This window comes from Pseudoliparis swirei, chromosome 5, assembly GCF_029220125.1.
Source record: "Pseudoliparis swirei isolate HS2019 ecotype Mariana Trench chromosome 5, NWPU_hadal_v1, whole genome shotgun sequence".
Classification (NCBI taxonomy): Eukaryota; Metazoa; Chordata; class Actinopteri; order Perciformes; family Liparidae; genus Pseudoliparis; species Pseudoliparis swirei.
In genome coordinates, this window is record NC_079392.1 from 6,633,567 (window position 1) to 6,705,655 (window position 72,089).

Below are 72,089 nucleotides of genomic sequence, written 5' to 3' on the forward strand. Positions count from 1 at the left end.
TCTGCTCGGTGTCACCTCGGCTCATTCCAGTCTCTCAACTCGACTTCGGCAAGAAGCGAAGAAAAGGAGGCGGGCGCGTTACGGTGATTAACGTTAACGCGCCGACGGAAGGAGCCGGCGAGCTGATTGGATGTCATCGTAGCGGTAACGTTGACTATTTCCCCTAAGCCTTTATTTTGTAAGAGCCTTTGTATGTTTTAGGTCCTTTTATTTTGAAGCTCTCCCGGCGAGACGGGAAGTAAAAGTAAATCCCGTAACTTGACTTCGCAAAAAGTACGTTAGCTGACGGTGTACTGAAGAAAAAGGTGTTCAAGAGTATTGTTCTGACTCTATGAACTGCTAAGCACCCAACTGGATTGGGAACAAGGTACTTTGTGTTTTATTTGGGTTTTGACTAAATGTTTAGTGACTTTATTTTTTAATTAAATGTCAAATGTATTGTGATAAGATGCTAATGCTTGATTTTAGCTATATGTTCCCTTTAAGAAAGAAAACATTCTGTGATTAATGTCCATATGTATGAATGAATGTCATATAATTATTGTTTACAGCTCATTTCTGTTTTATTTGTTCCATATAGCTCTTACGGTGATTTCTGGAAATTAAAAGGAAAAGGAGAAACTATTAAATGTATGTTCATCAATAAGGCTAATGGCTAATGGTTGAACATAAATAAAAACTATTCTGGAAACATCAGGACCCTTTACTATTGTCCGCTACAAATGTTTAAAACATTTTTTATTTCACGTTTCCAATACATTGATTGATCAAATGAAGAATATTGTCGGTCCGGTGGGTGAATTTCCAACGTAAGTATTGTTTCGTGTGCATGTTAGCGCTGGTTTGCAACCAGACCACGTGGGTACCGTGTCCCGTAACCCGCAGGTCACCTCAACCACGTCCTCGTTTTGCACGCCGTGCGGTTAGAAACGGTTAGCTTACGATCAAATTGGGCGAGGAATACGTTTTAAAAAGTGAGCCGTCGGGGCGGTGCTGTTGGTTTTTCCGGTGGCTCTCTGGAGCCCCAAGTTTAGCTGTCCAAGAACAAGTGGGGGAGGGGTGAAGCAACACAAACAATCCTTAATGGAACTGATACAAGAGGCTTTTTAATTATCTAACTCAATCAGCTAAAGACCAGTGGATCAATGAATCCCCATTACACTCCCCAGCTCGGTGCCCAGACAGCAGCCGTTTACATCAGTTCAAACAGCGAGGCATGCCGCAGCTAAGTGACAGATTACAGGTTGTGGCTAATCTAATGCGGCCACAGCATTTGTACAGAGTACATCTTTAATTCAGACTGCAAGCTTCTCTCATTGTGAACATGTCACTTAACTGATACAACCTCTCTGAAATATTTATTGCCCCCTGCAGGGGATGTGACTTTAAATGTTGTGGTTCTTGGGAGTTTTGCTGGGTAATTGTGGGGCTTAAAGAGCAAAATACAGCTGGGCTGATTTCCCGGTTTTCATAATAAATACACCACACACACACACACACACCACAAATATATATATATATATATATATTCCAAGGAGGGAAATGTCAGGTGGAATTGTTTTGAAGGGCATTCGTCACAAAATGGTAGTTCCGATTCTGGTTTCTACACAAACTGTTGGAATCTTTCATTGTGAATATTATATTGATCGGTCAATTGAGAAAAGAAAAATTCCAGATTAGTATTATGATAGTTGTTTTAACATAAGGAAATTTAGCATTTCACAGTTCCAATTTTGTCTGAATACTGTTGTTATTATTTTGGGGGTGGGGTGGGGGGGGGTATTTTTGGGTCAAAACAGCCATTATTTGATAATGCTTCCCATTTCCTGACATTTGAAGGTCAAACGTTGAACCAAGAAGTCCTGCTGTAAACGGGACAGCAGCGAAACGTGATCGGCCAGTCTGATCGTGTGATGGTTTTGGCTTTTGGAATTCAATCTGAATTCTGAATCAGGGCCATAGAGATGCTGCTATCGGCTGATAGGCTGCTGGGGGACGTTTCAGGATACACTGAGCACCTCTCTCCTCTTCCAGACCCCGTCTCGTCTACCACGCTTCGTGGGAATTCGACTCTTTTGCAGCGTCGAGACCATTCATAGATATTATATGTCATTGTTCATTTAATCAATTAATTCTTCATCATATTTGATTGTTGTTAAATCAATAATACAATTGTTTACTAGAGCAAATCTTTCTTCGCAGATCTAGCCTTGGTTTTGTTCTCAAAGTGCTCCAGATTGATTCATTCACCTTTTAAAATGTACAAAAATGTTCTTTCCAGATGCGTGAAGTCAATAAGTAACCCGTGTTAAATATTTGTGATCTCAATATTGACCAAAGTAATCATGATGAGGGTGTTTGCCATAATCGAGCAGCCTTAATAACGATACCACATGGCTTTCATTGCAACCTGAAACTTTCACTTGTCGTGTGTGCAGACGGGTACTGTTGGATTCTGTTTAAATTATATTGTGTCACGTCACGGGCTGTCCCTAGTGCCGTCTAGGGTGGGGCAGTGCAAGGGAGCAATAAAAACTGGCAAAATGCAAGGATTAAAATTAACTAGAAGGTTTATTCATTCCAACAAAATAAGACAAAGTCCATAGTCCAACAAAAAGTGTCCCGGGGGAGAAAAAGGTTCTTTAAACAAAACTTATCCTCAAACAAAGTCCACTTCACAAAGTCCTCCTCTGGGTTGTTCTCTTGGGCTGGGGTTCGTCCTGGAGGCCCTTCTCCTGGCTTGTCCAGCTCCTTCCCTCTTTGTGCTCTGCCCTCTGTCTCCTCTTAAGCTTCCCAGCCCTGCCTCAATTAGATGTCCTAAACACCTGCAGCTGGGTGCGTGGTGAGGCAGGCTGGGAGCTGTAGTTTTCCACTGAGCGGCCATTTTGTCAGGTGGGTCCCTCCACTACCTGGCCCCTTGTGATGCCACAATTGGTTGAACTTAAATACAACTGGCATCTTTTTCTATAGAGATGTTTTTTATCGCAATGACGGATAAATACCCACTGGATTATGTCAGGCTTGAGTTTCAGCATGTCGATTTTGACGGCAGAGGATATTTTCATCTGAGGATCGTCGAGGCCCAACACGTCGATCATGTTTGGATTGCAGAGAATTCGATAGATCCTCGGGATGTAATCGTGATCCAGACCCACTCGTGATCCAGACCCACACCGAGTTCTTTAACGTATTTCTCCGAGGATTCAAATTGGTTCTCCGGGATTAGGAAGGATGTAAAAAAAAAAACGACCAAGATTAAAATCAAAGTCAAACGCTCCGACTGGTTCATTGAGACGACAAAGCGCCGCGGCCGTATTGACTGGGCATTGTTGCTTGTGTCCGGCCTCTGTGCAGAGTTTCCCTTTTCTGTCACAGGCACCCGCACAATCATTTTGGCGACTGCCAATTGAATATCTGATTGGGGGAGGCGGCGAGGGGGGGGTTATGAATTCACGAGGATTCATTTCGCTGCAACAATGCATCAATTGTTTCCAGTAAGAGACGCAGAGGCGGTGTTGTTGTTCAGTAAAATGATCGTACACAGAGTGTACTAATGCTCCTGTGGTGGAATCCATTGATCTGCTGTCGCCCTGCATCGTTCTCTCCTAATGACATTTGAGATGCCGCCGTTGCAAAATCGGAGAGCAGCGTCTCCCCCGGACCTCGCTCTCTCAATTCATTGTGGCAAGGTAATAATAAGTCTATATTTGAAAGAAGAAGAAGAAGAAAAAACCCGGAGTGGATGAGCCCCTGTCTGGATGTGGGCTCGGAGCCTGAAACCACAGAGACTCGCGGTGGCACTGGGAGTCATATTCAATTTTTCTTCACGGGGAGACGTCATTGACTGTAAGCGAGCAGTAAAAAAACGAGCCGTACTTGTTTCAAATGTGCCCCCGACGCAGCTTTTCGATGCCATTTCTCACCGGCGTTATTCTTTTTTTCATTATTTTTGTTGTCGTCGTAATCGTCCTCACATAGCAAAACGGTGAATATACCAGACACGATAATTGTTTGTTTTTTATAAACAGCTGCTGAGGGTTATTACTGCCATTAAATGAGTGAATCAATCACAGGCAGCAGCTCTGTGGCGTCTAATGGCCGTGGTCACTTCAGTATCCACCCCCCCCCCCCCCCGCAACCTGGTTTCCACAAAGTGGAAATGCATATTAATGATGTCATATGATGTTACAGGCCGATGCGCGTGAGATCAGATGTCCGACCGTCCCTCAAATCAACCGCGTGATGTCTGAGTCGGAGTGGCCTGGTTGCGTTAAATAAGAGAACCGAAGCTCAAAGACGTCTCTGTGGGTTTATCTGCTACATTATTCAACAACAAATCTCACAAGGGAAGAATAAATCTAGTAATTTTCCCACATTCCCCAATGGGATTTCATCCTTGCTTTTTTTTTTCTTCAAGTTACACATAACAGAAAGTAAAGTCAAGACAAACATGAAGCTGCTGGTGCTATTAAAACTTATTTTTAATAATAATTTAAAAATTGTATTAATAATTGATATGCAGTTCTGTTGACACTGGGTTTGTTTTTAAAAAACAGAGATAAAAATCTCATCTGTTTGTGGTAGCGGCCGACTCCGATGATAAATGTGACTGCGGCTAATGAATGCTGGAGAATTTTGAATGGTATTTGTATCGCTGATGGACTGACATGTCCTAATAATACAATCAGGGACTTGTTATGTCAGTCGAAAATGTAATAAGCAACTAAAACCACAACCGGCAAACGGATTTCCAGAGCCTGTTTTTTCCCCTCCCTCTCCTCCCCCGGGTGAAGCGTGTCCGCGGTGCAGCATCAGCCGCTGTATGGTCAACATAACACTGGAACAAACCACAGTCAGGTTTCTGCCCATTGATCTTCAGTCATTAGCTATGAGCTCATGGCGCCACTCAATGAGCAGCACGACTCTCAGGGTAATAGAAGCACACGGCTCCGTTATTGATCCACGGGTCGCCCCATTTTGTGTCAAACACTCTTAAAAGAGGGTGTTAAAAAAAGGACCCACGAATAGTTGAGTGAGACTGAAGGTCAACCCGGTGTATGATTCATTTTAAGCAGCAAATAGATAAACAGACGGCAAGTGTACATTTATTTTGCTCCTGTTTTTCAGACCAACATGCGTATTAAATATTAGTTATGTTTGGTTTAATCAACACAGATGAGAACCCTGAGTACCCTCATCATCATCATGAGCTTAAATCAGATTTTTTTTCATTTGACAAGAGGTATATTTTAACCTCAATGCACTGATATCAATGCAATTCATGAGAATAAACAGTTCTGTCTCAGGAGTAAAAGTTAATCCTACAAGTATCCAAATGCAAAAGCACAAGGAAAAAATATATATCAAGTTTAGCCTCAAGTCTAAAATTTATGGCGAGCTGATTTCTACCGTAAGCTTCCACGCTAAACAGCCAGCTCGTCAATTCTACAGCTTCAGCTCGTACCGCAGCCGGCTCTCGACATGACGTAACGTGGCTAGTGGCGAGCGTTTGGCTCCACGTGCGACTTCAACTTTGAGTGCGAATGTAAAAATAAAATATGATTTGGTGCAAATAATAATAATATTAATAACTTTATTTATTTAGCACCTTTAAAAACAAAGTTTGCAAAGTTCTCTAGAGAGAATCAAGGCAAAACAAATAGAATGGTAGGATACAAATATAAAATTAAAATAAATAAAAAACTAGAAATAAAAATTAGGAACGACATCACTAAAAAGCTGTTCGATAAAAATTGGTTTTAAGAAGTGATTTAAATGAAGTTACTGATTCTGCGAGCCGTATCCCCTCTGGTAAAGGTGAACGGGCGACTGAGGCTCAGACTGTGGCTCAGACTGTGGCTCAGACTGAGGCTCAGACTGAGGCTCAGCCTGTGGCTCAGACTCATTTATTTGTTTGTCTGTCTGTGGACGTCATATCTTTCTGCAGTGTTTACCACACACAGACCTCACTGGGTATATACCACCCTGGTTTATTAATGGCCGCCCGAGTGTAATCGGCAACCCATTCTTGTTGTTGTTGTTGTTGTTGTGTATTTCATTCAGTCAATCATTGCAATACAATACAATATTATTCTATATAATAATATACAAAACAGAAAGACTGAAAAGATATAGGTAGAAGCAAAAAATGCATATATATTCCTATCCTAAATTATTATAATCAAATAAATCAGAAAATGAATATAAAATAAAGAAAAATAATAAAGAAAATAAAAAATAATATATATACATATATATATGTATATATACATATATATGAATATACATATATATATATGTATCTATACATATATATGTATGTACACATACATATGTATATACATATATATGTATGTACACATACATTTCAATAACACTTATAACCCTCAAAAAGTGTTTAATAAATAATCCTTTTGAAAACCAAAAATTAGTTGACCATTCTTATATCCATTTTTACGTTGTTCCATAATTGGACTCCTACAATAGAAATACATCTTCATTTAATCCCTTTTTTAGCCTTTGTCATGATCTAGTTTTATTTGTGGATCCATCCAAGTGAGCGGCGACATCCGGGATCGATTAACTCGTGGACGAGTGGTGGCAGGACGCCACTGGGGAGCGGAAGATGAGCTCTGCTGTTGCAGACTCGGGCTTAACTGTCGTAGCCGTGCGGGCTGGACCCATAGAGGGACTACGAGGCTGCCAAGAAATATTGTTCTTCCTCGTGTCCGTTGACCAGACGACTAAGAAAAGTTAGACGGAAAGCGAGACAATCAGACGGAGGGAGATGAAGGGAGACAGAAAGATAGATAGATTCCAATAACCCATAATGATTACCAGTAGCAATAAGATAATCCAAGTGAAACGTAATTTTGAATAGAACTGCCAATCTAAGATCATGCGATAAACATCAAGGCAGAACCATCTCTGAGCATCAGCATTTCCAATAATAAAAAAAATGTCTTTCAGTGAAAAGATAATTGGATGATTTTCTGAGTTCCTGAGAAAAAGAAGAAGGAAGAAGAAGAAGAAAAAAAACACTCACTTTCATTACACCCGACTTTGACATCACTTCAAGTTCTCATTTTACACCAAAAAAAAGAAAAAAGTGAGACTGCATTGGAGCACAGTTCAACCCCTGGGCTAATCGTAGGGGCCTTTTATCTGCAGCAGAAAGAGTGTCTTTTGACAGAAACAGCACCCTGAGTCTGGAGTGAGGAGGAGGAGGAAGAGGAGGAGGGGGAGGAGGAGGAGGAAGAGGGGGAGGGAGAGTTCTGGGCATTGTCTCTCCAGAGGACACTAATGGGTTTTGGTGTCATGTGTTTTTCACTCAACACTTGACACATGGAGCCGTTCTCCTTCAATCACCCCCACTTTAATGTCCATTACGATGAGGTATGCCAAAGTAACGGGCTGACTCGTGGTCACTTAGATTGTCCAAAATGTGAGTCTATTTTTTTTTAAAGACTCCACCAAACCCCCTCCCCCCCTTTAAAAATAAATACCATTCTTTCTTTGCATCTTTGCAAAACCAAAGTTGTCTTTTTGTTACACGCTCCGGTGTCCATGTGACACTAATTTGTAGCTTAAAGTGTGAACGAGTCGACGCCTGTGTGCGTATCGAGGTGGCATGGCCGTGTGTGTGCGTGTGTGTGTGTGTGAGTGAGTAACGGCGAACTCTCGCTCGGTGTTCTCTTTTCAAGGCACTAGATCGTCTAATGAACCCCTGAATGCCAATGAGGGTGTGTGTGGGGGGGGGGGAGGTTCACAGAGTTTGGGGGCAGTAAAATAAAAAATATGAATAAAAAAAGAGACATACTCCTGAAACACAACATCCCCTTGTCCTTACCTGGCACAATTTAAATTATTGCTCCAACCCCGGCAAAGTAGGACACTCCATACCTCCTAATCCATTAGGCAATTAATTTTGGGGGAGCTTAAAAACATTGCTTGCAGATTTCTGCCGAGCAGTCGTCGTACAGCTCCGCTAAACAGAGAGGAGCACTCGGGGGCCAGTTCCCCCGAAACTTGAGGAGGTGATTAAGTGCATTTCTGCTCCCGCGAAGAGATTATGTCTCGTGCTAGTGGCCCCGAGTCCGAGGACGGAGCCCGGCTGTGGAACTTGGCAGCGGCCGAGGTACATTGAGATAATGATGTACCTGTCCTCGGCAATAACGCTAATCATATCTCACCTCTAGGGTGCTGCTTTAAGGTCAAAACAAATTCACTGCCATACATTAAGTCCTTGTATTGTTTTAATGAAGGTCCGTGGATTCCTGCCCGCTGTGGATTGCACTTCCACCTCAAAAAAACACAACAACAAAAAAGAAACACCCCGCATGCGCATAAATGCCTCCGAATCCTAATTCTCTTCTCAGGAAAGAGAACAAAACGTAGTGTGGTATTGTGTGTGTTGGAGCCATTTTCTCATGTTTTGGGACTTTGGACCTCCCGCCACTAGGTGGGGCAAGGTTGCTTTAATGTGTTGTTTGTCCCTATTTAATGAGGCGAAGTGGGAGGCCAGATGTTGGGAAGTGGCGAGAGCGAACAGTTTTTTGACCGTCTTAATGTGAGCCACGTTTCAATGTAAATCCTGAATGTAATGATTCTAAATAAAAACTGGATAAATCGTCATAGATCCCATCTGCCTGATGGATCATCGAGGTCTGGATCGTGGAATATGCCGACTACCAACTACGTCACGGCACTGTTGAGACTCCGCCCACTCCTCCTCTACCTCCATCTGCCTGATGGATCGTGGAGGTCTCCATCGTGGAATATGCCGACTACCAACTATTCATACACTCTGTCATATTCATTGAATGTATCTTAACTCTAAATCTGTCCTTCTGTACACATGACATCTATTGTTCTGTCCATCCTGGAGAGGGATCCTCCTCTGTTGCTCTCCTGAAGGTTTCTTCCCTTTTTTCCCAGTGATGGGTTGTTTGGGAGTGAATCTTACTAAAAACGCCAACGACAATAATCAGCCTGTAGTGCCTCTCCTTAAAGGTACAGTGTGCACTTCACAAACAGCAAAGATTCTGAGCAGGGAGATGGTGACATACAGGACCGCGGGCCTGTTTATTTTTTTTAAATGAATGTAAAAACCCACCTTCGAGTTTATCTGGTGCCCTAAAATTACAGCCAACGCGACACCTCCCCAATCCGCACACCCGTCAGGGCCCCCACCCTCCAAATGCGAGGGGCCTCTGAAACGACGCCGAGGCCCCGATGGGAGTTCTTCTCATTGAAGGGAGCCGGTAGAGATATATTTATGTTCCCGCCCCCCCCACACCTCCTCACACCCTACCCCATTACCAGAGCTTTAAATAATAAAGTAAAATAAATAGCATCCATTAAACTGATCACATTGTGCTAACTCAAATTGTGTTTATTATGCTAATGGTACATGAAATTAAGAAAAAGACCTTGATGCCAGTGGATTTAATTAATGGGCTTTGGGAAAGGCACTGAGACATAATTCATTTCTGAGTAAGTAAGTCTCATTTGCAGTTCCATGGGTCCTCGTGCTGCTGATTGCCTGAGTTATTCTTGCAGATGTGCTGCTCACAGCATGTCCCTCCATTAGAAATGAACACCTCATTATATAAACTACCTAATTAAACATAATACAGCTCCGCATTGACTCATTAATGCGTGGCCCTCTTTTCTCTGAAGGAAAGAATGTGAGGAGGGGAGAGAGAGAGAGAGAGAGATGAAGCAAGTGAGAGATAGAGGAAGAAGAAAAGGCTGCGATCAGTACAGGCGAGCCCACTCTTGTCCCGTCACACGAAAAATATCTTTTCACGAATTCCAGCCATTGTTATGAAAACAATAACAAAACGAGAATGGGCACTCGGTAGAGCGCATACCTTCCCATATCACAAGATTGGGCATTGAATTATGAACATGTTGGCATTAGTTGCATGCCAATTGTATAGAAATTGACCGCGCTATGGTAAAAAGAAGATTTTGACCTTTTCATGACCTTGACCTTTGACCCGATTGATCCCAAAATCTAATCAAATGGTCCCCGGATAATAACCAATCATCCCACCAAATTTCATGCGATTCAAGAAGATGTTGACCTTTTCATGACCTTGACCTTTGACCCGATCGATCCCAAAGTCTAATCAAATGGTCCCCGGATAATAACCAATCATCCCACCAAATTTCATGCGATTCGGTTTAATACTTTTTGTGTTATGCGAGGAACACTCATACAAATAAATAAATAAATAAATACACAGCGATCAAAACATAACCTTCCGCATTTTCAATGCGAAGGTAAAAAGCGCCGAAAAAACACCGGTTGTATAGATGTGAAACGTACCGCTGTGTAACGCTTCCAGCCTTCTTCCCTAATTACTTTAGGGTGAAATACAAGAAGCTGCCACATGAACATTCTACAAGACGAAAAAAATGAAACAACATGTCTCATCGGCTATAAAAGTGAAAAGATGGCGAAAAAAAGAAAGATCTATGAGTAAAATGAAGGCCACGCCCCCCCACCCCACACCCCGGACAGCCTCTGTAGCTCACCCACACAACCCAAAGCAAACACTGGCTGTGTAAGCCTCAATAATTCAACACTAATTTAAAAAAGACACAACGCTATACAACCACGTTGAGTGCTGCGGAGTCATCAGTTGTTGACATGCGCATGCGGCTCTATGCACTGTGTGTATAAAGTGTGTTTGAGAGATTTGTATTATTGATGGTGGTGACACGGTGGTCACTTCAGTTCCTCACGAAGAGATTTTAGCATTACTTTAGGGGTTCAAATTTGGATTTCGGACTAGATTGAGGTCAACACGGCCCTCATGTACTCTAACTTTTAAAACTACGCCAACGTAACGTGGGGCTTGTTGAGCCTCACCGGGTGTTTCATGAGTAGTTTTTCTGCCGTCTCCATGTGTTTGAAGGCTATTGATGACCTGATGTTATATATTATGCTGCGTTCACACCAAAACTTTACACACTTTACTCGAGCGAGTTTACTCGCCCGACAAGTTGTGGTTTTCGCGTCATTTGCTTCATTCGCAATTTAGAGGGGGCGGGGCTTATCTATGTGGTTTTACTCCGTGGAAACAGTTATCATTTCCGCCATCCACCACGGAATAAATAACCAATATTTGTTCTTTATACTTGTTGCGGACATCCCACAAACGTCGGGATATCTAACGCCCTCCTGTTTGGGTTTATAACATTAATATTATATATATTTTATACATGACATCACCCGTAGGCTCACACCGACTCCGTCTCAATGACTGAGTAAACTAGAGTAGCAGCAGCCAGTTAGTCTCAACGCCGATTGGTTTTCTCAACTCAGCCTCTTGCAAAGTTTTTCGCCAAAGTTAAAATATTTAAACGCGAAGTGAAATTTGCGAAATTCCGCAACCATTCGCGACAAATTCGCAACACTTTTGGTGTTAACAGCATCGGGAGGGGAACAGGCGAGCGCAGACTGACTGGGATTCTTGATCAATGTGTGGATACAGTTCATAATAATCAATTGGGTTATAGACAAAAAAATTTTTTTAATACAATGTTCGAACCGATGTGTTTTTTTAAGAATAAAAAGTCAAACTTCCGCCCGAACTCGATGTATTCAAACCACTATGTTCCGGTTTTAAGATGCTTTTTAATGCTTTTATGAAAAGAAAACATATGTATTTCTTGCACAGTTGCCGTTCGTGTTCATTTGTACTTGAGTGCCTGATTGTAGCGTCGGGACGACACAGGATTTCAAATAAAGAATTTACCTTCCTAATTATGCTGCAGCCATGTCACAGCTTTATGAGGCAGTTATGCCCTATGGTGTTTTCCACAGACGCACAACCCAACAACTCAGCCCTGGACTATAAACTCTACATTAAAAGTCCCCTCACACTCACAAAGACAATTCACAACAATTGCGAACACAGATAATTAGTCTGCGATTGCTAGAAATTAGGCCATTATGAAAACTGCATACACCCCCGCTGACAACTTCCCTCCATGATTAACGGTTAATAATGTTGCCTTCTTGCTAAAAAAAATACTGCTCCAGCACAAAGTGATAAAAGCAGCCACTCAGGCCCGTGTGCATACTCTTTTTATTTTCCTTCATCCACAATATAACATAGCTTCTGTTATAATTTTTTGGCCCAGTCATCCCAGATCAACACGAGCATTAAAACAAATGAGTATAAAGGAGGTAATGGAGACATTCAATATTCAATATACCTCAAAAGCTTGAAAGTTGTGGCTGAAGAGTTTGCAGCTTGCTCCTTTTTAGAGGAACAAAAGAAGAGCATAAAAAACTGTTTGAGAAACTAAGCTCTCGAATTACGACTCCAGTGCAGCCCCCAGATGCTCGGTTCACTCCACGTACTGACACACAGATGTTTAGTCGGGAAGTCAGGGCGATCTAAGACGGTTCAAATCTAGTGAAGCACCTTTGTGATATGTCCCTCTTCCGCCTGTCGCTTCACACATTATGGAATGAAGATTTTTCATGCAACACAAACGCCACACCTGTAGACGACTGCAGCGCTCACACGGTGACGCGGCTTCTCCAGATGTGGAGCCGCTTGGGAAGACGGGAAACAACAACGCGTTAGCTAGTTGTTCTTTCACTAACTACGGTCTTAGAACAAATGTCTGACCCCACAATTGTGGAGTATTACCACAACAAAGAGACCCAAACCAATTAGGCCCTCTATTGTAGGGGGGGGGGGCATCCAACCTCTGTACAGTTCTCCAAAGAAATATGGCTCTTAAAAACAAAGCCATAAAGCAAAGAACCCCACTCTGTCTCTATCGGTGTGCGTGTGTGTGTGTGTGTGTGTGTGTGTGTGTGTGTGTGTGCTACCTTGAGAACCGTTCATCTGATTCATGTGGAACTTGCCGGCTGCAATGTGGAAGTTGGTGCAACACATTTGCCTTTTTTAATAAATTCATCACGCCGAATCAACAAGCCCCGCCCCCCAATCTGTGCATCTGATTTCCTCCTGACAGCTCGTGGTCAGATTCCTCCTGAAAACAAAGACAATCTACAGAAATACGCCATAAAGATACAAAAGCAAATACATTAAGACGTCATCACAGATCACGACGGGCCCGTTGGATGTCGTGGATAGTGACTTTTTATGCATTGTATTTTAATTCCAGATGGTATTGATGTACCGTTTTTATTGAGTATATTAATGCTCTGCGCAGGGTGTGATGTTAATGCTGTGGGGTTGGGGGGGGGGGGGGGGAGGGGCTTCATAGTGCCGCGCGAGACCTTTTCCTGAAAACTCTTGAAAGCTGACAGCGCTTTGACGTGAGCCGCGTTAATTACAGTAATGGCCACGCGTTCTCATTCAGTCATTGTTTTTAGCGTATATCCCGGAGCCTCGCGCGGTCCACTCGAGGCTCCGCCGGCCTTCGCCGGGGCCTGCGTGTCGATGGCCTCGTTAACACGGACAGCTGTTCCTCGCGGCCACGGCGAAGCGTGACAGAGTGGCGCCGGACACGCCGGATGGAAAAAAACAACCCGACTGTCAGAAATAGAAGTATCCCACAAGGCGGGTAAATGTCAATGCGTAATCAGCGGGAAAGTGGTCCTTCGGGGGGGGGGGGGGGCCAAACCCTCTTGATGAACCTACTGAAGCTCTCTCGTGGGCCCGTTCTGTCCCTTCTCTTTTGTTTTTAATTGGTGGAGACCTGTTGTGGGGAAAGCCGTGTTGCATGAGACCAACAGTGGTCATAGGAGTCTGATGGTATTTCTCCGTGGCCAGTTGTGATGCCGCAGCAGGCAAAAGCAGCGGCAGCTAAGTGCAGGACCCGTTTTTTATCAAACTACGACTAATGTAATTTTGACCTTAAGTGGAAGATGAACGTAGACTGACGTTGGCCCTCGGGAGCTTATTCGTGCCGCCAATTTCGAGTGTCACTTTTCACGGTTTGTCCGTCCTGGGCTACCGTAGAAACATGAGAGGAAGCTACTTCCTACCGTCGAAACAAGAGAGGAGGCTCCTTCCTACCGTAGAAACATGAGGAGGCTACTTCCTACTGTAGAAACATGAGAGGAAGCTAGTTCCTCCCATAGAAACATGAGAGGAGGCTCCTTCCTTCCGTCGAAACAAGAGAGGAGGCTCCTTCCTACCGTAGAAACATGAGAGGAGGCTACTTCCTACCGTAGAAACATGAGAGGAGGCTCCTTCCTACCGTAGAAACATGAGAGGAGGCTACTTCCTACTGTAGAAACATGAGAGGAGGCTACTTCCTACCGTAGAAACATGAGAGGAGGCTACTTCCTACCGTAGAAACATGAGAGGAGGCTCCTTCCTACCGTAGAAACATGAGAGGAGGCTACTTCCTACTGTAGAAACATGAGAGGAAGCTACTTCCTACCATCGAAACACGAGAGGAAGCTACTTCCTACTGTAGAAACACGAGAGGAAGCTACTTCCTACTGTAGAAACAAGAGAGGAAGCTACTTCCTACCGTAGAAACACGAGAGGAAGCTACTTCCTACTGTAGAAACACGAGAGGAAGCTACTTCCTACCGTAGAAACACGAGAGGAAGCTACTTCCTACTGTAGAAACACAACAGGAGGCTACATCCTACTGTAGAAACAAGAGAGGAAGCTACTTCCTCCTGTAGAAACACAAGAGGAGGCTACATCCTACTGTAGAAACAAGAGAGGAAGCTACTTCCTACCGTAGAAACACGAGAGGAAGCTACTACCTACTGTAGAAACACGAGAGGAAGCTACTTCCTTCTGTAGAAACACAAGAGGAGGCTACTTCCTACTGTAGAAACACAAGAGGAGGCTACTTCCTACTGTAGAAACAAGAGAGGAAGCTACTTCCTCCTGTAGAAACACAAGAGGAGGCTACATCCTACCGTAGAAACACGAGAGGAAGCTACTTCCTACTGTAGAAACACGAGAGGAAGCTACTTCCTACCGTAGAAACATGAGAGGAAGCTACTTCCTACTGTAGAAACACGAGAGGAAGCTACTTCCTACTGTAGAAACACAAGAGGAGGCTACATCCTACTGTAGAAACAAGAGAGGAAGCTACTTCCTACCGTAGAAACACGAGAGGAAGCTACTTCCTACTGTAGAAACACAAGAGGAGGCTACATCCTACTGTAGAAACAAGAGAGGAAGCTACTTCCTACCGTAGAAACACGAGAGGAAGCTACTTCCTACTGTAGAAACACGAGAGGAGGCTACTTCCTACTGTAGAAACACGAGAGGAGGCTCCTTCCTCCTTGGATATGAATAAAAGGTGAGTGACAACGCCGTCGTTATGATAATACGTAAGCGATATGCTGGAATCAGAATTGGTTAGTTTGAGTTTGCGAGACATGGAGACACTGGCACTGATTCTGTATGTCGTTACTTAACATTAATCTTTATCGTCTGCACTCGCCAAAGTGTTGCTAAAGTTGTGCAAACAGTTTGTTTGCATTTTAATTCCGTTTCAGGAAATCCCTAATGAGACTTTATGGATTTCCAACAAATCCAATACAATTCGTTTTTTGTTGTTGTTGTTGGGGGGGAGGGTTCTATGAAGAATGAGCAGTAAGCCAGCTGGAGGGCAAATCCTTGTCTCTGATTGGCTGTTCTGGCCAATTCATGTGATCACATGAGAGTTTCTCCTCAGAGGTCATCTTACATCAATCAAGGATTAAATGTCACTTCTTCCTCACTTCTTCCTCATAACCGTTGAATCCTAAGATGGTCATTTTAGAGCATAAGAACGGATATTTGACAAACCTTGGTCATCCACTTTTTTTTGCCTCCACCAGAAGATGAGCATCCAGGGCAGCGACGTACTATTATTGTTATTACTCCGGTAAGTAATAACTATTATTATGGTTTATTCAGATATTCATCTGGTCCGTAAAAACTTTACACAATAGTCAAAAAATACCCGTAACACTTTCCCGAAGACCAACGGGTAATCTACCATTTACTTTTTCCACGAGGCCAACTGAAAAATATTCAATTTCCGATCACATGAAATAATTATCATATTACAGCGTTGGACAATTACTCAAATTACCAAACTAGAATCTTCTCCCCTCGTGCTTGTGACCTCGTCGGGTCAGTTCAGACCGCTCCGGCCAATCGGCTCGTGAGCAGATTTCTCATCTCAAGTCTCATTTTCATCCCGATTTGGAGTCATTTTTACTTTCCATTCACGTGATACGGAGATACATACCTTAATATGTTGTAAAATATCGATGGCATGGCAAGTCATAAAAAAAAGAAACACATGGGATCAATCCGAATCATCCCATCTTCGCCCGACAGATCCCCCACAACCTCAACTTATAATAATAATAATAATTCAAACTTATATAGCATTTTTCTGAATACACAAAGATGCTTTACATGGAGACAAGAGACAGTAACGGACAAAACAACAACAACAACAAGCAAATAAAACAAACAAAAAGGACATATTGGAAACAGAAATAAAGGAAAACAAACTGGAGAAGCTGTTTGGGTCACATCGGAGGGGCTAGTGAAGTAGTATCAAATAAGAGTGAGTAGAAATGGATAAATGCTTTTTGTATTGCCATGTTGAACTTATTAAAGACGGCAGCGTTGGCTTCAAGAAAAACGGGATGGAAATGTCAAACAAGGGAACGCCGGCTTTCCTCTGTGAACTATAAAAGCTTTAATTTCCCTATCAGCGCCAGGATCTAAAACCAATCGGTACTCTTTATTCAGGGCGTCTGTGTTGCTGCCAGACACACACACACACACACACACACACACACACACACAAGAAAAGCCCTTTTGAAAAGCCAATTCCTGGGAATTAAAGAAAGGAGATTAAAATATCATTAGGTGCTACATAATTGAATGTCAATTTTGAATAAACTTGAATTCAATTCCTGGTCATTAAAGCCCAAAATGGGGTCCGCCGTTTTTTTCTTCTCTTTCTTCCAATCACGTGTTTGAGGCCCACAGAAGGGGGGGGGGGGGGGGGCGGCGAGGCGGGAACTTCAGAATCATTAAACGGAGGCGAGTTTGTTTGCGCTCCGTTGCTTTGACTCTGGCGACGAGCAGCTGGAGGATCAACGCCGGGGAACACAAAGGCGCCGCCAAATTGAAGGAAACGTGAGCGTAATAATATTTAATCACCAAATTCCCGTAAAAACAACGGCCACCCCCGAATGAAGTAATCTGCAAAAGTGTGCAACATCATTTGCATAATTGACAGAGTGCCCCCCCCCCCCCAACCCTCCCGTCTCCAATCCCTGTAAATGAATGATGAAGACAATAAAAGATGTTGCTAAAATTGGGAACAATAACAGCAAAAAAAAAAGTCATCAAGGCCCCCATGCTCTGATTAATCTGTGCTTGCAAATCAGTGATGGGGGGGGGGGCGGGGAAGAACCAAGGAGAAGAAAAAGGGGGGTGGAGGGTGGGGGGGGGGGGTGTAGAGGCAGGTGATTAACAACAGCAGGGATTCCCGCCGCGGACAACGTGGCCCGTTTTGGCTCGGCACCGTGCGAACGCCTCTCCACAGCTGCCGCAGGCACCGGCGAGCTGGATCATCCCCTGGAATCAAAAAAAAAAAAAAGAGAAAAGAGAGAGGGGAGGGGGGGGGAGGAATGAGTACAATCGTTTGCGTTGTCGTTAACCCCTCGAGGGCCGTCGCCATGCCTCAGCACTTATAAACCCATCAATTTCTCTCAACGCCCCCCCCCATCCCCACGGCAAAAAAAAATGGCTCAGGCAGAAGTTTAGTTTCGTGACATCAAAAAAATTCGAAATAATGTTTATTTTTATTTTTAAAGCAGCCGATGTATCGAGCGCGACACCAGAACATTCGCGAAACGCTTCTCGGCTAATCGCGCGGTCGCCGAGTTACACTTTTCATCTTTAATTACTCGGTTGTCGAGAAAGAAAGAAAGAAGGGAGCTGTATTAAATAAAAGCGTGATACAATGAGAGAATTATTCAGGATTTACCAATTAACGCTTTCTGTAAATACTCATATTCCATCACTGCGATCATTTAGATAACAACTTCTATCTCCTGATGTCGACACATAACTCCTAAAAAAAAGAAGGACGAATTAATGCTGTTAAATTAAGGAGCAGCGTGGTTACGAGAGAGAAAAGAAGGAGTGGGAGGGCTCAGATTCCATGATGCTGTAAACAACACAGGACAACAGACGTGACACACAACAAGAAACGATGTCATGAGGAGAGGATCTGCTCCTCTTGGGTCCGTCTCTCTGCATCTTTGTCCAAAACGATGACATATTTATATTTTGGTCTGTACGGCGGTCAGCGTCTCTTGTCCCCGTGCAACTGAAAACATTTGTCGAAAAAAACCAACAGATGATGTTTTTTCCGCTCCGTTCTTCCCCAACAACCTCCAAAACCCCCCCCCCCCATCCCCCCCCGTCTCTGCGTTCCCGAAAGCCACCACTATCTTGTAAATCCAGGGCAATTAGTGGCCTCGGCGCACCCGGAGACACTCATTTGATTTTAACCTCCTCTGTCCAATTAACAAAATGTAGGTTGGGAAATAAATGGCAGACGCCGGAGCAAATTAATTATGTGTCCACCAAGCTGTTAGCCCGTGTGCAGAGAGCACGGGGCTGGCAGCGAGCGCCGGGCACACAGCGCCATATGGCCTGTGTGGGAGCCGGCATCGTTTGGGGTGGTGGTGGTGGTGGGGGGGGGGGGTTGCAAATCCTCTCAGATATTTATGTCTCGGTCACAATGGAGAACGCATTGTGAAACGCAGAGGAATTAGTCTCATATGAATGTTGTTGTTTTTCTAGGCTGTTCATCCCTCCCGATGATCAGGGCCGTGAGAGAATTTAACCGTCGAGTAAATTCCGCCGTGGCTTCTGACGGCAAACACTTCTCGTCTCCGAAAGGCTGCTTTGACCGACGTGTTCCTGCCCTAAAGAACTTGCTCCCGCGACAGAGGGCCCGGCGGCCAGCGGGCCGGGACCGTGGTTCAGTCCGGACAGCGATGATGTCATCGCAATGTCGGCGCGGTGATCTCAGCTCCGAAGCCTGCAGGCCTCGCATTTTCAACCCCCCCAAAAAAAGCCTGAAACCAAAAAATGGAGCTGTGGAGTTTTGAAAAAAGGCCCGGTGAGGTGTGTGTCGAGGGGGCAGTGAAAGACAAGTTGCATTGTGGGATATGTAGGATGTAATTGCGTGCCGTGCCAGAGAACGTGTGTCGTCCTCTGCTGCTTCGATTTTGAACTTTCTTTCTTTCTTTCTTTTTTATCTGTCCCTCAACTGGAAGGAGTGTATTCATTCAATTATTACACACACACACACACACACACACACACACACACACACACACACACACACACACACACACACACACACACACACACACACACACACACACACACTCACTCACTCACTCCTTGGTAGAGTTTGGAAGGAGGAACCACCGCTCCTGTACAGCGTGTGATCTGTGGCCCCCTAGAGGTGACACAGGGTATCACAGACATCTGGTCTCATTTTAAGGGCAACAATAACCTCAATCCGCCTCCATTAACGAGATCGTGACAGTGGATTATTGGCACAATATTCATAATTAACATAAATTATGACGGTATTATGCAGGCAGCAGACATCTAATCCACCAGGGATCCGGTAACCGCTCACTACATGTGTGTCATAGCAGCACCCCCACACGACAATAATCACATTCACATTTTTATTTCCCACCGTAGTTTTTGTGTTCCCCTGTCACACGAAAAACCAGCTTTTACGAGACGGATGTTCCTCAAACTGGGAGAAAACCAAAGGAGGCAGAACACAGCTCGAGGCCGTGTGCGACTCCGAGGCACGGGAAAAAAAGAAAATAAGAAAGGAGAACATAATATAAAAATGAAACAAGGCCCTAAACAGATTAAGTCTCGTTAAACACAGTTTAGAAATAGAAGTGCTTTCATAAGGGTCGCGTCATAACTGGAAATGCGACAAATTTAATGCTTAAAACATTAGAATGAAGTACATTCGCTTTAAAAGTGGAAGATATTAAACTGTTAAACTCTGGGCTGAAGAAGGAATTTGTTAGATGATAAGACGTCTTTGCATTTTTGGAAAAACAGATGGCGACCTATAGAAAGATCTTCTCCAGCACAGGACCCTGGACTCATTGAGCAAAATGGTTATGGTTTTTATTCCTTACGTTTAATGTTTTGTATTTCTTACTTTTAATGTGCCGTGCTGTAGCTTTGCATTGTTTGTGTATTTTGTGTTCTTCTTACCACATATACTGTTGTGGTGTGTCTTATCCTGGACTGTTTGTTATTGTTTTTATGTTTATTATGGTCTGTCACGGGACTACAAATGCAAATTAGCTGTATAGCTACAATCTGGTACAGTGCATCAAATGGTGATGTTAATGTTTAAACTCTACATGGTCCCTTTTAAAATAAAGATACAAATAATAATAATAATAATGATAATAATGATCATGATTATAATAATTATATAAATAATAATATAAATAATAATAATGGTAATAATTATAATAATCATAATCACAATACTACGACTAATAATGATAATCCTAATAATAATATTAATATCCTTAAGCACGATCTTCTGAAACCGAGACCTCGGAGCCACAGGTGATGTTCACCCCCCCCTCACCGAAACATCATGGCCATGACCGCATGAAACCTCTTCTGAATTCATGTTAGCTCATGATGATGTCATGGTAACTGGGCGCCAGGTTCACGGAGATTCATAAATAACCACAGAATTAGAGAATTACATCTGTCTGCCGGGACAAAGGATCCGATCCCTTATAAATAGTCCTGATACTGACTCCTCACGATGTACCTGCACTGGGTCCACAGCCTCATGGTTATAGAAGCACACCAGCTGGCATGTTGGAGTTGATCCGCTGGTTGTTGGTACTTTGAGGTCTTCAGAAATAGTGAAAGTTTGCTTCTAATAATTTGCTTTGAACACTTTGAACTGGTCAGATATTTACTCTAATATTTGCAACCTATGGTCCAAAGACACCGAGCGTCTTCCATTTGTGGACGAGGCTTATAGCGAGAGTTCTATACCTTGGTTCAGATGTTTTAGGATCATTTGAAGCTCTTTGACAATGAATATACAGAAATAGATCAATCCAATGCAATTGAGCCAGCCTTTTTTTCCTTGGATACACATGTATGCTTGTGATTTGGATATGCTGTACATGCACAGGTAGATACAAGAGGTATTTAATGCATACATAAGTGTTGGGAATAACCCTGTGGGTGGCAAATGTTCTGATAATGTCTCACAGTTTCTAGCATGGTGCTACTGCTTAAAAAAAATACTTTTTGTATTATCAGTGTATTCCTGAGCATATTTTCTAGGTTATAGAGTAGTTTTTTGTTCTGTTAATCTGACCATGTGTCCATATTTCCTTTTTTGATACCCTTCGGCTCAAAATTATAAAAATAAAGCAAAAATTAACCATGCATCTGGTCAATAAGGGCCATAGTGTCCATATGTTCCCTCTACTGAAGCAGCCGTTTGAGTAAGCGGTGGTAATTATATAAATGTAAAAAAAAAAAATGATAATTTAAAAAAATTATTAAACACAAATTGAGTTGGGTTTTGTTTCACTGTTGTAAAACGGGTAGAAAAATACTAAATATCACATTAAAAAAGTTTATTACGGTGTGGTGTACTTTGTCTCCCTCAAGCGGTCAGAAGGATAAACAACACGTTTTAGATTGGCTCTGAACTTTCAGGTGTTACTACATGGCTATCCCTCTATTTTTTTAAATTAGATATAATTACAAGTTAAAGCAAGAAAAACACATGTGTAATTAATTACTTTAACGACGGCCGCATTCCATTCCGTTTGGAGCCCCTGGTGCTGTGCACGCTGGTCCTCCACCGAGGCCGTTAAGAGACTGGCAGCCATCGTTAAAGTTATTAATTGCACCTGTGTGTTTCTGGCTTTGACAAGTGGGAGTAAAAAAAGATCGTCAACGACTGATTTCGGTTTCAGCGACGTCTCCGTCAATGGAGTTGGTACCAAGTATGAATGGGGAAAATATATATGTGTGCAAAATCACAACTCATATTTTCATTAAAATAATTAGCTGCAACTTACATAAAGTGTAAATTTGACCTAAATGACTCAAATATATAACACTATTAACATAATAATGGCTCTGATCTTTTCGAGTGTCTCAGTGAGGACAATGAACCAGTAACTTTGGAGCTGCTCCCAGTATATTCATCATGAGCACAACACGGACCTCGTGTATGGTAGGCCTACAGTTTGCATATATGACCCTTTTTATTTATTCTACTGACGTAAGCAGAGACGTGAGCACTGCAGAGCGCAAAGGACAGGATTTATTAATTAAAGTGATTTAAGTCAACAGAACCGCGGGGTGGAGAGACTCGTGCTGGTTAACATGCCGACTTCCTCCATTTAGTCAGTGACATCAGAAAGCAACCCCATCCATCGAGTCCACGTCTGCTGCGCTCATCAGGACCACATGATTCTCTTTTTGAAGAATAGTATATTATAAAGAAAGTGTTTACTAATGGAAAAGAGCATCGTCTCGATGTTTTCCGTGCATAAACAAATGCTGATAAGTGCACAACAACCTAAAAGTGTATATTCTATTCTTATTGCTATCTATACAGACTGGGGATGTATGTTAAAGTTTAGTTTGATTACCTGAAGGTATCATTTAAGTGCTTGACATTTTTTATTGGACATAAAGAGCACCAGATATAGCAGATGGGTCCAATCCGACTTCCAAACTTCAACACGCCCTCTTAGTTTAACACTTTTCCTTTAATGAACCCGTCGGCCGAGGACCTCTCACTGGAACACGAGGCGCTAGTCGCCGTTTCACTTTTGGCATTTTACCAACTTCCTGTGTGAGATAATACAGTTCGCTCCCGTTTCGCTCCGTCCTGAGACGCCACGTCCCGTTAAATCTTCTTCCAGTTTTTCAGGATGGCCTCCGCTGCGTCGAGAGTACTGTCTTGCTGTTAAGAGAAAATAACATTAATCCTAACCGAATACTTTTGGAAGCGCTGTGTGTTTGTTGTTATTTTTATTTACCTTAATGAAGCAAAAGCGAATGTATTTCTCAAACTGCTTCTTGGACTCCTCTCCGACAAACGCTGTGACAGGAATGGCCGCCAGTTTCTACACAGAGTATTGTTATTGAGAACAATACTTAAATCGCTGCAATGGGAGGAGCCTCTCCAGAGTCAGGAAGTATGAATGAATTTACCTTTTCTTTAATCATCCACTTCACAAACTTGTAGTCGTAGGCCTCGTCTTCGACCATATGCGACAGGTCCTGATCTAACAACAACAACAAAGAACATTTAGACAACATATTAATCAAGAACTATAAAAAACATTAAGTTTGTATGAATAGAAATAGAAAGGAAGTGCCCCGTCGTAATCCCTCTGAAAAAAACCTATTTATTAGTTCTAAATGTCATTTCTCTTTTTAAATACAAAGTTAAAAGCTATTGTATTTATTGTCTCTATATGTGTGTGTGCCAGCGGTAGTTTCTGGCTAAACTTGAGTTTGAAGTTTTTTATAAATTTCAAATCATTCCAACTTTTGATCTAACATTTTTTGTTTTGTTTTTACTTGCGATATAAGTGTCAGCCACGCGTAACCGCCCGTATTAAACATACGCCAAGCTTTTTAAATATTTAATGTGACGCAAACAGAAATTCAGGTGCAAATTTTTTTTTAGTTATGCGAGTAACACCCATACAAATAAATAAATAAATACACGGCGATCAAAACATAACCTTCCGCATTTTCAATGCGAAGGTAAAAATTGCTCACGGAACTAAAATGCAACGATAATGATCGACCGCGCCGAACGTGTTACGCCGCCGCCGGCTTCCACGGTTCAGAAACCCACTGAGCGGCGTGACGTCCACCAGCATGAAGTAGCCTCCCTCGGGAATGACGGGCGACATGCCGGCCTCCCGCAGGATGGCGGCCATGCGGTCCCTCTTGCCCTCGAGTTCTTCCGCCAGCGACGAGAAGTAGCACTCGGGCCGACCCATCAGCTCAAAGTTATGCTGCATGCCTTGAGCCACGGCTTCCTGTGGAGAGAAACGGAAAAAATGTATAGTATAGAAATGTGATGGAAGGACACTTTGGGTTTCACGAATGAGCTTCGCAAACCTGCCTGTAAAGGTGTCGGGCAGGTGTAGAGAGTGTTCTGCATGACCGTCTGGAGGTGCCTCATCAGGTGCTCCGGTCCGATGGACCAACCCAGCTGGGAGACGACAATGTGAGCGACGACTTTGACGATTGGATGAATTTTAGACGCCGCGTTTCCGAGTCGACGGATTTCTCACCTTCCAGCCGGTAACGCTGAATGTTTTCCCCGCACTGCCGATTGTGATCGTTCGGTCCCACATTCCCGGCAGAGTGGCTTTAAGAAACAGAAAGCCAACATCAAATCCTCGTGAAATTAGAAACTGAGTAACAGTATTGGAATTTTTTTTCTTCTCAATATCAAGAGCATAATTGGACGTCCACAATGTTTTCTGTAGAACTCTGCCAGGAGAAAGTGTAACACGTTAGCCGCTCTTTAGGGTGGGATGAGGCAACGTTAGGCCAGTCGAGCCAGTAATTATAACCCTGTGATTTCATAATTACATCTTTTCTTTGTGCAACGAAAAAAAACTAAGAACTGGCTCCCAGAAGCAAAGTCAATGCACATTTTTCACCGATGAACTTGTCTGGTTAGCGACGGCGCCGACTGGTTTTTGTAGTTAACAAGTAGCTCACTGCCCCGTCGGTATATTCAGGGTTCTTACACATGGATCTCCAGGACTTTTCCATGACATTAAACTAAATGTCCATGACCAAACTGAAATCTCTGTATAAACATGAACAATTTAGAAAATGTTGCGTATTGAGAGAGCGTACGCCGGCTTATATTTTGAGCGTCTTTCTTTAAAAAAACATTAATTATTTCAAACTCGGCGTAAATGAACATGTGATTATAACACATTTCCATGACTTTTCCAAAACTTTTATGATTTAAGTTTTTTCCAGGCCTGGAAATGACCATTTTAAAATTCCATGACTTTTCCAGGTTTTTCATGACCGTACGAACCCTGATATTGTAACCGGCTTGAGCCAGCATGCTGGCGGCTAGCTAGCATGCGACAGGTTAGCATGCGACACTCGAGCTTGACAGCTCAAGTAACTCGCAAACTAGCCCCGCAAGTAGTCGCAAGACTTTCTTGTCGAGCTTCCAGCAATGCCTATTTTACAAGGACACACACACACACACACAAGCGCACGTTGCCGAGCTGACTTTCTGCTGCGATTGGACCCCGACGTTTGCAAAGTGTTTTAGACGTTTCAATCTCTGTGTGCTGAGGCTTCTGTTATTTATTTAGATACATGTATACAAGACGGCTGAGGGCGATCACCTCTGATGGACTTCTTTGCCCAACAGGTGTGGTTGAGCGTACCTATTTTGGTGTGTCGGTGTCCCCGGTAGACGATCCACTCGTACACCTCATCGCTGAAGCACAGGGTGTCGTGTTTCACACAGAGGTCAGCGATGGTCTGCAGCTCGTCTCTGGTGAACACCTGCAGGAAGAGGACAGGACCGAACGTCAGCGCAGGTGTCCAGGTCTCTTGGACCCATCACGCGATGCACACTTACCTTCCCGATAGGATTGTTGGGGGTGTTGATGATGATGGCCTTGGTCTTAGAGCTGAATTTACTGGAAAGCTCATCCGGGTCCAGAAACCAGTCGGCACTTGTGCCCGTCTTTTTTCCAGACTTCTGAAAATATTACAGACGACATATTTCCTTAAACGCCACTAACCTACGCACGACGTGCCGCGGGATGACTAGAAAAACTTTTCACGGGTGGCACACGGACTCCAAAATCCTCCGTCGCCGTCGGTGTAACTTACGAGGCGCAGCGGTATCAACACAGGCTTGGCCCCGGCCATTCGCACCATCGGTACGTAGCAGTCAAAGAACGGCTCTATTATGATGACCTGGAGAGAGAGAGGGGTTTTTTTCGATCAAAAAACAACTTCATTTACTGATTTAAAATGTTTACAATTTTTTCAAAATAAAGTGTTAAAAACCACTTTTTTATTTATTTTATTTCGGAAAAACACTTGATTTTGAAAAAATTGTATAATAAATACAAAACTGTAGACACACCAACCCCTCTTCTATGATGGAAATACATAGTTTTTAAAACACCAACAACTAATTAAAAGAGGTTTAAAAAAAAACACAATAAATTAATAAAAACACAAATTGGGGCTTTTATAATCTTTATCCTTATTTTTGGCACCATCTTTTTCAATCGGTACATCTCCTGCTCAGACACGACTTTTTGACTGCTAGTTAAAACCAGAGGAGAGTCTCTGCCTACTCATCACTGCCCCCCCGCCCACACACTTACACTTGCCTCTACACCTCCACCCACCTGCTCTGCCACCTCTATGGTCTTCTCCCCAGCACCACTTTCCTTTTATTTTTCTTCTCCATCCTCACCATTTCCCACCTTACCCTGGATCACCACCACCACCACCACCACTCACCACTCACCACATGTGGGTCGGGCGTGGCAGCAGTGATGCTGGAACGGGTGGGAATGTATACAAACCAATGAATATAAACAGCTCTATGTGACCCAGAGAGAGAGAGAGAGAGAGAGATGTCCCTACCTCGTCTCCATGTTCCACCAGGGCTTGCATGGTGCTGAAGAGGGAACCGTAGCCTCCCACTGTGACCAGGATTTCTTTGAGGGGGTCTATCTGACGCTCGTAGACCTTCCCATAAACCTGAGAGAGCGCTTTCACCAGAGACGGATGACCCTTGCAAATCAACAGAAGGTGATAAACAAGTGAACGCTGACAGGAGCACATATGTCAGAGAACACTGCATCATCAAGGCAATGTTCACTTCCTGTGGTCGCTCCTCTGAAACACTTACAACACGGCAGCGTTCGGACACAATGACAGTTACAGCTGGTAGATGAGTACAAATACATGTCAATACAATACAAGTTGGCGTGAACCAAAGGTTTTTATTGTCTTGACACAGCTAAATATGTCCAAATAATTTAAAATTAAATTACAAATCATCTCTTGTCGCGATCCGAATTACATTCAGCGACATTTATCCTTTTTAAAAAAGGACTATTTTTGTTTTGTTCCTCTTCCATGTGTTGCTATTTATCAATCTAGATGGATTTGGAGCGAGTTGCCTCGCTGTTGGGGACAGGCGTGTGTCGTTTATCTCCAGTGTCTGGGTCGTGATTAATGGAGAGAAATTTATAGTTCAGTTTTTTGGTGCTTTGAACACCACAATTGCCAGAGAGTCGCATTATATTAGAGAGGAAGGCTGAACACTCTTCAACTCCCGCTAAAACAATCAAGGTTGATAAATAGAACGAAAAAATAAAAGGACTTTGGGGATGAAATGTCCATTTAAATAACGAGATTCCAACAAACTGAGTTAGTTCTTCTTACAAAGCCCCGGGTGTACTGGTTCATCTTGTCGACCGATGCCGCCTGCGCTAGCGCCTCCTTGACGTACGACGGGGGAGGGATGTCTGGAAATCCTTGGCCCAGGTTGACGACGGACGGGTCAGCTGCCAGGGAAGTGAATGACACCCTGAGTTGGGAATAAAACAAGCATTTACTTGACGGGTCCAGAGATTTATACAGAACAAAAACATTATTTTGACCAAATAAACACATTTTTCTAAATAACTTGCATGTTGGAGACATGAGGGTTCAAATTAAATGGGTTATACAAATACGTCAAGCATTCAAGTTCAGGCTTCACACACATTTTGACCGATGGGTTTCCACGACTTTAAACCAAATGTCCATGACCAGACATTTGGGGAAATCTCGGTGTCTACATGAGTTACTATTTATACGGCCACCGAACTTTTCAGTTAAGGTGCGTTCACTCGCAGCACGGGAAAAAAGAAAGTATGAGAGGCCTGCTTATATTTTGAGCATATTTATTACATGTGAATATAAAAAATGTCCATGACTTTTCCCCAAACTTTTATGATTTAAATTTGTTTTAAGGGTCTTTTCTGGAAATAACCATTTTAAAATTCTATGACTTTTCCAGGTTTTCCATGACCGCACATACCGTGCCAGTAAAAACAACTCCTTTAAATACTCTTTAAGTTGAATGTATCAAAATCAAATGAGACTTCCTTTGCCCTTGACTTTTATTTATTTATTTTTAATTTATATTTTATTAGTGTTCAGAATCTCACATACACATATTTAAATGTCAGATTCTTTGTATGAAGAGAAGTAAAAAACAAAAAAAATAAACACATATGCAAATAAAGAAACAAAAACAATATCATAGTAACAAAACTATAAATAAATAAAGCAGGGAGAAATCATTTTCTATAGAGTAAAGAAATACAGTCAGGCCATTTATCTGACATAGTTGCACCACTTTTGCCAGTGCTTCAGAAATGTTTCCGTTCTTTGGTTAACATGGGCTGTGATCTGCTCCATTCTGTAGATCTCTGTTACAATGTCTCTCCATGATGTGATTGTAGGACACTCTGGTAATAACCATTTTCTGGTAATAGACTTTTTACTAGCCACCAGCATTGCATTTATCAAGAGTCTATCCCCTTTCGGCCAGCTTTGAGGTATATTTCCAAGGTACAGAATCTTAAAGTCCAATCTTTGCTCTTGTCTTACATCAGTGATCTGGCTGTTCAACAGTCAGCTGATCAGGAGGTCTGTGAACACAACTCCTCAAGGTGCGCCGTACGAAGAGAGAATCGTTTGAACTCACCAGACATTCTTGTCCAGCCCCTCGATTCTCTTGGCGTGCGTGTGCCGGGAGGTCATCGTATGCTGAAACACGAAACAAAGACGCATGAGAGACAACACCTTCAGTTAACTTAACAAGTGTCCCTTTGCTTTTTGCAACCCCAACTACTTACCAAGTAAAATAATCATCAACCACTCGCTCTGGTGCCGTGCGCCCACATACCAGGACTTTGATCGGTGTTTTGTATGTCAGTGCATAATCTGAATGCATCAACCAGCCGTTTGCCTCCAACACTATGTCTCATAGTGGACTTACCTGTGAAGTGCAGAACCTCCGCTGGCCGTTTACGTTGTCGGACTGAAATGCAACCTTGCAGCGATTCAGGACTCGTCGTGCCGCGTTCATGCTGAGCGAGCAGAGGAGAAACACAACGAGGATTAAGGTTCTCTCGCCTCACCCTCTGAGAACTTGCGCGTAAATGTTTGACGAGGTCACACAGCCAGTTTGCTCCGGTTCCAACCCGGCCTATATCTGGATTTAAACACAGATTAGCACTTCAGTGGCACTTAAATGGCTCTTATTGTGGTACTTTTGGAGTTCGACTATGTTGAGGAAATGTTACTTTCTGTATTCTTGTTGTTCTTAGTTTGACACTCTAGGTTGATGCACTTATTGTATGTCGCTTTGGATAAAAGCGTCTGCTAAATGACATGTGATGTAATGTACAGGTGTGGGAGGGGTCATGCCACTGAGGCGGTTTATTGAGACACCAAACTTCAACATAAATCTAAGTACGGTGGCGAGATCTGACCGACACGTGATGTGTCCTCTTAAAGAACGCTACCTTTTTAAATAACAAAAAAAAGACATCAAGAAATAGTCTGACAACTGTTGGTTAAAGCATTAGTTCAGTTGGAACCAATAAACTTGACATGAAGTCAGTTAGTGAAAGTGTCAATGGCGCTCAGAGGTCATATGGACATGTAAGAATGAAATAGATCCAACACAAACAGTAACTTTGGCAATACATGAAATAACTTTATTTGCTTTTTTTGTCTTTATAATAATTATGTGTGTTGAGATGTACTGACCCCCCCCCAGTATTAAATACAAACTATTCTAATATGATGAAACATAAAATAAAATAAAGGAAATTTATAATAGGGGATTATATTACAAAATAAATGCTACACAAAGACACACATTATGCAAGGATAAATAAATCGATATGTAGGAGGAAGGGTAACTTTGTCTGACGAGCAGTGTCTCTGAAGGACGTCACCTTGAACGCCTCACCATTTGATTTAATCTAGCAAAACGACAACAGCAGATGGGGCCATTGTGCAACACAAATCCAGCTTCAGACCTTTGGCAACGAAGCTAACTTTGCACAGCGGCGACGGTTTCTAAAGAAAATGAAACCCCCAAGAAAAACACGGTGGGGAAGTGGTTCAGCCCGGGGTTTGTTTTGCCTTCAACTGAGAGAGCTTCTCGCCGCTCCACCGGTAACGTCACCACGCTGGACACACGCGTGTTGTTAGTATGACTAACACGATTTGTAACCCACGTGACATCTCGAGCTACAGCCGAATGACGTAACGGCGTCCTATCGAGAGACGTTAGCTCGCACTTGCTAGCACCGGTTAGCTTCGCAGTTGGCAGCGTTTAGTCATGGCTGCCGCTGTTGGGCTAACTTTCACTTACTGCTGAAAGGAGGCGGCGACAGTTAACCGCTGTCGGAGCTTCGTTGTGATAAACGTACCATGTACGCGTGACAGAGAAATAAGGCACCGCGACGTCTGCAGCTACAACTTACGTGTCGTTACACTGAACTGACTGAACGGCGCTCCAGTATAAGTGTGGCGTTAACGGTCTGGGGAGGAATGCCGGAGAAAGGGATGCTAGCTTTTAAGTTGTCGGAAATTGGCAATATTTACAATAGACGTGAACTGACAAAGCACATTTAGCTTCAATTAAAACATATAACAGGGTTAAATATGTCCGTCAGTCACATCATGTCAACATCATTCAGTCTCTTTTTTTGGCATTGCATTGTATCGTTGTGGGTATTTCTACTTGATTCATTTTGCTTACCATATAACATAAACACAGGTGAATACAGTCAGAGGCTTCCTGACATACATTGTATTCTGACACTGCATAAGTCGTTTGCTGTTTAAGTGAACAAGGTCTATTTGAATTGGTCACTTGTTGTGATTGGACTTTCTACGTGGTTTCCATGAAGGCAGCACGGTCCAGATCCGGATCCCCGGTGTCTCTGCTGAATGGACCATCTGGGAGCTGATGTACCTCTTTACGCTTCACGCACCATGAGAGAAAGCTCTGTGGTTTCACAACGGGAAACAATTCCACACAAACAACAAATGTACAGGGGGGGGGGGGGGGGGGGGACATTGTGAATCTTTTTTGCCTTCAACTGTGGGAGCTTCTCGCCGGTCCACCGTAACGTCACCACACACACCTATCTATGTTAATATGTGTCTGTATACGTATTACGTACATCTATATAAACACACACATATTCGTATGTACACATACATACATATGTATACACACACACACACACATATATATGTATATAATGAATATATAAATAATAAATAAAAACACAAATATGCAAAATATTTTGCATATTTGTGTTTGAATTGTTCCTTAATATTTTTCATCGCTGTTGGAAAGGAAAATCTTTAAAAAATGTGCCTCTTGAATAAAGACTTTAAAACAGGAAGAGGACCAATGGCTGATCAGCTTAAGGTGGACCAATGGCTGAGCAGCTTGAAGAGGACCAATGGCTGATCAGCTTGAAAAAGAATGAATAAACTGAGCCATCAAGGAGGAATGGGGTGAACTGTTACGCAATATGCATGATACTTATTTTAGCTGAATAGTTCAAAAGCCACGGTTACAGGGCCAGAACATCTTCCAGTAAAAATATATACATATGTGTGTGTGTGTATATATATATATATATATGTATATGGATGATAGGGGGGCTCCTTCAAAGATTTGCCAAAAAAAGAAAATAAATGACCCCAAAAGGTTTTGCCATGCATTAATATTTTCTATAAGACTTTGCAAATTCAGTAGGCTACCCAATTATTTCTGGTCTTGCCAAAAGGAATTTGACAATGGACTATCAATATTATTTTTAGACGAGACTTGAGTCTGAATGATGTTAACTTGATGTGACTGAGACGCACACACGTGTGGAGAAAACCTTTTGTACTTCTGCTCTCAAGCTGCGTTCTGCAGCTACCATGCTCGCATTTTGGAGACAAAGTGACAGCAGGTTTAACAGAACACCTACAGTGTAAGGTGTTATTTGGAGAAAAGATTAATTCTGCAACAATCTGAAAATTAATGGAACTCTGCATTATTATAATCAACAAAACAGCTGATCACGATAGGCCTTTAGCTATTAAACTATATACACATCCCGTAAATATTACATTTTAAATGAAACGTTCTCAAGTACCCTCCTCTATTTTCTGTGCAGATCATGTTAACTGAAAAGTCAATAAAAAGAGAAAGAATAGTAAATACTAATGTTGTCAGTGACTTTTCTGAATATATTTTTATTTTCATAAAATCTTAATTAACATCATGAAACAAACTGACATAAAAGCAATACGATTTAAAATATCATTAATGCAGAAAAAAATGTATACCTCAATTGAGTGAAAGTGTTTTATTAATCTCTTTCATCTCCTATAAGCCTTGAATCAGTGACCATTGACATTACGCAGTTTATTATCAAAATGTTTTTAATTTAAAAAAAAGGCACAATATATATATATATATATATTTTTTGTAAATTAAATTGCACAAATATTAGGAAAGAAGAAGAATGACTGGAAATATCTCTCTGGATATCAAATCCATCCTGTCAGCATCTGTGAGGGGAGACGGCCATCCAGGATCTGCTGTTGCCGTACCGATGGAGGACGAGTGGGTTGTGGATCCAAAGTAAAAGTTGTATCTGGGGAATCTGAATCCGGATGAGTTGATGTAAAATAAATAAAAGGAAAAGTATCATTGAATGAGTGTAATATGAATTACTTTATACTATCATGTTGTGGGAGCCATTAGACCTGTTTTATTCATTTGTAATTATTCTGCATACTGCCATCTGCTGGCCGATCTCTTGTATTGTTTTCTTCATGAGTCGATATAGTAGTAGACATTTATTATCATGAGCATGAGGTGACTTTTTCTTTTCGCCACACCACATCCACGTTGTTCGATGACACCTCAAAGCTTTTCTAACTTCGGCCTTTTGATTGTTCTGACCGCAAATCTAAATAATAATAAAAAACATTTTAAGAAAATGTGATCTGGACCTAATAATAGTAATAACAACAACTTTACATTGTCATTATCTATAATATGGTTAAAGTCGTTCCTTTTTTTGGACTCGTGAGCTCTGCTGAGCTTTGAGCCTGTTCCATGATTCTGTTCCACGATTCTGTTCCTTCTTCTACCTGGTTGTCACGATCCTAACATTTTTTTTAAAAAGACTATGCAGTTCACATTTATGTAATTTTTTTTGTGATGTTAAAAATTGATTGATTTTATTCTTATCTTAATGATAGCAATCCTAATAATGATGACAATAACAATGATATATTATTAATGATAATAAATTGTAATAAAATAAATTGAGAATAAAAAAACGGAGTTTCCCTTTCTTCTTTTAAGTTCCATCTTTCTTTAAAACACACACATTAAATATGTATTATAATATACCAATACGCCAAGTTTTCTCATTAAATTCTAGTGTTAATCTTAAGTTAATACATTCAGTGAAGCTTGGTGACAATTACAATCAACTCTAACTTTAAATATTAAGAAATAGGTTTGTGATTTTAGTTCATGAGCCTGATAACATTTCTTTAGAGATAGAATTGCACTCCCATCCTAAAGTAGTGAGCTAAAATTGGAAATATTGTAACTTTTAATCTGTTTAAATTTGTTTCAATACACTTGCATACACACATATGAATGAATTATAACTAAAAGGTACTTTTGACCACTCGGCTGAGAAGCCGACTGATATTCAGTGAGCACAAAGCTCCTGGAGCTGTTGTGTCTGGGGGTATTATTAGCCGAGGAACCGCTCCGGTGTTCGCCCTTTCCTCCCCTCCGCCGCCCCCCAGTCAACCTCTCTGCTCGGGCTTCTCCACGAGTCCACGCCCCTGTGGCTGACAGCGGGCGACATGCCTTCATGGTCTGGCGGAGGATCCAGGAAGGCTGGCACACCGAGAGAAGAGAGAGAAGAAGAAGAAAAAGGGGGGCGCCGCTAACATCATGATCCCAAACCTCGTCGCGTGATAAAAGCCCCTCACACCCTCCAGCTCTCACCTGAACGCAAGGTAAGTCGCGACCGCCCGCCGCTGCGATGGACGGTTTACCGGGGGAAGCGCGTTGTGGTTCCCGACGTACGGATAGATAAGATATATAGCGTGACGTTCCGTCGCCTACCGGTTTTTTATTTACGCCGCGATAACCGTTAGTTTACCTGGTCGTATTCACAAACACTACGGCCGCTGGTCATGGAAAGCTACGCATTCGTTGGCGTGCGCGAGCCTTCAAATGCCGCGTTCAAGAGCGGTCAACGCTCACCCTGAGGCGTCCTCGGGGTTACGTGGGGATCTCGGGATGAATAGCGGCTCTTCTGACTGGATTAGCACCTTTTTGTTTTAAAATGGTTTATCAAAGTAGATACAAGTGCGCCTCATTAATAACCACCTATATGGGTTTTTTTAATTCTGCAATGCGGGTAGTTTTTTCGGCTTCTTCTCCACCGAGACAGGGATTTTTTATACGCCTGGTGCTGGGTGTGTTCCAAGCAAGTCTGTTTTGGGATATCTGGGATTTAGACACATTTCCTGTCAGGAAGGGACAAGGATATGGCGGGTCAGCTCAACTCAATGGCTGACTCATCCAGTGCAAAGACGGTTTTTTCCCTAAGGACTCAATACAAATTGCAGGCTTTCCCACTTTGACCCAAACGCCCCATTTTTCATTCTGTGTCACTATTAATTTTCCATGAATCCACCCTGTTATTACAACAGTTCAGCTCACCATACAGTTATGGAAACTATTTTTATTTTCCTGCCATCTAGTCAGATGAGACTATATTAGCTATCAGTTTAAGAACTCAGTATCCAAACCTTAAAGGGGTACTCCCCCAATTTCACATCAGGGTTTACTTGTACCTGTACATTCATAGTAGTTTTTTTGAATAGAAAGCCTGCATTGCAGGCTGGTGATGTACGGTTTAAAAGATTTTGGAGGCTCTACGTTCCTGTAGTAAATCATGGTCCAACTTCGAGTCAAACGGATGAAATTCCAAACTACAGGCGTAAAACTGTCAACTCAGAGGACGATGTCACTTTGACTATTTTCACTTCTTGGACACAGTTCCTCAACTCTGGATAACACCGCGAAACACGAGTGGAAGTATTCAGATCCTGATAGAATGTAAAAAATCAAAAGTAAAAGTCTGCGTTATGTTGAGCTGCTGGGTTCAGAGGGCCTGTGTATTATGTTTGATTGTGCAGGTGGAGCTCTCATCAACTACTTTGCTTCATAGCTTTTAACTTTTTAACGATAACTGGCTGCTTTTTGCAGTAATTATCTCGCAGTCTGTACCGCAATTGATCTGTAACACTCGCGCCACCCCCTAACAAAAACACAGGGGTTTTGAACTAAAGTTGGTGACTCGTAAGTGAGATAACTTGTCCTCATCATCGCTTCTCAGCATTCAGCAGAGTGTGATTATAGAGGTCATGGAAGTGTTAAACTAATATCAGGAACCCCTGATATTAGTTTATCTTTTCAGTGTATGAGCTGCATCTTTAAAGGTATCACGATAGCTGTCAAGTGCATGTAAATGACAAAAAAGGAAGTACAAGAATAAGCAAGCATAAAGCTCACGCAAAAATAGAAACATTTTACTTGTACAATGAAGCCTATTTCTTTACCTGATTTTATTTAACTAATTATCAGTGTAGAACACCCTATTACAACTTTTCATAGGGACTATTTCTTTAAAAAGTCGTTCCAACAATAACTGTTCCTGGCAAGGTCTCGGAATGACCCAAAGTAACTGGATCGGTGCTTCTGCAAACAGACGTTGGTATTTTATTTGAAAGAATTCCATTGAGATGGATATCTGAAAACATTAACACACAAACTGTTTGTGCAGACAGATGCAACCCCAAAAAATGTTGTTGGCCCTTCAACCAGTTCAGCTTAAACATCCCCTGAATGCATCCTGCCTGTTGCCACTTCACGAAGATGGAAGAATCAATAGAAATGTTTAATTGAACTATCAACACTGATGTCTCCCAAATAGCCTCCAGGCTTTTAACAACCTAGTCAATGTTACCTTGCAGCTAAACATCATTAACTAGAACGGGCACTCGGTAGAGCGCATACCTTCGCATATCACAAGATTGGGCATTGAATTATGAACATGTTGGCATTAGTTGCATGCCAATTGGATAACAATTGACCGTGCTATGGTAAAAAGAAGATTTTTACCTTTCCATGACCTTGACCTTTGACCCGATTGATCCCAAAATCTAATCAAATGGTCCCCGGATAATAACCAATCATCCCACCAAATTTCATGTGATTCAAGAAGATTTTGTCCTTTTCATGACCTTGACCGTGACCCCGATCGATCCCAAAATCTAATCAAATGGTCCCTGGATAATAACCAATCCCACCAAATTTCATGCGATTCGGTTTAAAACTTTTTTTGTTATGCGAATAACACGCATACAAATAAATAAATACACGGCGATCAAAACATAAAATTCCGCATTTTCAATGCGAAGGTAATAATGAACACAAGTTTGAGTGTAGCTGTATTCAGCTATTGACAGTATTTGACACTCTGGCCCCCTGAAGCTGAGGATGATTTTAAAGAAAAAAGAAAAGTATACATTATGTTCTGTCACCTTGTGGATCCTTCATTATTCCGGCATACCTTTTGAGACACATCGGAGAAATGTTTGTATTTAGACGGTATTTAAACTTTCTTTTTGCATTGTTTCGACCAGCCATCACGATAGGATCGTGTTGAATAGATTACACACCGAGATGTTTTACCACAAAAAAACACCGGTGGTGAAAGAGAATTTTTTACCATCGAGGCCTTTTAAATTTAATGACACTGCAGCCAACCTACTGCCAGACAGATGATAGGAACCAGGACACTTGCAGCTGTACGAAGCACTTTACAAGAGGTGAGCACACAGAGAGTGAGCAGAACACAACGCTCCTTTTCATGCTACATTTAGTTAACAAAGACAGTGATTTATTTAATAGTCTTTTAAGACATTAATAGCTTGATTACCATCCTGGTGATAGTCATCGTGTAAAGTCGTTTTTTCAAACATTGTGGTCTTCCTGGACTTTGAAGTTAACGTCCTAACACAAGCGCAGCAGAACGAGTCATTCGTTTAGTTGTTTTTTGGCCCTCCCCGACTTTTAAATAGTTACGTTTGAAAAGTGCATTTGTATAATGTCGGAGCTCCACCAGAGAAGGACTCCTCGGTTTGAGGAAACATTCTGTAAATGCACTCGTCTCTGCTTTTGACTTCGCTTTCACCAAAGAGGACGCGGTGTGGAAATCCAAGGTTCAAGAGGCGGAAAAGAAGTATTTGCTCTTAAAACCATCTTTGCGGCTCGGTGTGAGCTCGAGCTTTTCACGCAGGCGTTTAAATGAGTTGTAAGAGCTTGCCACTTCGAGGAGGCGTGACAGTTGGGCACCGTGCTTTGAGCTAATTGCTAACATCAATATGCTCAGCGTGACAAAGCTAAGACGATCACGTTCAGCGGGTATGTGGACAATGATCAGCGTCTTATTATTTAGCATGTTGTCAAGCTAACATTCATACAGTGGAGGCGGTTTGCTATGACAATGTATACCAATGACAGCTGTAGTTGGAGCTGAGTGCTAACAGCATGCTAACATGCTAACGAAAATGCTGCTTAACCCTCCTGTTACCTTCGGGTCAATTTGACCCCATTCAATGTTTAACCCTCCTGTTACCTTTATATTTACTGACATATTTTACCCTCGGGGTCAATTTGACCCCAGCAATTAAAACCTCCAGAAAATTATTAAAATTATTATTGTTTTCCAAGTTTAAGTGTGAGGTACTTTATGTTTGTTTGTTGACTACCTAAATAACCCTTTAAATATATAAAAAAGTTGATATTTCTTACATGTTTGACACAGTGAAAAACAGCCTGGGGTCAAATTGACCCCAAAGAACACCGACATTAAACATTGAATGGGGTCAAATTGACCCTAAAGGTAACAGGAGGGTTCAGAAGGTGTGGCTTGACTACATCCACCCTCTTTGCCCAGCTTGTGAGCGTGCTGAGTCCAATTGGAATTTGGTTAATTTGTGCAGATATTTGGGCAATAAAAGTTTGAACTGATGGATGCGCCAGATGAAAAATTCAACATTAAAGGAATTACAATTCATCTTGAAGTGTTTGAATGAAGGCAAACAACTTATGGTTGGGAGTTGTTACAAACGACATTGTTTTTTTGTTCCCCATTGAGTAGACTGAATGTGATATGGGATCATTTGTTCACTTTTTTGTTAACAGGGCATCATGATTCCCGTCATGGAATTCCGGCAGTTCTCTGAACAGCAGCCAGGGTTCAGAGTCCTGAAGCCGTGGTGGGACGTGTTCACCGACTACCTGTCTGTCGTCATGCTCATGATTGGCGTCTTTGGATGCACTCTTCAGGTCAGTGACAACGCCTCACCATGATGTCCTTACTTTGGGGAACAGGCGTCCTCCATGGGTTGCATAAAGTTACGTAATAGCTTCAGAACCATCGGTTCGAAAGTGAAATGTAGCCAATGCACGCGAATGAGATTACTGTCACGACGGGATTAGGCTGGACCCAAATGCACGACTCAGGAGACAGATAATTAAAAGAAAGAATATTTACTGAAGGCTTTTGTCAAGATCGGAACAGACAGAATAATCAAACTATGGACCGCTTGAGAGCTTGATCTGAAAACACAAGACAATCTGGCAGAGGACAAGTGGAAGTGAGGGAGCTAAATAGTGAGGGACTAATGAGGGGGATGGGCTGCAGGTGAGAAGGGCATGAAGACCAGGTGCAGGGAATGAGGGACTAACGAGGTGATCAGAGGCAGGTGAGGGGAGTTGGACTGACGAGATGGGAAGCAGGATCTGGAATGACATGATAGTTAGTGAAACAGGATGAAAACAACTAATACAAAAAGGAAGGTGTGGAGCTAAACTGTTACAACTACAGTTAAAAACGTCAACCTGTTTTTGAGATAAAAGGAGTTCTCCAACTATTTTTGTCGGTACACTAGAGTGATTTAGAACATTACTGCCCTGCCTTGTGCATTGGCAGCAGCTCAAAAGCACGAATTCATTGCTTTTACAATCTGGACTGTGTACAGCAAAGGGAGCATTCAGCCCAACAAGAGTTCACCAGTGGAAACATTTAGCCCCGTTTAGTAAACACAAGATTCCAAACTTCTGTGGCCTGGTGTTTAACCTTTCTCTCTGTGAGGAATAGCACCGTTTCTTTGGCTCCCACTAGACTCTGCAGTGTGAATCCTGGAAATTACACCAAAACATTTTTGAGAAAATACTACAAACAAGATATTTATCTGCCTGGGAGCAGCTATTGTTTTCCCCTTTCACTGTAACAGTGTTTATACACGATCGAATAGTTATGGTGCGTCGCGTGGATAATTATTTACGTGGCCAAGTTTACACTATAAATCCAACCATTATAAACATGCCACTTTGTATAATTACTTCACACAACATTCCCCGCATTTAGAGTTAAAGGGTGAAATACAGAGACAGAGAGACTGTTTGAAAAATTCTGCAGATCAGCTCTTCGGAAACTCCAGCAGACCTGACTTTGCATTTCAGTCGGTGATGTGCTGCAACACAGCTGCATTGGCCTTAGTTTATCAATAATGTTCCCGCTTACGCTCTTCACAAATGAAGTTTCTTTGCACTTAACATACTTCAGTAGTTTCAGATCATGAGACAGTTTAGACTCAGACAGCTCGACAAAGTGCACAAAATCTCTCTCCCCATCAGGCATGCGACCATTGAATGAAAGCGTCCATTTCCTGTTGTTGTGGAGTGAAGCAGCTGTTTTTCTCAACTTGTACCATACGGTAAACACTAAAGTCAATTCTTGTTTACTGATGCCATCTTTTGGCCAATATTCAGTATGTTTACGTGCACTCAGGACGTCCGGGTTTATCAGAGAACTACAACTACTCAAGTAATCAGAAAAGTTTGGCCTGGTCACTCTAAATCCTTGTAGACACACAGGAAGTTGAGGTTTATTCGTTCACCTTTAGCAGAGTTTCTGAGCTCTTCTTTGGCAGTGAGTCAATGCATTATCGGGGTATGGGAAGGAGCTGATGTGGTGTGCCGCGAGACATCCCGGATGGTGATGCATCGGGTTGTATTTGGGTTTTTTCCACCAGGTCGTGATGTGTTCAGGGGACATGTTGAGCCTAAAAAAACCTGGCGCGAACTAATCTGTCTTGTTTCTTTCTCACTCATTTTGTTTTAGGTAATGCAAGATAAAATCATATGCCTTCCTCTGAGAGTCTCGTCGCTCCCGGTGAACAAAAGTGAAGTGGAATCCAAGTCACTGTTACACCTGCAATCCAATATTTCAGCCCCAACGAGAGAAATGACAGGTCGGAAAACCGATCTGGATCTCCAACAGTACAGTTTCATCAACCAGATGTGTTACGAGAAGGCTCTGCACTGGTATGCCAAGTACTTCCCTTATTTGGTTCTCATACACACTCTGATTTTCATGGTGTGCAGCAACTTTTGGTTCAAATTCCCCGGCTCAAGCTCTAAAATAGAGCATTTCATCTCCATGCTCAGCAAGTGCTTCGACTCTCCCTGGACCACACGAGCTTTGTCGGAGGTGTCCGGAGAAAATACGGAGGAAAAGGAAGATAAAAAGAGCGCCACATTGAGGTCCACCATCGCTTTGTCTCCTGGGGAAGGAAGTCTGGAGAAGACGCAGTCCCTCCGGTCCATCCCGGAGAAGATCGTGGTGGAAAAGCCGTCGGCGAGTGCCCTCGACAAAAGAGAGGGCGAACAAGCCAAAGCTCTTTTTGAAAAGGTGAAGAAGTTCCGTTTGCACGTTGAGGAAGGAGACATCCTCTATCTTATGTACGTTCGGCAGACAGTGTTCAAGGTGTTCAAATTCCTCCTGATCGTCGCTTATAATAGCTCCCTCGTGAATAAAGTGCGGAACACGGTGCTTTGTGAAGTGGAGATCCAGGACATGACGGGATACAAAGACTTTAAATGTAACCACACAATGGCCCATCTGTTCTCCAAGCTTTCCTACTGCTACCTGTGTTTGGTGGCCGTCTACGGCTTGACAAGCCTGTACACCTCTTACTGGCTGTTTTACCGCTCGCTCAAAGAGTACTCCTTTGAGTATGTGCGACAGGAAACCGGCATCAGCGACATCCCAGACGTCAAGAACGACTTTGCTTTCATGCTGCACATGATTGACCAGTACGACCCGCTGTATTCGAAGCGGTTTGCCGTCTTTCTCTCCGAGGTCAGCGAGAACAAACTGAAGCAGCTCAACCTCAACCACGAGTGGACGGCGGAGAAGTTGCGTCAGAGGCTGCAGACGAACGGCAGCAACAGACTTGAACTTCAGCTCTTCATGCTCCCGGGGTTACCCGACCCCGTCTTCGAGGTGGCGGAGCTGCAGTCCCTCAAGCTGGAGATCATCAACAATGTCACCATCCCGGCCTCCATCTCGCAGCTGCAAGACCTGCAGGAGCTGTCTCTTTACCAGTGCTCTTTAAAGTTGCACACAACGGCTACCTCGTTCCTCAAGGAGAACCTGAAGGTGCTTCGGGTGAAATTCGATGACAACAGGGAACTTCCCCACTGGATGTACGGCCTGCGCAACCTCGAGGAGCTCCATCTCACTGGGTCTCTATGCCCCGATGTCTCCAAAAACATCGTTCTCGAGTCACTGCGGGAGATGAAGTGTTTGAAAACTCTCTCCCTGAAGAGTAATTTGACAAAAATACCCCAGTCCATCGTGGATGTCTCCAGCCATCTGCAGCGGCTGTACTTCCACAACGATGGCTCTAAACTCGTCATGCTTAACAACCTGAAGAAGATGACCAACCTGATCGAGCTGGAGCTGGTACGTTGCGACCTGGAACGCATCCCGCACGCGATCTTCAGCCTGACCAATCTGCAAGAGCTTGACCTCAAAGAGAACAACCTTCGCTCAATAGAGGAGATCATCAGCTTCCAACATCTTCGAAAACTAATTTGCCTCAAACTTTGGTACAACGGCATCACGTATATCCCGGAGCACATCAAGAAGCTCGGCAGCCTCGAGCGCCTCTACTTCAGCCACAACAAGATCGAGGTCTTGCCTTCGCACCTGTTCTTGTGCAACAAGCTTCGCTACCTGGACCTGTCCAACAACGACATCCGGTTCATCCCTCCAGAGATTGGAGTCCTTCAGAGTCTACTGTATTTCTCTGTCACCTGTAACAAAATTGAAAGTCTGCCAGATGAGCTGTTCTTTTGCAAAAAGCTCAAAACGCTAAAGCTCGGCAAGAACTCACTGTCCATACTCTCGCCAAAGATTTCCTACTTGGCTCTACTGACAAACTTGGACCTCAAATGCAACCACTTTGAGATTCTGCCACAAGAGCTCGGTTGCTGTCGCGCTCTGAAGCGCAGTGGTCTCATCGTGGAAGAGACACTGTTTGAAACTCTGCCTTCTGACGTCAGAGACCAAATGAAGGCTGAGTGAGACGCCTTATTGTCGCCGCAGTGCCTGCCGTCTACCAATTCAGAACATTCATTTTCTATGAAGTCATTACCATACTTTCACTACTGTTAAGTTATTTTTCCTGTTTCCGTCACGCAGGGAAAAAAATACTTGTTCCTAAAATGTCACAAAGATTTTGGTTGCAACATTGTTATGTTTTTTAAAATGTTTTTAAAAATGTTTACATATTATCCATCCACAATGTCTCCTTAAAGGAACAGTTCTCACTGAGAGTAAGCTGCTAGCTTAGCACTAAAACCCACCAGCACCTCTGAAGCTAATTGACACGTCATAGATTGCTCGTTTTATCCGGGAAAAAAAGTTATTTTGATTCAATTCTTTTTGATTCAATTTGAACAATGTTAATACCAATTACCTTATGCCTTAAATACCTTACACTAATAATCTCTTGAATGGGATTTTTTCTAAATAGTGAGAACATTTGGAACAAAAACAAACCAGACTACAATAAGAACAAAAATAATTTACAAACTGTCCAGGATTTTACATAAAGACTATGAATAAGTAATAAGCCGCCTTAAAACTTTCAGGTTGTGGTATTGTTAGATGCTGGAGGTTACTCGTGTGACACTTTTGTACTATTGTTACATAAAGTGCATCTTGCTGTATTTTCATCTGCAGCTGAAAAGTAGCACTTTCACGTTTGAGGTAGAAGTGTGCAGGTTCTGGTGTCACATTGGTTCCCACTGTCATGTGGCAAGAGCCAGGTGAATGTCAGGGTGTTTTTGGCAATTTATATATATCTATAAATATTTTTATTTATATATATCAATACATCCATATTTTTTTGAAGGAATCAATAACAAATGAGCTTGTGAGTATCAAAGTAGCAATATCTCAATATCAATCTGCACATCCCCTAAATAGTGAGATTGAGAGGTGCTAGTAGGAAGATATCTTTTTTTAAATCACTAAACAACCAGTCGAGCTTCTTCCCTTTTCTTCTCCATCGTGTTTATGCTAAGATAGCTGTCTCCTGGATGTGGCCTCACATATAGCCTGCAGACACGTGTGACATAGATATTTTCATCTAACTCTCGGCCAGAACGCAAAGAAGCATTTCCACTTAGATTGTTTGAATGCATATTTTCTGCCACCGCTACATGAAATAATTTCATTCCTGAGCGTAAATTTAGTCTGAATACCGCGCTTAGGGTATGTTTAGGCCAGGAGCCTTAAGCTGTAATGTATATATCTACTGTTGCCCTTATAAAGTATTTTCTTTTCTTCAAGAGACTGTTACATCTCATGGATCGCAGTATAGGGAGATGCACAAACACAAAGGATATATCGCACATAAGTAGGCCTTCATGTAGAATCTTGGCTGAACAATTCTGTATCTGAAAGTTGCCAATTTAAAGTGCATTAAACTAAAAGGACTTGTCAATCTGGTGTTTTTTTGTGGGGTCTTGAAATGTGCACAAGTGTGTGGTTTATTACAAAAATATTTTATTAGAAACTATATTTTTTTATGTTAACCATTCAAAATGTATTTATTTGTGGATGTTACTTCTTAGGTTGGAATTTTATTCAAGGTCTAACGGGGGGAAACTAATATCTATTTAATTACTTGATATTAGAGCAGGGTCACTACACATTGCATGTCCCCAATTGCGTGGGATTAGATATTACTCATTGGTGAGGATTAATAAGGCAAGAAGATTAGTCTATTATTATTATGCGCACATGAGGCACCAATGAAAAGATAACATTGTCCCGAAGCGTCTAGAACAAACATTGTCAAAGTTATTTGCACAATCTTCCCGCCAACATGTAAGTGCTTGGAGCTGCAATAGAATCATTCCTAGAATAAATATATAAACTGAATCTTTATTCCCCAAGTACATGCGTATGAAGAAGTTAAAACGGGATACAAATATATACTGGCAAATAATAACAGCACTTACAAGGGACGTTGGCTCTGCAAAATATGTATTTTTAATTACTTATTTTGTAATTTATTTTGGGATAAATGGCTATTTTTCTACTGGTGTCCCTTAGGATGAAATGCACATTATGAACAAATTAACCATGAACCAAAAAAATAAAAGTGGCTTGAAATATATGAAAAGAAAAACTCGAGGAAAGAAAGTAGAAACGGTTCATTTGTTCATCCGGTATTGTGAAAATAATAAACAATAACGTGTCTGTCCCTGTCAAACAGGGCTTCTTTGTTTTACATACAGATCCACTTGCATTTAAGGTGTTTCCTCTGGTGAAAGCTTTCATCTATTTTTTGGAATAACAAAACAAAGCTGTGATTTTACTTTAAATGACACCCCTTGCACTTTTACGACGGTCCCTAACGTCATCTCCTCTGCTCCTGTCAATCTGTGCACCGCTATATGCTGGACACTGGCTTCCTCTTGCTGTGGAAAACAACAACAACAACAATAACAACACGTGTCAACATCAGGATATATATCTATACATTTATTTATTCAGCACATTGCTGCAGAAGTGTTACTAGTTGAAGCATCGTGTGAAAAACATCGAGCCGGGCTATACTTTCAGCAGCCGGTGCCGCCGGTTGTGTTGGAGGCAGAGGACCCGACCAATCTGACGCGGGGTGGGGGGGGGGGGGGTAGTCGAGCTAAGCTGCTTACAGCCCGGCCAGCATGCCCACGGTTGAACTGGTGCAAATAATGGACGGCTTCATCATCACCGCGGCGAAACATGGCGCGTAAAAAGAGGCGCTAACTGGAACAGACCTCCATTACCCTGCAGGTGCGTATCTGTGTGCGTCTTTAAGTGCCGGGTGCACATTCCGGTAATTTAAGGCTACATATGTAACCGCTGAGCTGCGACCCCGTTATGTCAGCGAGTGTGTGTGTGTGTGTGTGTGTGTGTGTGTGTGTGTGTGTGTGTGTGTATGGGGGGGTTGGCTATCGAAGTGAGCCAGCGGCGAATTTAGTGCCCTAATTTAAATGTAAAACGCGTCGTGATTGTCTGGGTCTGGCAAAAACCCAGCTCTCGGTGGTGCGTTTACGGATTCACGGACATCAGGTTCACCTCTCGGTCCGTGTCCGTGAAAGCGTCTCCGCTGCTGCAGCCGGTCTCGTCTCGCTCGGCTGCCTCACTGCAAATACTGACCTTCATGCACAGACAATAGAATTTAGACAAAGCCCGTGGCGGTATAGATTATATGTAGTATTTCCTGTCTTTAGAGAGAGTAAATAAATAAATATATTTCCAACAATATGTTCTCTCTATCTGTCTTTGCCTAAAACTGGAGCACACACCTAGTGCATTATTTACAGACCTCTGTGTCACGTGGCTCGTCCTTACTGACAGGAAATATGATTTGTAGTGTGATGTACAATTGACCATAAAAAAACTGAAACGCCTTTACAGTACATTTGCCGTTTTACAACAACACGTGGGAAATGAAAATACTAGAAACACATTGGAGAATAGTAGTCAACGTCTCTCTGTATCTTTCAACAATTTGAGCATAAGGCATGGGTTTACTTTATTACAAGGCTGTACCATTGGATTAGAGGTCCTTTCTCTTTCTGGTTTCTCACAAGAACAGGGACTTATGAACAAGTCACTGCAGGATGTAAACAGGAGTATGACTAGTTGTGTTAGCAGCCTGGATATGTTCATAAGCTTAATACATTTGTTTATAAATACAGTATTGTTATAGAAAAATATTAAGCATTTAACTGTTTATTTCCCCCCAGTTGTCCATTTTCATTAGAAATATCAAAAGCTGACCACTCTGTCGAGTTTTATTATATTTACCACTATATTCAAATGAGTCAAGTTACTTTTAGGGAGTTAAACTACGGTACAATATTTGCTTTGCAATAGCACATGATATTTTTTAAAGAATCCATGTTTTGTAAAAATGACTTTTACAACTTTCTGGTCACACAGCTAAACAAATGTCTTGTTTAAAATTGAATTGCCAAGATAAAGATAGCGATCCTATTTTGCTTGAATAAGTGGATGACAGGTGCACACTTACTGCAGAAAGGCAAGCCCATATTTCAAAGTAACGTGGCGATAGAGACACAAACAGTCCCTTTTTCTGGTCCAATATGCACACTAGAGATGATTTTGAAGACCCCCCCCTCCAAAAAAAGTGTTATATTATTGTCGTGAGAGAAATAAAGTATCCTCGTAATTCATATTCTCTTTTGCAGGAATGTTCACCCTCACAGAAGTAGCCTCTCTGAATGACATCCAGCCAACCTATCGAATCCTGAAACATGGTGGGATGTCTTCATGGATTATCTTGTTATTGTCATGTTGATGTTGGCCATATTTTCTGGAACAATGCAGTTGACCAAAGACCAAGTGGTTTGTCTTCCCATTCTGGAGCAAACTCCAGAGGGGGCTGGGGGCTTCTTAGGATCCCAACCAGCAGAGACCGCTGATAGTTTATGGAACAAAGAAAGCGCCATGGGTGAGCGAGCCGCTCCTTTAATGGCCAAAAAGCCTCCCGATAGCATCGGCCCCACAATTCCCTTCCCCCAGTCGGCTACTTTTGGGCAGCCACTACTTACAGGCGTCAGGACTGAGCTGGATTTTCAGCAGTATGTTTTTGTCAACCAGATGTGCGACCATGTCGCCCTTCCTTGGTATTCCAAATATTTCCCATACCTCGCTCTAATCCACACTATTATATTAATGGTCAGTAGCAACTTCTGGTTCAAGTACCCAAAGACAAGTTCCAAAATAGAACATTTTGTTTCCATACTTGGAAAATGTTTCGAATCCCCCTGGACTACCAAAGCTCTCTCCGAGACAGCGTGCGAGCACTCGGAGGAAAACAAGCAGAGGCTGGCTGGTGCCTCCTCCCTCCTGAAGCATCTGTCCACCTGCAGCGAGAAGGGGAGTCCGAACCAGTCCGGCCCGGTGCTGACTAAATCCGGGGTCACGTTTTCCGCTGAGAAGCTCGTGAGTTAAGTTCCCGCCATGACCATACTGGACAAGAAAGACGGCGAGCAAGCAAAAGCCCTGTTTGAAAAAGTTCGGGAATTCCGAGCCCACATAGAAGACAGCGACTTGATTTACCGGCTGTACGCCATTCAGACGGTCATCAAAACGGTCAAATTCATTTTGATCCTGTGCTACACGATGACTTTTGTCGCCTCCATAGATTTCGACCATGTGTGCGAGCCTGAAATAAAGCATTTGACTGGATACACCAAGTTCCATTGCACGCACAACATGGCGTTCATGATAAAGAAACTCCTCGTGAGTTACATTGCTCTCATATGCGTTTACGGCGTGATCTGTATATACACGCTGTTCTGGCTTTTTCGGAGACCTCTTAAGGAGTATTCCTTTGAAAAGGTCAGAGAGGAGAGCAGCTTTAGCGACATCCCAGACGTCAAGAATGACTTTGCGTTCCTCCTCCACATGGTCGATCAGTGCGACCAGCTGTATTCGAAGCGGTTCGGCGTGTTTCTCTCCGAGGTGAGCGACAACAAACTTCGGGAGATCGGCCTGAACCACGAGTGGACCTTCGAGAAGTTGCGGCAGCACGTGACGTGCAATCCTCAAGAGAAGTTGGAGCTCCATCTTTTCATGCTCTCCGGAGTGCCAGATGCCGTGTTTGATCTCACGGATTTGGAAATACTTAAATTAGAACTAATCCCAGAGGCCAGAATTACTGCTAAGATTTCACAAATGCTAAACCTCCAGGAGCTGCATCTCTATCACTGTCCGGCCAAAGTTGAACAGGCTGCTTTCATTTCCCTCCGCGACCACCTCCGGTGCCTTCACGTCAAATTTACCGATGTTGCGGAGATTCCTAGCTGGGTGTACTTGTTGAAGAATTTAAGGGAACTGTACTTGGTTGGCAACCTGAACTCTGAAAACAACAAAATGATCGGCCTCGAGTCTCTGCGAGACCTCAGGCACTTGAAAATGTTGCACCTCAAAAGCAACCTCACAAAGATCCCGACGAACATAACGGATCTGTCTCCGCATCTCGTCAAGCTGGTCATCCATAACGATGGCACAAAGCTCTTGGTTCTGAATAGTTTGAAGAAAATACTGAATCTCGCCGAACTGGAGCTTCTCAACTGTGAGCTGGAATTTTCAGTCTGAGCAACCTTCAGGAACTGGATCTGAAGTCCAACAACATTCGTACCATCGAGGAGATCATCAGCTTCCAGCACCTCAAGAGACTGACGTGCCTCAAACTTTGGCACAACAAGATCATCACCATTCCCGTGTCAATCAGCCACGTCAAGAACCTCGAGACGCTCTATCTCTCACACAATAAGCTTGAGTCCCTCCCCTCATCGTTGTTCACCCTCCTCAAGTTACGGTACCTCGATGTGAGTCACAACTCCATCGCGGTGATACCGCTGGAGGCTGGATTCCTGCAGAACCTCCAACATTTTGCCATTACAGGCAACAAAGTGGAGGTAGTTCCCAAGCAACTGTTCAAGTGCAACAAACTGAGGACCTTGTGTCTCGGCCACAACTGCATCTCCTCCGTACCGGAGAAGGTTGGCCAACTCTCGAAGCTGACACACCTGGAACTGAAGGGAAACTGTCTGGATCGTCTCCCGGCTCAGCTCGGTCAGTGCTTCCTCTTGCGCCGGGGCTGCTTGATCGTGGAGGATCATCTCTTCGACTCGCTCCCCTTGGAGGTGAAAGAGAGCATCAATCAGGAATCTGGTGTTTCTGTCCCAAATGGTTGCAAGTGTCTAAGTGATGGACGGTAGTCCCACCCTACGTGGCGTTTCATCTTCGTGGCAAAGTTATTTTTCTCTCTTTATTTTAATCGTGCCATGAGAACAAGCTGTCCATGGTACTCTATTTGTACTCTTCGTGATGTTTTCGCAACTTATATAAAGAATTTACGACAGCACAGACAAGAACGGTACCACGGGAGACATTTTAGTTGAACTCCAGAAATGATCATGGTTTGTGTCTTGTCGATATATTTTTGTATTGTCATTTTTTAATGTAGGGACATGGTAGCAGTTAAATAACGTGTACCTTTCTTATGCAAAACGTATGGACATTTGTATCATTTTAAAACTGTGCCCCTTTTTATTTATTTAAATATTCTTGACATAGGCCTACACTGGATTGACCTAAACTTAGAGCGTCACTCAAATTACAAAACAAAAAAGTAGCACTCGCCTTCAATAGTATATATAGTTGTGCAAGTAGTTGTACAATTTCTCAAATAAAATGGTTGTAAGTAGAATTTGGTCCGTGGTGCTCACAGCAATAGAATATTGATTTGAACACAAATTCAACAGTGACATTTTATTTCCAGTAACAGCATCCCAATTACCCTGAATATAACCTTGCAGTTTTTATTACACCTACATTTTACCCCAAAAAAAGTGTTCTTAGTGAAACTTGTTTACAGCAGGTGTGTTGATTCTCAGTGACTGGGACGTTGCTCCTGGAAGGAGACGTTGCTGTTGAAACATTACATTGCGCTTTAATTGTAGTGGGATGGAGGCAGAAATCTCAGGTATGGATGTGTCAAAACTTGAACGAATAAATAGAAAATGTGTTTATTTTTGTTATTTGGGTAAACTAACCCTTTCAGAGAAAAAATCAAATCAAGATCCAATTGCCAGCTTCTCCCATATTGCCGTATACGGGCCTAGATCCAGTATTATTGTCAGGTTCTTGTGACGGGGTGAGGCTCAGGCGCAGAGTGACAGGCTGGACGCAATATGAATAACAAAAAAAGCACTCTTTAATGAGGCAAAACAGTTTCCAAAAAAACAAGGTCCAAACAGGGCAGGCAGAGAATCCAGGTTCGGGGCAGGCAGGGTCAAAAGGCGGAACCAGGAACACGGACAGGACGACGGGAAAAGGACACGGAACTAGAGACGACAATCCAACAGGAGACAAGGGAAAGACTGACACAACATATAGGGGGGGAAACACAGGTGTACGACATCAGACACTAACGAGACAAGAGTGGCTGAGGGCAGGTGCAGGAAATTAAACAATTAAGACAGAGGAGACACAGAGGAGACACAGGAGACACGGAACACAGGAGAAACAGAACAGGGTGTTACAATTATTGTCTTTATGCATTCCAATTTGGATATACTTTTAATATTTCTAACACACGACAGTGATGACGGCTCCCATTTAATCCTTTTCTCTACTTATTACATTTTATTTTGAAAAGTCTTTTACGCCATTATTTTTGATAAGGTAGATTTGTCTTTTCTTCTTCTTCTTCTTCTTCTTCTTCTTCATCTCAGGAGTCGTTTGTTTCCTTTCTTTTGTACAGCCAACCCCAAATGATTTAGAATTTTTCATTAATTGTACATTTGCTTATGTTTAATATGCCGAGACACCCAGGTCAAATATTTTCAACTAAAAGATATCGCTATAAAACTTCCCCAGCTGATTACTTGCATAAAGCTGATTTCTTTGTATTACAAGTTTTTTTAAATGTTATGTTTACATATACAAATGAGGCATTATCTAACGGTAACGTTGGATGCATTTGAGAGAAATCCACAGATACAAAAAGACAAAAGAGTAAATACCTGTGTAGCTGGTATGTTTTTAAATTTTTTTATTATTCTCTTTGGAAAAACAGATGTTATAGAAGCCATCTCACCAAAAATCTCAAAATTTAATGAAATTGTGTTTTTGCCTTGGTGGTCTCATTTAATTATGGTTCACTCATGTGTATTTAACATGTATTTTATGTGTTCTTTGTATGCATTCATGATCTCATCGTCTGTTATCTGTTCTTCTCTCTGCACAGCACTTTGTAAACCTGGTTTTAAAATGTGCTACATGAATAAAATGAGTTATTACACTGTTATAATTACTATTCTCGAAAAATTAGCCCAAATGTATCTGCGAGGCTGCTCTAGCACCAAAAATATGTTGAACTATTCAAAATAATTGCAAACCAACCTTGATGCTTGAAATACCAGACAGTTTGAAACAAGTTATGAAAAAGTAATGTATTCTCTGTTAAACAACAGCGTACACTATTTGAATAATATCCTCCTCATTTAGCATACGATAACTGTCTAAGAACACTGGGTAGTCTGCTTTGTTAACGTTTAATTTTATTATCCGAACCGCTTATCCTCTTCAGGTTCGTGGGAGGCCGGGGCCGATCCCAGCTGACATTGGGCGAGGGCCGGGTACACCAGTGGACCTCAGGGCTCACGTAGAGACAGACAACCAGTCACGCTCACATTCACACCAACGGGCCTTTTTAAAGTCTCCCAATTCAGCTGCATGTCTTTGGACTGTGGGAGGAAGCTGGAGAACCCGGAGGGAACCCACGCTGACACGGGGTGAACGTGCAGAACGACCGCCCAGACCGGAGATCAAACCCGGGCCCCTATTGCTGTGAGGTGACATCACCATGATTTCCACTATATTAACATAACAATCCTAAATTGCTAATACATTACGACCTATAAACAATATAACTGGGTTTACCAGCTGTGGGTTGTAGTCATTCATGAAATCACAGCATTTCCTTTGGCACATACTTTATGTGTAATGATATGACCATTTTCATATAATTTACTCTCACTTTGTTCCTGTTAGTTTCATTACAAGTTCGGTTCTAGGATCAATTCCAGCAGGAATTATTGCCAGTTTTTTACTTCACTTGATATTATGATGAAAGACAGTGGATGTGACTATTGAGGGCCTTTAAGAGTAACTGAACACATTTCTTAGATAGTGTCGCTCTCTGGTGGAAATATATAGTTACTACATTTTGTAACAGAATCATTTTTGCTGTTAATTTGAATTATAGTGAGATTAATAAGGTGAATTTGTGGGTATTTATATGCTTATATATATTTGTTTAATTCTTATATAACTTAAACAAACAATAGTGCTACTTACACAAACATACCTATGTATTTAGAGATTCTACTTCCAACATTGAAAATAGTATTTTACTTAATTCGATCAGCTGACCTTAAAATATGTTAATATAGAACAGGACTTGAGAAATACATTTTACATCACATTTCAGCAGCATATCAGTACAAACATGGTCATCTGATGGTTAACATAATACAGTAAAACACCAAGATTATTTATAATTATCTATAATTATATAATAGATTACATTTCTAACATTTAAATACCCTCACCCTTGAGGGATCAATACATGTGTAAGCAGACAGTTCATAAATGCTGGTCAGATAATGCTCTTATATCTAATAGTGTGTTTATATACTGCAAAACTTATATATAAAATTATATATTCAGCGACAGCACTTTGTGAGCACTTGCACAGCTGATGAGCTGAAATTACGTTTTAATTATTTCTGTAGGGCATCATTCTCTCCCGACATGAACCCCCTCTCCCCTCCCCCCCGCTGCAAATGAAGACATTTGGTATTTTGAAAACATTTGGTGGTGAAAAACCTCTCGTTCAGTCCGCTCATTACTGCGCGGCCTCGTGTCGGCGCCCCGTGGACGGCGGGCTTTCGATGTCTAGCGGGGCCGGGATGATAATCAAAGGCACGGATCGCGTGTGATAGGCCGTAATTGGGACAAGTTGTTTTTTTTAAAAAGAAGGGGAAAAAAAGGGGGGCGGGGGGGTTATCGCATGACTTTGACGGTTGCCATTGCACAGCCACTGCTCTGGGAGACACTCACCCCCCCCCCCCCTACACCCTCCCCCCCCCCCCCCCATCCTGTGCCCACGGGTGAGGAAGCCTTGTCACTTATTAAGGAGGCTGTTGCCACGAAGTGACAGATGTCCTGATGTGATCCGTCTGCATCGTTGGCCTCCATCTGTCTTGTTAGTACAAATAGTTAAGGATCGGTGTGAGGAGGGAGCGTTCGTATATATATATATCTATATATCTATAAATATATAGATATATATGTTAAATGCATTGGAAGCTCTTGTTTTGCCCAGACCGACTCTCCCCTGATAATCCCTCCACAACAACCTCCTCACCACTTCTCTTCCACGCCTTTTTTTCTTCTTCTTTTTTTCCAAGGTCTCCCTGCCTCCCTCCACCACTTCTGCAGGCCCTGATGTTTCGGGTTCAGTTCCCACTGAACCATCCTCCAATCTCCCATCTTTTTTTTTTTTTCTCGCTCCGCTTACGCTGCCTGCTTGGCAGGCAGAGATTAGGGGCTCGGGTCCTGGGGTGCGTATCCCACCCTCTCGCTGGTCCTCACACCCTCCCTCTCTTCACCCATCCTGGGAGATTCAAATCCTTTTAGCTTCTTCCTCAGGTAAAATTGCCAAGGACCTTGTGAGCCCTGGGTTCCCCTGGAGGTAAAATCTATAATGGAGTTTTGATTTGAGCAGGAACAGCCTTGAAAATGGACTTCTTTAACCAGGTAGCTGCCTCGCAGAAGGTCAACAGTACTCCAGGTGGACACAACATGCCACAACTGTGTTAGAAAAAGGCAGAACAAAGGAACAGTTTTACTCCAAAGACAGTGACCCGTCGACTCGGCTGTAAATAAAAAATAAAACAACCAAAGCGATTATTCGGCTTCACTATGAGCATCAGGTTACACATGAATCTCCGGTTGTGGAATAAGCTCTTATCTACTCTCCTGTACGCCATTGATTTATCACGGCTATATGTCATTATGTCATTTATATACTAAATGACTCCAAATGAATGAAATTACCATAACACACTTGATCAGTTTGCATTCAATCAAGTTGTTTCTTGCCACCGTGACTCAAAGACAGAGGGCACCAAAGCCTCAGTTTTGGAAAGACTGCTGTTCAAATCTGGAAGCGCTGTACAGACAAAGTTATCATATCAATATTAATAAATCCTCATCAGCACAGCGGATTTAAAGAGCTTTCTGTCTTTGGTGTATTTTGTAATTTATTCTAACAGAGAGGAAACAGGTTATACTATCAGTACTAATATGTAGTATTAACAACAATAAATAATATATATATATATTAATAATAGAAATTACAAACAATAAAAAAAACAATACTACTCATAATAATTTTCTGCATTATTCTGTTCATTTTCAAAGCATCTGTGGCCACAGCTGAACAGGTGCCATTTAACATGACTCACAGGAACAGACAGTCCGCCTCATCACAACTCCAGATGTTTCCACACGAGCGCTCCAAGAGCGACAGAGTTTCGAGAATCAGACATTTCGCACAAATATGCTTCATTACCACTTTATTGATGTACCCTCTGCTGACGTTCAATTATTCATCAGCCACTCAAAAAGGAAGGAAAAAAAGAAGAAGAAGAAAAAAAGACTGTTTGCTCTGCCTCAATGAATGCTGCGTATCAAAACAGAAACCGCATCCCCGCCGCAGCTAATCAGCGCCATTTAATGCACTTAGCGGCAGTGTTTCGAATTCAAATGAAACGCTTGAGCGAGGAAAAAGCAGCAATTCGCCGTCTGCCCTAGTTCTCATCGGTGGTGGGTTTGTCAAAGTGATGCAATTGGTCATTACCTCACATCAGACGCCTCGGAGACATAATTCTGCCTGACAGTTGGATTCCAGCTCTGACAGCCTCGAACTTGTTGAGTTTTCTCGAAATACTTGCCACTGCAATGAGTTAAACATCCCCCGGAGGCAGCGCAGAGTTTTCCTTTTGAACAAACACCCGAGGGACGCCGAGCCGGGACTCCGCGAGGAACTGGAGGTCTTACGGAGAGGGCTGTTTGGGTTTATCTCATGGTACAACGGGTAATTTCCTCTGCCACTGCGCAGGGAGGGGAAGAAAGCCGGATGAAAAGTGAGAAGGGAGTATGTTTAAGAGAGAATCTTTATCTGGGCTTAATATCCCATGCTCAAGCAGAGTGGAGGATTTTTGTATCGTACAGATCTCTTTTGTCAGATCCTACCTACCCATGGAAGACCCAGGGGCGCTCTGAGAACATACGCATCACCTCGATTTGCCTTCCAGCCGACTTCTCTCCAGCGATTGCACCTTTCTCCCCGCCGGCTTCTTTGTGTCGAAAGAGACAAAGCGAGCATTTTGGAAATCAAATCTCGGTTTGTGTTCGGGCTTTTTAAAAACTGGAGCAGACTTCAATTTGAATAGTTTTTTTTTTCTTCTCTCGACGTAATTGTTTTCCGAGCACGCACACATGCAAGAACACCCCCCCAACCCCCTCTTCTTCTGCGCTTTGCCTGGTTGTGATGTGTAAAAAAGAAAGGAAAAATGTGTGTGTGTGCTTCCAAGGATTGACGAACGCTACGTCCTCCACGAGACTTCGAGCTCACGTACGTATACGATCAACACCGGCACGTTTAGAATCGGATTACTTCCCTCCATGCCGGGTTAATCGGTGCACTCGCGTCTCTCCGAACTCAACATCGGAGGCCCCCCCCACCCCCGAGAACATCGGAGAGAATTCCGCGCTTCGGGTCTCCGAAGGCCGAACCACTTTGCGGAGGAAAGGATTCAGGCGAGGGAGAGAAGGAGTCGTTGTCAAGAGAAGGAGTGCACAGCGCTGCTGGGACAAAGGGAAGGGTGAAAACAGGAGGTGAGTGGAACAGGCTGAGGTGGAGATAGCAGGGGGGGGGGGTTCAAGAGAGTCCCGATGCTCCCTGCCAGCGATGACCAGAGTGTCCATCAGCGAGGTCTCACGGGTGCCCCGCTGCTGAAACAGCAGCGCTGGCAGAACTAGAGAAAAACACCCACCCTGGGAAAGTGCTTTTTTTTTCTTCTTCTTCTCCCGTCTGACGCGGAGTGATGGATCGGGCCGGCCAGTGCACACACAATGCATTTGTGAAGAGAGAGAGAGAGAGACAGAGAGGAGAAAGAAGAAGAGGAGTGAGGGGGGAGTGAGGGGGTGGCAAGGTCTGTCAGAAAAACACTTCCACTTTACTCCTAGAATGCACTGAAATATTTAAGAGTTTGATATTTATTTCATTATTCCACACATCGCAGGTGAGAATGGACGGACACGAGGGCAACAAACAGAAGTGTTTTTTTAAGTCGGGGGGGGGGGGGGGGTGCTGCGCCGCTACCGTCGCTGTGCTGAACACTCGGAGGTGTTTGGAGTAAAAGACAAAAAGAAAACGCCCGGATGACGATGTGTTCACGCGCCTTTTGTAGCTAAATCGGGGGAAATTACCTTCGATTAAGCACCTCGACAACCGAGGGCCTTGGAAAGTTGGGAGTGGATTCTCCAGATTGGCCGCGGTGGTTGTTGTTTTTTCTTCTTTTTTCTTCCTCCGGAATGATGGAAGTGTATCTATACCGAGCAGCAACCGCACCTTCCAACCTCCAGAGTCAACAGTATTGATTAAACCGCCGCATCCGCTCAAATCCATCCCCATTTCCTTTGAAGGCGAAAATCATCCTTGATATCTGCCAACAGCTTACTTACTTAGGGATTTCTTCCTTTCCATCTAGGTTGTATTAATTAATGCATGCTTTTCTTAAATTAGCTCTCGAAGGAGCTATAACTCAAATTCCTGTATTTATGAAAGTAATAGGTTGGAGGGAGAGAAGAAAAAAAAGAAGCTAAACTGAAATAATTATGCAGTCCGACGCTTTGCTTTGAGAATAAACCGGAGAAACCTGATGAAATATGAATGTGCGTTGGGTGCAAAGAGTGTTAAATATTTACAATCCCGTGTTAGTCCACAACCCCAGTAAAGATGCTCGTCAACTGCAATAATTGCTTCGCTGCCAAACTTTGCGCTTGATGCGTGGATTCGGGAGGGGGAGGGGCTACACAAGTTACAAGTTCAGAGCGCTGGACACCCATTCAAAATATATAAGTACACACACAAAAACACCTCGTACAACCCCGTATGCGCTCAATTTTTCGACTCGATATAATCGGGTGGGTAGTTGCATCTTAAGCAGTGCTGCAGTTAAAGAAAAGCCACGCTGCAGTAAGATGGCGAGGGAGGCCCCTGAGGGACTGATCTTATATCAGGAGACGGTATATTTCGACGCTAAAGAGGCTATTCAAACCCACCGATGCTTGAATTATTAAAGACACTGTGTGTTTCTCAAAGCCTTGATTTAGCTCTTTTGAGGGGCGCCGTGTTGGTAGTGGTGTGGCCAGAGGTCTGGGATGGTGAGGTGAGGAGGAGGAGGAGGGGTTGTTGTGGGCTATCAGAGGTTGGATTGTTTCTGTTTTCGCCCTCCCTGCTTCCCTCCCACCAACATCGGACCCCCCACCCCCCTTCCGCTAAAATGGCCTTTTACTCTCTAAGCATGCTTTCACTGCCTTTGAAGAGTTATTTTTGTTGATGAAAAGGATACGGCCGCCTCGGTCCGAGCCAACCCCTCGGCCATTCACAAGGTTGTTTCATACTTTCCCCTCCGTTTGGCTTATACATTTATCATCGGTAAAGTATACCAGTGGTCTCATGCCGAGGTACAGGCTTCAAGCTAAGTGGCCGAGGTTGCGTGAGTGAACGGAGGAGAGAGAGAGAGAGAGAAACGCTTGAACGGTGGTTGATCCTCGTAGCGGAGTGGAGGAGTGTTTGCGCTCGCGGTTTTAAGACGTTAAAAGTCTCAAATTGGCTTCATCGATGACTCTCTTGATTCCTAGATACAGTACAGAGGCCTCACTTGTTAACAACGTGTATGTTAATGACTTGTATTAGAACTGATCAATCTACTTTGGATGCAAGCGTTTTTCCCATTGGCTTTGAAGTGAACGCATTGATTGGGTGAGAATAAAACAGAATTAAACAATCGCTCCTCCTTAAGTGCTGAGCGCCTGAGAGGGTGCTTCGCTCTCTATTAATAGATTTACAAAAAACACAAAAACAAGGATGGTGGAGCACAGATTCCCATGTTAACATTGGACTGGAATACGCACCGTTGTTGTCCAGGAGGGAATCTGGACAACACAACGCTACCCCGCTGGAGCCCGGCCGCAGTGATGTACCGCCATTAAAGGAGACTTATTAACGTGCTCATTTCCAGGTTAATACATGTATTCTACAACAACATGTTAACATGCTATAATGTAAAAAAAAATGTATTTCTCTCATAATGGCTATCTGAATATACCTGTATTCACACTCACTATGTTTTAGCGCCTGTCCCTTTAAGGCCCTCCCCCAAAAGACAATGATGTGATTGAATTGCTCATCCACCTCTTAAACCTCCACAACTCTCCTTCCTGCACGGACATTGACGTCACTTGTGAGCTAACGGTAAAGAAAATGTTAAAACTTCGGACGCTGAGCTGGTTCCTGCATTAAAAACGTGAAAACACATCTTTCTTTACGGACCTGGCTTTGGGGCACAGGGGTAGAGTCAGTGTTGGGAACGCGACATGGAACAGGAACAATACCAGTGACTCTGAGGTGTAGCGAGCAACATGGGCAGTTAAAAAAATAAAATGCTTACTACCAACTTCACTCCAAGTCTCTGCTATATATACAATTTTTTTAAACATTATCTAAATATATGTATATATCAATATAAATATATGTATGAATATACATGTGAATACAATATATGTAGATGTACATGTGTATACAGTATGTTTATATATATTGATATATACAGTATTATAATAAGTTAAACAACTTATTTCTGCTGCTCCAAGTGGTCAAAAGTAAATTGAATAAAATCGTGTGTTTAAGATTTACATGAAGTGGAACCAAGACGCCGATCCCAAACTACGCATGTCAACGTGTTCATGTTACATTACATGTCATTTAGCTAACACTTTTATCCAAAGCAACTTATAACCGCGTAACATTCACACACCGTAGACACAGCTACAGGGAGCAATTCAAGGTTAGGTGTCTTGCTCAAGGACACGTCGACTAGGGCGGGGATTGAACCGCCAACCCCCCGATTGAAAGACGGACCCACAGTCGCCCCTGAACTCCCCTAACGAGACCCAGACGCTGAGCGTTCCTATGCAGCTGTTCCAGATCTTAGGCGTTATCCAGAACTTGGCAAAAGTGGTGCTGAACGCATCTCATCCTTTATAATAAACACATAGAACCTCCATCTCTGCTCTCTGTGCTCCAGTGCAGGGGGGAAAGGGACCTTGCTTATGGACGCTATTCCAGGTGGAACATTGCCGATGCATTGCCCACCCAAACAGATGTCTCTCCTGAATTAGTTACCCCGGGATCCTCCCTGCATACCAAATCAGGAGGGGGAAACGCACACAAGTCGTGCACAATTCTGATTTATTCATCCAGTCTGTGCCTCATGCTTAGACAATCGCATGCAAATTGAGGGTAGTAATCATGATTTCATGCTAGGTGGTGTACACTGGTATGGGTATAGAAGTTTGATGCTTTATGGATTATTCTTCCACAAGGATATCACATATAAATAAATGATACGGCCTTGAATATCAATCGCTGTTGGGATTGATATGGCCGTTCTCTCGGAGGCCTCCCAAACAACACGCACGATGCGGCAGCGTCGTTGCGAGGCGGTCTCGACTTGTCCTCTGTTCGATCGCGGTTACATCATTTCCTCTCTTTAAGTGGGAGGGCAGGAAAACCAGTGGAACTCATGATATCATCACCCCCTGTATTCGTCGTCCTCCTCCTCCTCCGTTAGCCGACCACACGGCGCAGCCTTTCTTCATTGATAGGGGGCCGCTTGACAAAGCAGGGTCATTAAAGCAATGGTGCCGGTTGGCTTTCATTGATAGGGATTGGAGCCGATGCACCTCTCTGTGGCGTGTCAGCAGCAGAGAGCTCCCGTCCCCTGGATCCCTCATTTCGCCTTTCATCTCCCCACTCAGCCATGAAAAATTCATCCAAGACCTCCAGAAATATTTATTGTAAAATCTTAGGGAGAAGTGGTGGCACTGAAAAATTCATGGCCTTATTCGTCTCCAACAGCTGTGGACCCCTTAATTAATTTGATTACTCACATTACACAATAAATTCATTTATACAATATTTATCCGTCCTCTTCCTCAACTTTGTCTAATCAAACAGACACACGTACAAGGCGGGTGTGCTTTGGATTCTTTCTCTTTTTTTCTTCTTCAAATACAGTACAGAATATATTTCAGTTCTAATTTCATTGTACTGCCAATGTTTTTTATTATTATTCTTTCACACAATGTGGGAGACCCGAGTAGTGTAGATGTGCGGCTTAGTGCAATGTGAGGAAAAGCCTTTCTTCGAGATCATGAGAAGTCATTGGAAAAGAATGTTTTTATCCCGTTTAATCTTGGTAAACAATCAAAAATGTATCTCAAATAATCTTGAATAAATACATTTTAAAAAAGAACAATTGTGCTGGTATTAAATATAATATATAATAAATACAATGTATCATAAGTTATGTGATGCCATATGATTTGTCTGTGTGTCATTTAACAATTAGTTGTTCTGCTGATGTGTAAAGTGATACAAAAAAATTAAAGCCAGCTCTTTCAGGCTGTTTTTTTTGCCTTTGCTTTGAGCTAAATGCTAATGCTAAATGCTAACATCAGCATCATTGGGACTACAGGTGAAAAATAGCCTCTTGGCTAACTCTGGCAGATTTACTGAAATGTTTTTATCAATGTGCACTGTCCCTTATTAAATAAACCCAGTTAAAAAAAAATTTAAACAAATGTTGGCATGCTAACATGCAGGTATAACAACAGAGCGTGTTAGCATAGCATTGCATTAGCATTAAACACAAAATGTCTTCAGTTCTTGAAGATTTGACAAATCCAATTTCAGTGGATCCACCAACATCATTAGGCTTCCTCCTCTGGGGACCATGAACATATGTACAACATGTCGTGGCAGTTCTCACAGCAGTTGTTGAGTTATTTCCGTCTGAACCAAAGCAAACATGGCTAAAGGCGTCTTTTCATGAGGTAACGGAAACAATACAATTGTTATTTATCATCTAAATATAATGTAATGTTTCTCCTGACAGACCGTTAGATGAATTGTGGTTATGACCATCTGTGCACCGCGCTACTTTCTACTGGGATGTCCATTATTTCGCATTGTTTTGATGTGTACTTTTCTTCTTTCACATGTAAAGCTTGACACACATCAGTGGGGCTGCTGGTTATAATGGTGACTGGTGACAGTCATGACGCTCTGTTCGCGTTCAAATGTGTCAATACAGCAAATTTAATGCTGGGCGTGTTAGACTCCCTGTATCTCATCTACGGCACCTCCCAGCAAAAAAACAGCTTCACCAAAAAAAAAAAAAAGATCGACTCCGACTGGAAATTAAAATTATTCACCGTGTAGCTCCAAATACCAATTCGGCATTTTCCCAGAGTCTGTAATTCTTTTGCCTCCTGGCGCCGTAACGTTTTGTTTCTGGAATTGGGATTTGGGCATACACAAACACGAAATTATACACTTCAAAATTGGGTTTGTCATTTTTTTTCTTTCCCTACGCGTTCATAGCAGCAACCAATCTGTAGGAAGCCTTGACAGCGAGTAACAGCTCCATGTGACAGGTGTCTTCCTCCGCTATGTAATCACAGTGTGAGGAACCATGCTGTGCAAAACAGACAACAACAGTTCCTATAATGATGGAATATCTACAGTGTGCAGACTTTAAACGAGGACTCTCGAGAATGCCTCAGATGCACTTTTGAATTGCATTTTTAAGTCAACGGCAGCTGTGTGAGAAGCATAACCCTGGTAATAACACACTGTCTGCAAAAGGTTGGAGATATATACGGTTAGTGAACTGGAGGAGACGAGAGATAATAGGGTATATCAGACTATTCATTACCCGTAGGCCCAGGTATTCAGTCTTACTGCCCACTGAGATTTGGTACCGGTCCAGTCCTGCACCAGATGTAAGCCTGAGGGGGCGTGCTGGGTCAGGGTTAATGGCTGTAGCATAGTATCATGTTCTGCTCTGCTGAAGTCCACCCTCTCGCCCTGCCAAGAGGGCTCAGAGGTCGACGGGGACATTAGTCCCGGCCCTATTCTTCATTAGCCTCGCTAATTACAGGGCTCCTCTACGGGGATGGCAGCTCATGCCCGGGACGAGCTCTGCGGCCTCCTGTCTTTACTCTACGCCACCACGGGCCCACGCCATATGCCCGAGCTTTGGTTTCACGCCGGCAAAAAAAATCGAAGAAGCCGGTTGTTCTCGACTCTGCGCTTCTCCAGCCAGTTTAGACGCGTGTCAGGTCAACACATGTCCACACCCGAGATCACTCTCGCTCTCTGACACGAAGCCCCAGAATGTTTGCACGCTGACATGCCTTATTTTCATCCACGAGAAATCACTCTTACAGGTCCTTTGCGCTGTTATCGATGGAGGGGTGGCCTGTGACATAGCCTTTGGCCTCTATTGCCGGTTGTTGTTCTGTGTAAGACAGCTCTTGCAGCGCTGCCGGTGCCCTGAGGAACAACGTGGCCTGCTGGGCGAGGTGTCAGAATGATGATTGCTTTCTGACCTTGGCCGGTTCTCCATTACATCCAGAATGAAAAGCTGCACATCCTCTACAGCTGCCTCTGAATGGTAAAAGGTGCCTCGCCCTGTGTCTTCCTCTTTGGTTTTCATGCGGTTGCTGGCATTTGATCCTTAACGTGCTTCGTCTTTTTGGTGACCGGGCGCCTCTGGGACCCGACATCGCGGCACAGCAGTTGGCTGCCTTTCGCTCAATCATCCGTGGTCCTGTCTGCAGTCTTTGATTAAACCCTTTGAACAAGTAGGAGGAACCTTTCGGACGACCTCATCTCTTAGGACGTGGAATAAGCCCGTGACCTTCATGTGGGAAACTAACCTCAATATAATTCAAAGAATCCATTCCCTCACTTGGAGTTGTATTTTGAAAAAAAGTAAGAAAAACTGCAGTAGTTCTGACCAATATTGCAATTCAGTTCTATGAACGGCATACAGGTCTGTACAGGTGGTAAGTATAGCATGAACACAAATAAATACGTAGCAAACCAAAAAAAGTCTGCTTGTTGTTGAGCGACTGCAATATTTTATTTTTCAGTTGAAATAAACATACTTAGCTAATATATTTGACAGAAAGAATACATATTAAGCATATGGATTAGATCATAGCTCATTATCTAATTACTACTAACTTAACAGGGTCAATAATAGACATAGACGCAAATGTGCAAGAGCTAATGCTATATTTACAGCTCGTGCCTAGTAAAAGTCACGGGAGACGGTTAACTTCAAAATGTTACATCATAAGTATTGAAACAGTTGCGCTGTTGTCCACTTGCGCAATAGTGACAAACTATTTGTTTTATATTGGACTGATGACTCTCCTGTCGTGACCTTCACTTTCACAGCTTTAGCTAACGTTAGCTCGACAGACGTTGAAGTTACGAGTGACAAAAAGCTACAAAACGACCAACGTTGTCAACTACTTTGTTGCCGAGTAGCTGTTCAAGCTGTCGTTGAGACAGTTGTGTTGTTTAAATAGCACCGGGAACCGGGTAACACCAAGAATACGTTTCTCTTACATTGTTTTAAGATGTAACGGAATAGAAATTGTAGGGATAGAATATGCTAATCCCGAGAAAGATGAAATGCTCTGTTGGTGTTTTTGAACAGGAAAAAAAAGTTCACTTCAAAATAAGGGAGGCTTTTCTCCTCGAGGAAAGTATAGAGTATGTAAATAGACACCGGTATGGAGGAAGTCTTAACCCGACAACCCTGTAAAGTGTCATTTTGTCGTTTAGTTTACTGACAAAATAAATATGAGTTCCCAGTCGAACGATGTTCCCTCGCGACTATTGCTATACTTTAACATTGCTAATTTATTATTGTGAATAAAATAGCATCTCTTGTCAATTCCAATCTTAAAATGATGAATCGTTCAGCCTTTCTTTCACCCACCATAGCAAGTCATATTGGCTTGTTCTTCCTTTGTAATCACTTCTTGAACAAAGTACAGCGAGTGGGCGTCGGGTCAGTCTCCGGTTCCGCGCGTCGCCGTCGTCATGTGCTTCTGGAGACAAAAGAAGAAGAGATGAGTGGTTATTAACAAGCAAGAAAGTGGTGGAGCGAGGAGCCTTTTGAGCAGCGCAGAGGTACCATCCCATAACTTCTCTGCACATAGGCCTGTCTGGGAAGTCCCATTGATCAGCTCTGAGTCTCTTTTTCAGCACTAACCGCTATCCCTCATCCCAAACTGTCACAGAGCCGTCAAGATCAAATCTCGCTTCTACATGGCAGGCCTGAGAGAGCGTCTCCCTCTGATACAACCCCAATAGACAGGGGAGCAATAGAAAGAGCCCAGTAGAAAACTAGAACTGCTGCCACATCTTTGGCAACCATTACTGCCTTTTTTTTTGCGACACGGTTTTTGATATGTCACCTTCTGATCTGATGCGGGTTTCTGCTGGTCTCGCCTCGAGGGGTCGTGGGTGGTAGTGACGGTGGGGGAGGTTTCTGCGCTTGCAGAAAAGTCGGCGAGAAAACGAGCACTTTGCATTCAATTGCTCCCCGTTTGGTGCTTCTTTCCGAGGAAGAGAGCAGACAAACAGATATCCAGAGGGGCTCTCTCTCCTTTTTCATCCCCGTTGTCAAGTTAATTTACGGCGGAGTCGTTCCAGGATGCTGGATGCCATGTGAGTTATTGATTATTTTTCCTCCTGCTCTCAGAGCCATCATCCCGAGCCTTGATGGAACAATGAGGGAGGGTTGGGCCCCAGAGGAGTGGTGTGTACAACTCTGTACACGCCACTTTACACTTGTAGTCGCTGTCGGGAGCATACAGCGGAACTCAATTTACACCACTTTTAGACAAATGTAAACATGCCGCATGCCGAGGCGCAAGTGCAAATCTCGGTAGTCCGGGGGTCACCAGACGCAAGCTGGCAGGAATGTGATTTGACTTCCACGAAAGGATGCGAAAATTAGAAAGGACAATATATGTTTTATGAAAAAAGAAAAATTGCAAAACAATAGCTGTGAAAACTGTTTTTACTGGTTGGAAGAAGGAAAAAAAAGACAATTTGATGACCGTTACTGCAATACAACTGGCACGCATCGAAACATCGACGCGAGGTTCGGAGACAGTGCGGATCTTCCTTTGAATTGTTGTTCATTTAAAGGTTAGTAAATTAATTTGCCACCCTAGAGACCGTCGACTGCAAGAGAAAGAGAGATGAAGCTGAGGTAAAGTGAGGAGGAGTGACCCGGTGGAGCGCTGTCAGGATGTCAAAAAGCCTCCCTGACTCAACTAATCCCCTCGCTTATGAAGTAGTCCCTCCTGTGATTAACTGTCTAATCAACGTGCACAAAGACAGCGAGGAAATGGGTCAGAATAATGCTTCTTAGGCAATTTGGTCGGACTTTTGTCCTCTGATGTTGTAGCAATTAAATATTCTTTGCCGGTTCCCCCGGAGCCAAACATTTAACCGACAGATTAAGGCAAATAAAACACTTGGCCTCCAATCCTTAAATCGCTAACGACCAATCATTTTGGCTTCTACCCGAAACATCCTGCATCTAATGTTGATTTTGAACGTTTGAATGAATCCCATGATGACGCAGTACCGTATAGCGCTTTTCTCAGCCTACATCAGTGTTTGCTAAGTTGGGCTCAATCGTTTCTTACACTGTCATCAAAAGACAATCAAACAGAGGGATGGTTCCTTTTTATGTGAACAAATTAAACCACCAACGATTTTTATTGTTTCTAAAACGCTTTAAGATCTTTCGTATTCCCTTTGCTGAGACCGTCTTCCATCTGTCTCCCAAACGCTGAAACATGAAGGGGGCTGCAGCGCGCACACAAACAAACAGAGGACTGAGTGTCAGGCTCAGATCATTATGCACAGCTCACTCATTAGAGGGGAAAAGTGCTGCTTCTCCCAGTAGTTTGTGAACTCAGATACTATGAATGTACATGGTGTGGATCAAAGGGTAAACATTTAGACCATGAGTCATTTTGTGTCACATTAGCGCTGTAGCTGATGAAGCTCAAATGAAAATGGCCTCTCCCAAAGTCAAACATTTATTTCCAATTTATGGAAAGAAAAAAAACTATATTTATGAATGCTTGAAACCAAGCAAACATGTCTGCAACATGTGGATCGTGATCTATTCTGATTCACACACAGAAGGTGAGTCTCTCTGTAAGTTAGAGCACATCTACGATGGAAGGACTGCCTCCACTGGTCTCTCAACGACACCGTTAGCTGAGCCAGGGTGGCTCGCGGCTAACGGTGTTAACAGCGCAAACAATAACAAGAGTGCTGACAGAGATAACAGTGTTTGCGTCACGCTTCCATGACGACACTTAAGAGTCGATGCGGTGCTTATCGGCGCTAACCCTGACTACCGCTAAATCTGACCGCCGCTAACTCTGACCGACAGAAATTAGCTAACCCGCTAGCCATATGAGACACACAAGAGACTTCATTCTCTGCCCAGGACATTACTTCAACATATCTTAACACAGCGAATAACACGTAGAGATTTCTACAACATTAATGCTCTGAATCTCAGATGTTCCACCTTTCATAGGACGACGGAGTCCTTTTCATAGCTCCGACCATCGATCGAATGGTTATGATAACGTTGCACAGTTGATTGTCGAAACTTCGAATTGTGTGTTTTTTCCCAGATTGGTTGCGGTATTTGTTTATCACACTATTTATATTTATATATATAAACCCAGTGCGGCAAGTCAAAGTGCAACCAGGAAGTCGGTACGTGAACGTTGTCACAATTCCACACTACGTAACCAACTGTATATATTATGTACGACATTCCAATCTTTATGATGCACTGCTATTAGTATAGATTAAATCTGCATGCCAAATGATACTATATGTATATAGTATGACACATAATCTCACTGAGAATGTTACCCTTTCTCCACCTCTGGAAATAAGAGCCACATTGGGGCAATTAGGAAGGTAAAAGTTGCTGGAGTATTTTAGGAGTACCAAAACTTTGCGCTGGCAGTAATCTTCCCCCACAGCGGGTCTTGGCCCCGGCTTCGACCTCTTGTCTTTTATCTTCCCTTTGTTGGCGTGGCCGCGTTGAAACAAGAGGTTCAACGCATCTCCTCCCTCATGGTGTGGCTCCACTAGTAACAAGCCCCTGCCCCGCATCACCACGACCACCACGACTGCCATACCTCGCCCCCTACACCAACCCCCCACCCCCTTTTTCTCTCCTCCTCCCATGCTCCCTTGTTCCCTAGCTCTATGCTTAGCAAACATCAAAGGGACCAATCATACCCCGATGGTTTAAATCTTTGAACAGGGAATAACAGCCGGAGTGCATCCAGACCCCTCACGTCCCACAGTCGTGTCACCACGTGTTCCCGCAATGATCATCAGGGGAGAGGCTGTGGCCGGGCGGGGATCCTTTCTGGTGGTGCGTGTTCTCTCTGCAGGAGCGTGAGGGTGAGGTGGGTGTGCGGGTGGGGGTGAGTGTGGCCCGGCACTGTGATCAGGGGCCAGGCCAAATTCTGTTTGAAATGTGAATGGGCTAATTTTCATCAGCCTCCCTCGTGCTAGGGGAGGTCCCAGGTGCCACAGCATGCCAAGGGTCATCATTAGAAGACGGCTGCCTTAAAAAAAAAATATATATATATATATATATATACAACAAACAAAAAAAGCCACAGAAAAGCAGCAGCTTGTGGCAGCATTTCTCTTTTTTATTATTTTACTGTTTATTTGGTTAATTCATAAACATTAATGAACACAATTCATACAACCCACATGCTCCTTCTTCTTTTATTTTTTTGGCGAGGCTCCCAGAGCTTCACTTTCTTTTCATCTGATTTCTTTCTTTCCTTTTATTTCACCCGCATTATTTCTCCTTCTTCTTCTTCTTTTCCTCGGCTGATGTTTAAACAAACAAAATAGTGACTGAAAAATGCAGAGACGATCTCGCTGGAGATATTTATATATATATACGGGTAAGGGGAGGGAGGCTGGGGTGGGGGTTTTTCGTATCTGATTTGAAATTCAGACGGATTCTGTGATCAAAGGAGGCTCAATATCTCTCAGCTGTTCAAAGGGACTTGAATAAAACAAATGTGATGTGACCAAGTGCAGAGGAGCACTCATTAAGAGCTAAAGCAGATAACGACAGGTACGACGAGGAGACGCCGCCGCGCTCTAATTCTCTCCCCCCCCCACTGAACAGGCATTTATTTGCTTTCGCGTGTTTTGTTTTGTGTGTGTGTGTGTGTGTGTCTTCGGTGCGCCTCGCGTTTGTGTTGCTTTTGATCTTGATGAGGAAGGGAATAGGAGAAGAGGTACACGAGGGGCTTTGAGAAGCCGCTCCGCCCTGCTCCCTTTCAGTCGGAGGCAGCCCTTGGAGTTCTCGCTGTTCTCTGCCGGCGCCGGGAGAGTTCGGGGTTGCTTTGCACACAAAGTCACAAGGAGCTAAACGCCTCCCTTTAGGGTCTGCAGGGTGTAAAAAACCACCCCATTGTTTTTTCTGCTTCTGTGCCGTTCGGGAGAAACGAGCAACCCGCGTCGTCGGGGAGAGAAAAAAAGACGTTCGGTCATAAAAAAAAAGAGGAAAATCCATCAATCTAATAAACCGTCGGCGTCTGCTCTGGAGAGGGCGGGAGTCTCGAGTGACGCGCAGATGTGCAGATGCTCCGAGATTCTGAGAAACAGTATGTGCCCAAACGACACTGACGACAACAACAACGATATATTATGAGGCATTAGACATGCGTTTCATGTTTGGCCCCTGCTTCTTTCGCCCCCTCCTCCCCTTGCATCTTCTTCTTTCGGGGGTCGTGACCTTCGAGCGAGGAACGCGGCTCCAAATGAGCCCCGGCCAGTTTTGTCGTCTTTTTTGTGCTTGGAGGAGCCATGAAATATTCAGGCTCAGTGCTTCCCTGAGACCAGGCTGGTGGCGGTGGCTTTGTTAACGGGCCTCGCCCCCCTCCTGCGACCACCGACTGCACCTTTTGAAAACCATGAAGCGGGGAAGGGAAGGGGGCGGTTCCCGCTCTCTCCGGATGTGATGTCCCGATTGTCATGCCCCATCTCCACCATAACCCCCCCCCCTGGACGAGAACACGCTTCCTCTCCACCTCATTGCTTGAGCGGCTTGTAGCCGCCGTATGCGGCTACTTCCAGCAGGTGAAGGTGTCGGGGATATACGGGCCCCTGTGTGGACTTTGTCAATTCATGACCAATGGCGAGGTCCTGCATTATACACTAAGCTGAGCAGGAGAGCAGGTTTGTTTTATTCACAACCTTGTGGATTCAAACAGATTGCTCAGACTGGGGAATAGAAGCAGATACTACCATACAGGTCCAAGACACAGTGAGAGAGAGAGAGAGCAGGTAGGAATAAACTATGTATAAAAGCGCTGGTAAGCTTCAGCCCCGGGCGAAGCTGCACGGGCTACTCTGTTACCCTCCCCACAGCCACAATCAATTCTCGGCTTCACAGTGTCCAAATGTTTATTTTTGCTCGGCCGAAGCGTAATGACGAGTCGTTTCCGAGAAACAAATTGCAGCGGTCACATTTACCTCGTTTTCTTTTCGGAACGCCTTCGAGACGAGTATCCCGAACCGTCGCCGGTGAATCGGCGCAAAACGGGGACGGCTTGTGGGTCGTCGGGCCGAGTGCCCGGCGACCCGCGGACCGATTTTGACGATTCAAATCCACTCCAGACGAACAGCTGGAACACATTACTACCCCCCCCCCCCCCCCCCAACCACCATCACATCCAAACACATTATCATCTCATTCAAATTCATAACACTGATGGCTTTCAAGCATCATCGATGTAATCCTGGAATCTCTTCCCGCCATGCGCATGTCCGTATCTGTGGAGCCATGAATAACGGCTGCGTGACCACAACAACAACAAAAGGGCAGGATGTGTGTGTCGGCGTCGGCGTGTCGGCCCCCGCGCGATGTACAGACCCGGGCTATCCGCTCCGTCTAGCCCGACATGTGCCTAATCCGCCCCGACGGAGGGATGCGCTCTGTCGGTTAGCGGGGGCCCCCCCGCAAACCCTAAATCCCACCTCCACCCCAATCTCTCCCTCAGCCTCCGACACACGACATCCATAAGTATTCCATTAACCCCGGTGCGACCCGTCTGAAGGGCCGAACGCGGCTAAATCGATGACTTTGTGTATGCGTCCGCCCGCGCAAGCTTTGTCCTTTTTGTGTCTTTTGTCGATGCTAATGAACCGCACCTTGCCCCACCCCCCCTAGGTTTTTTTTCACCGTTAGCATAGCCGCTGCTGGCTCCTTGTCAGCGTTGCTGTAAAAGTCCACGCTACCTTTCTAAGTGCTCATGGGCTGCGGATACGCCCCTACGTATTTGCTCGGGCCTTTGCATGTTGTGCCCCCCCACCCCCTCCCCTTCTCTACAAAAGCAGCATGGGGTCCCAGGCTAGGTGTTGGGTTCACCTGCATGGAGCTGGTGTTAGAAAGGAAATACAACACGCCCACAAATGTGTGTCCACGTGTCTTCGGATGGTAAACATGGAGTCGGATTCCGCTGATAACTGCTGTTTAACTGCAGTGAAAGCTCATTATTTTGGGGGGAGGGGGGGGAAAGAATTGGCCCCAATCAGACAAGCTAACCCAAACTCAAAATAAAAAAATTTAAAAAAAACACACAAACTAGCACATAGCATGTTCTGGGTCCTCATACATTATTTCCTAAAGCCATGATTTGCCTTCCATGCATCTCTCTCCCCACTGGAAGCAACGGCCCTGATTTACACCCGTGATACCTCAACCTCCCACTAGGGGGCAGTATGTGACCTGAAAACATGCGCCCCGGCGAAGAAGCCAATGCCTTAACAGGCCCAGTGTGCGCGCTCCAAAAATTAAATGAAAACTTCGAGTCAAATTGATGTTATCCTCAATAAAAAGCAATCCTCCCAGCAGCCATCAGCGACGCGTACGCCGCCGCTGCGTGATTTCAACCGCCTCTAAATAATCACATGTTCCGCGGCGAGGCGCCGTGCGTTCTCTCCGGCTTCGCGGCAGCCCCGGATTAGCGCCTCGTCTCTTGTTTTCACTGCATAGTTTCACGGAGAGTCATCCACCACGCCTGAAAGGTTGCGGTCTTCGGGGGACGAGCGCAAACACATGGAACGTGTCTCGAGGATTTGGAGACCTGCGTGCAGGTGTGTGTGCAGATGTGCATTTTCAGTGTCATTTAAAACAAACAAAAAATAAGATTTATTTTCAAATCAATCATAGCGGCTGCAGGAGCCTGGACCCTTCCCATCATCACATCGCCTCCTCAAAATTTGACATCTGGGCCGACACTGTTGGGCCCAGTCGGTGGATCCAAGAATCCTCATATTCAAGAGCCACGTTCCGCGCGCCGACACACACACACACACACACACACGCACGGTTCTGTGAGCAGAGTCAATTAGCAGCGGCTGAGGATTATTTCTTAATTAAATAGGGGGGGGGGGGGCTACCTTAACCACAAAGGTGCAGCCGCTCACACCTCACAGTGCAACACTAACAGCTGCCAGGCCTTGTTCTGCCAGAGAGAGGGA

General features: G+C 43.4%; 3 protein-coding genes across 6 annotated transcripts; 2 read left to right on the forward strand and 1 right to left on the reverse strand.

Moving 5' to 3' along the window:
• Window positions 1–22,343: 22,343 nt before the first annotated feature.
• LOC130193644 (kynurenine--oxoglutarate transaminase 3-like) lies at window positions 22,344–30,678 on the reverse strand. Of its 4 annotated transcripts, none has more exons than XM_056414254.1 (14): window positions 30,638–30,678; window positions 29,137–29,227; window positions 28,843–28,904; window positions 27,531–27,675; window positions 26,724–26,873; window positions 25,953–26,039; window positions 25,696–25,818; window positions 25,499–25,619; window positions 24,368–24,444; window positions 24,192–24,285; window positions 23,923–24,105; window positions 23,268–23,341; window positions 23,093–23,179; window positions 22,344–23,016 (listed from the first exon to the last, which is right to left on the reverse strand). In XM_056414254.1, the coding sequence occupies exons 2-14, from the start codon at window positions 29,224–29,226 to the stop codon at window positions 22,960–22,962; spliced, it is 1,350 nt and encodes a 449-aa protein (XP_056270229.1). In that variant the 5' UTR covers window position 29,227; window positions 30,638–30,678; the 3' UTR covers window positions 22,344–22,959. The 4 variants fall into 4 exon arrangements, with proteins under 4 accessions (XP_056270229.1, XP_056270228.1, XP_056270230.1 ...); XM_056414253.1 differs by lacking the exon at window positions 30,638–30,678 and adding an exon at window positions 30,526–30,631; XM_056414255.1 differs by lacking the exon at window positions 30,638–30,678 and adding an exon at window positions 30,584–30,602.
• A 2,885-nt stretch (window positions 30,679–33,563) lies between these two features.
• lrrc8c (leucine rich repeat containing 8 VRAC subunit C) lies at window positions 33,564–44,138 on the forward strand. The gene is made up of 3 exons (XM_056414252.1): window positions 33,564–34,214; window positions 38,479–38,622; window positions 40,463–44,138. The coding sequence occupies exons 2-3, from the start codon at window positions 38,485–38,487 to the stop codon at window positions 42,710–42,712; spliced, it is 2,388 nt and encodes a 795-aa protein (XP_056270227.1). The 5' UTR covers window positions 33,564–34,214; window positions 38,479–38,484; the 3' UTR covers window positions 42,713–44,138.
• A 1,256-nt stretch (window positions 44,139–45,394) lies between these two features.
• Window positions 45,395–51,535, forward strand: lrrc8db (leucine rich repeat containing 8 VRAC subunit Db). The gene is given in 3 exon segments (XM_056414251.1): window positions 45,395–45,478; window positions 46,903–48,803; window positions 48,806–51,535. Coding segments are annotated over 2 exon segments (2,457 nt in total). The 5' UTR covers window positions 45,395–45,478; window positions 46,903–46,984; the 3' UTR covers window positions 49,444–51,535.
• Window positions 51,536–72,089: the final 20,554 nt, after the last annotated feature.

What these genes read in the sequence shown, in the direction of transcription:
- LOC130193644 (XM_056414254.1), bottom strand. Translation starts at nt 29,226, where the DNA reads ATGAACGCGGCACGACGAGTCCTGAATCGCTGCAAGGTTGCATTTCAG. An exon ending in TCAGCGTTACCGGCTGGAAG is followed by an intron (nt 24,286 to 24,367) that starts GTGAGAAATCCG and finishes GTCGTCTCCCAG; the next exon opens with CTGGGTTGGTCCATCGGACC. An exon ending in GGTGGACGTCACGCCGCTCA is followed by an intron (nt 23,342 to 23,922) that starts GTGGGTTTCTGA and finishes TGTTGTTGTTAG; the next exon opens with ATCAGGACCTGTCGCATATG.
- lrrc8c (XM_056414252.1), top strand. Translation starts at nt 38,485, where the DNA reads ATGATTCCCGTCATGGAATTCCGGCAGTTCTCTGAACAGCAGCCAGGG. An exon ending in TCTTTGGATGCACTCTTCAG is followed by an intron (nt 38,623 to 40,462) that starts GTCAGTGACAAC and finishes ATTTTGTTTTAG; the next exon opens with GTAATGCAAGATAAAATCAT.